We start from the raw sequence: 60,948 nt of genomic DNA, 5'->3' as shown, positions 1-60,948 counted from the left end.
TTCTAGTGGCTACTAGCAGGAGGCGGTTCTAGTGGCTTTCTTCAATATGATTAACCAAGAAGCAGCAGGAGGCGGTTCTAGTGGCTACTAGCTACTATCTATTGATAGGAGAAGCCACATACTAAGTGAAAAGATTAAAAAAGACCAAATTTTGTCTACCTTAGATTAATATCTATTGTGCTCTCACTTTGGGATTCTTTCTCTTTTACATAACCCTAATTCTTAGGTTATGTTTTAAGGGGGAATAGCTTCTCCTTGGTTATGTCTACTATGGCTTCATAGTATGGTAAGACTGTGCACTTTCTTATGGTTTTAGTGAAACTTTGCTTCTTTTATGGTGCATAGAAATCTTGATTTCATAGATTGATAGTTGTCATGGAAAGGGAAAAAATTACTATTGCTTAAATATTTTTTATATTTTCAATTTTAAGTGATGAGGTGGGAGACTTTTTTCTTTTTTCAATTGGCCATAACTTGTTGAAATTTTGGAGAATGTAAAATAATATTCTTGGCATCAATGTAAGCATGGATAATTCCTCCGAAAGTAGTGGAAGGTGGAACACCATAAACTGATGACTTTCTATAAGTAAAATCATTGAATATCTTGTGAAACAGCTAATTATGATAATGCACTTGAGTCCTTTAGACATGCATGCATTTTAATAATATTGATTGAGTCATTAACATGATGACCCATGATAATTTCTTTTATGAAACCAATTTGATCTTATCTGTGGCTTCTCATTTATGGATTTCATATATTTTGACTCACCTTGTTTTGTAGGTATCTTAATTAGGAAAAAAAGCATAGTTACATTCTTTTGCTTTAATTTAAGAGTGATTTTTTTCTTCATTTAAATACCACTTCAGTTTTACTCTACATGTTTTTAGGTCTCTTAACAAGGCAATAGTTGGCACCATTCCTTCTCATGGGCTCCTCTCACGTGTGGTGGAAAATCTCATGATGACTGAAAATGATATCTAAACACAATTTAAGTTTATTTATCTATTAGCTTAAAAAAGAGTACACTGAAGAAAAAGTTAAGCATACTCATTAATTTTTGTATTCAAAATCAGGTGCACATAGTGGTTATGCGTGGCTTCGTTATCCTTTGCATCTAAAATAATATTCAAGAGATCTTTTTATCGACTTCACAATTAAGGAATTATAGAAGGAAAGATCATGAGCAAAGTACATCGTATATAGAATGACAAGACTCCATCAAATAAACTTGAAGGAGATGTAAACTTGAACATCCAATCTTTAATGAGTATGTGATAACCAATGAAATGATGTAAGACTCATGTAAAAATTGGCAGGAGTAGCACCACTAGAACATTGTCAAAATAACGAGGCTTCTATTCAAAAAGTTTAGCCAACAAGTGCTAGCCTAGTTGGTAAGGGGATTTAGTTTCCTAGAACGAAATTGTAAGTTCGAACTCCACTAGCAATGTTGTGTTGCAGCATGTTGTAAATGATGTATCTATGGTGGTGTGTGTGTGTGTGTGTTTCGAAGTGCACTTGTACTTTAAATCTCCCTTTTAAAATTTTTTAAAAAGTTTAATTTCATGTGTGAGAAGTACTACGAAGATCTCACAAGGTGCATGTAACAAGTTAGTCGAGACACATGATGATTGAAAGAATAAAACATCGAAATGCACATTGAATTCTCATGTGTGTATGAAATGCATGTTAAGGACTCATGAGTGTTGATGAACTTTTGGAACTTTCTCCTTTTGCTCGAATCAAGCTTGAACATGAACTTGACTGATTGTGCTTTGTTGTGAACAAAGTAGTTGTGCTTTATATGAGAACGTAAATCCATATTTTAACTATTAATATGTCTTGGACTAGAGCTCCACAAATTTCCTATAATGTAACACACAAAAGTTTGAAAATATATGAGAAGGTGCTAAGAAGGGATATGGAAGATTAAGATGCTATTTGCAAATAAAGGGGATGAGTTTACTCACAAGTTAAGTTGAGGCATAATGCAACATAAACATTGAATATGAATGGCATTTCAAAATTCAATACATGCTTCAATGACGCCTTGCTTTGGGTGACCATGATTCAACTATGTAAATACTGATTGGCAACTTCTATTCTCACGAAGGTTTATGCTTATTCTTTTCTAAAGCTACACAATGAGTAGACATATTTGATGATTTTGATTTCTTAACCCTATTGACTTTGTGGTGAGAGATCTAGTCTAAATGGACTTTTCTTTTTGTAATTATTGTGTCCTTACAAAATTTTAATAGGAAACAACAACAAATTGGCCATTAAAGCCTATCAATGTCAAATATATATGGCCAATACATTAAGATCCTTCTCTTTATTTATTGAATATGTGCAATGCAAACTTTCATAGGTTGCTTTGATCATTTAGATCAAGAGTTGTGCAACCATGGAAGATATTTCTTCATGTACAAGTTATACATTTGATTATCCTTAGGTTTCTTTAGCTTTTTGGCTAAGATATGGGCAACTGAGATATTAATTTATGTAAAAAATGTTAAGGAAAACTTATTATTTGTGATAGTTATCTTTGCACAAATACAATGATTATATGTGGCGTCTCATTTAGCTTTAAATTTACAATATATGGAGAGACTTATAGAAGGGGAGGTAGGAGGGCTCATAGAAGGGGAGGTAGGAGGAATGGAAGAACAAAAAAGATAAAGGTGAAGAGCGCCATTCACATCACGTGTAGCCCCTGTTATTGGACTATCAACGATTGCTTGGTGGGATGCTTCAGTTTCCCTAGAGAAGGAAATACAAAATTTTACCTAGCCTTAAATAAAAGCTATCATGCACTCAAGGTTGCTATATAACATGCATGGGCCATGTTAGCTTTGATTGAGCCATGAAAGAGGCATTGAACGGTCCTTATCAAGTCTCATAGAGGCATGTCATTGTTTGTTTATACTCTCATATGTAGAAAAACTCAATCTAAGGGATCATCCTCATTTTACAACGGATGGCACTCGCATTAGAGCTCTTGTGATGAAAATCATAATCTTTGAAGGATGAAAGATCTTTGCCGTGGTGGATCATCACCGGCCATTGCTAAGAGGTGGACATTGCTTTGACAAGAAGGCATAAGCATCCAAAAGTACTCATGCATTACAACTACAATAAGTTGCAAGTACATGGTTGTTGCAAAAGGGTGCCTTGTAGTGCAAATGCTATTCAAAACATACATATATACACCAAATCCATAATTTTAAAAAAAGAACATCCACCTTTGTATCTCTTGATGATTGACTTTTTTAAAAACATTAACAATACTTACACAAACAATAAATGCCAATTTAATCATCTCTACACTAAAATAAAATAATTTCAAAGCAAAAACAAACATCCACCTTTGGATCACTTGATGATTAACCCGAGAGCTTTGACTAAATAATTCCCTCCCATTCCTCACACAATGTCTTGCACAGACCATAAATGCTAATCAAAACGTATCTACACCAAATCCATAATTTTCAAATACTTGGGGTTCGAGAGTCCCTAGGTCGTGGGTTCGAATCTCCCATTGTGCGAGTGATGGCACGTGTGTGTGTGGGTGACAACAAGTTGTACTTTCTACTTTCAAGCCAAGAAGAAAAAACAATAAATGATATTTTTAAATAAACAATAACCAGATACACTTACAATAAATGCTAATCAAATTGAATCTACACCAAATTTATTTATATATTATATATTTATATAAAGATTGATGAGTCCAACCGCTTTGAGGCTATGCTTCAAACCAGAATTGAAGCATTAAGCTATGATTATTGAGGGTTTGGGTTATGATCTGAGGTCTTTTGACTGTTATGACTGTGATCAGTTGAACCCAGTGCTGTATCCCAGCCAGTTATTGTAATTTTGTCTCTCTTAATTAATTCTTGCGCTTGTTAGTAAAAAAATAAAATAAAATAAAATTTATTTATATGAATTCAACAAAAATAGAAATTTCAAAATAAATCTCCACCTTGGGTTGACAAGAAAGAGCTGAGTTTCCCCACGTTTCATAAGCCAAGACTCTGAAGAAACTACAAACGATAGAACATTTGGGGGCAAAGATGCTTCTCGGTGTAGTCTTAGCAAGGATGAGTTGTCTCTTAGCATGTGACTCTTCACACGTCGGGGAGCGTGTAAGAGCGCGTCCAGCGTCTTAAATGTATGTACACTCGCCAATAACTACGCAGTTAAGGCCGCGCTCCCATGTTTCTTCTGGCGGTGGAAACATGCACTAGTTCCCTGCACAGAGTATCGCTGGCTTCTCCATAGCCAGGATCGCAGTTCATCCTCTGCAATCAGTTTCTGGCTGGTTAGCGGAGAGGTTGGAGCATTGCCTTTTGATGCAGATCATTCAAGCCATTAAGTGTTGATGGTCTTCAATTCCTCTTTTCTGGAGCCATGGATCTTGCTTATGTTATTATGGACCATGGCGGAGCCATGGCAAATGCTCTCCGGAGCTGGTGGGACAACGTTAATGGCTCCAGCCCTTGGCAAGAAGGTGTCTTTTACACCTTGTGCGCGGCTTATTCTCTGGTTGGTGCTGTCGCATTGGTAAGTGTGCCATAATCATCGAATTTCAGGGTGTTCCATTGCAATTTTTTAGGGTTTCGCTTCACATAGCATTAATTGTAAAGCCAAGGGATTAGGGTGGCTTTTTTTAGCGTGACTTCATGATGTCGTTGCTTTGTGAATTAAACGATCTTCCAAGCAAACTATCTTGGAGGGTACGAGAGTGTTGTTCGGAGGGTGCACCATGACTTGGATGGTTCAAAGGGCCCACTGTGACTTGGATGTTTCGGTGACTGGGCTGCACTAGCAAGGTGGGGGGGGGGGGGGACCATGTCATCAAGTCATGCTGCCAGGCCTTGCCTTTGCGAAGGCGAAGATCAAGTAACATGGAGGCCATGGGCAGAAGATGGGCAATGGGTCTTAATGGGCAGTAAAGTCTTGGACAACTTGCATGGTGGGATCAGCGCTGTGTCCATGTAACAAGTCAGTTGGGGCGCTACACCTCCTTTTGCTAGTTGTCGTAGACTTAATCCCCCCTGATGCATTTAGGGAGTGAAGGGGTATCAGCCTAAGCTCAGATACAAAGGATGTTCTTTGGTTAAAGCTGAGTGATGGTCTTCAACAGCAGGTAGCTTAATGCACATTGCTGGCAGCACAATGCAGGTTCCAGAATGGAGGGCTGTGGTCTAAGCATAATCTCGTGACAGAACCAAGGGCCCATCTTTACATGTAACACAATATCAAGACAGGATAGGCACTCTAATGACGCTTTAGAAGTAAAGGCTCCCAAAGAAATGAGGGTCCCTAGGGTGTAATGATCACCTAATGCAGCGTCAAGTGGTCCGAATCTCATATCCAAGATGTTCATGCACCGAGCTTAGGTTTCCTCTTATATACAATGTGAAGAATGATAACCTTGATGTGGGTTCAAGAGTGAGTGAAGCTCTTCAACATTAGTGGGGTTCTTTGGAAAACTCTTAGGTGCGCTTTCATACATAGATTAAGATGTATAATGGCATATTAAGTTTGGTAGCGAACATCTTCTACCTAAGTGAAGATACAAGAATTGTTCTTTTTGCATAGTTGAGAACCTTTCATTCAGCGTGGTGAGAAAATTGTAGCCAAGTACATGACATTGAGAGTTGAACAGCTCAATCATAAAAACTAAGAGATTGAGAGACGGGGTCGAGAGTACTGATTGGAAAATACCTATGTCTTCCTTCCACTTTGAGAGAGACGTGTGTATATAGATGCAACATTACTGCTAATCTTAGGAATTGGCTAAAATATAATCTAGTTGAACTTGCTACTTTCATTCTATTTCATAGCTTTCCTTGATTCTTATTTTTCTACTGTGTATTTTTTCTGTACACATTCTGCAATTACTCCCTTTAAGTTTATGAACTCCAGACTTTGTAATGTTCAACTGTAGCCAAAGAGACTTGAGTTTTTGGCATGAATTTTGACTCAATGCCCACAAGATTTGTTTTCCTTTGATGAAGGAGGGAGCTTTCTTGTTTGTAATAGCATGCAATCCGAATATCAAGATCCAACTGTTGGATGTGTCTTGTATGTCTTTTCTTGCATGATCATAGGTGCAATGAAACACATTTCATACCTCTTGAAAAGTATGCAATGTTTAAAATCGTTTTGTACACGTTTTTTCTGCTGCCATCAAATAGCAACCTGCCTTGTACAAGAGAACAAAGAAAATGTACATGTCTTCTCCTTTTGCGCATGCGTCGTCCTTAGCAAGTGCCATCCTTTTCATGAAAAGTTAAAACCCATACGAGAGGCGCTTTGTAGTGAAATTGGACTCTTGACTCTTTATTTGTAACTCTCTTCAAATTTTCAATGAAAATAACAAAATTGGTAAAACTTGGTTTCACAACGCAAAATGTTAGATATTCATGATTAAAAATCACAAAGATAGGCAATTTTTTGCATGCTTTATACGCTATGAGACTTTTTGGGACGCTTTCACACCACCCAAAGGTACAAAACGTTTTTGAAATGTTTTTGAACATGTTTCATGAAATACCTGGCAATCGTGTGCATGATTACTTTTGATGATTTAACATGACATTGGTTCAAGTATGGTGAGGCTCCTTGATGCTCACAAGGTTTCTTGTTTGCTAACTAAGGAGCTAGCTTACTTATTTTAAAATCGAGCAATGCATATATGCAGATCCAACTCATACGCATCGAAATGCGTGTACCAGAATATGGCTGGACTACGCAGAAGGTGTTTCATTTGATGAATTTTGTAGTGAATGCTGGTGAGATGTCCATCTTTTCATGGCCTTCTTTCTTGTTTCTTCCCACTTGTGAAGAAGATAATATGGTGAGTTGCTTATGCAGCTCGAGCACTGGTTTTTGGCTTCTATGGGAGTGTGTTTTCGTTTCACATTAGGGTGAGATTTCGATACAGCAGAAATTTAATATAAGCCATTTTGCTTGTAGGTTAAGTATAAATTATTTTTTTAATTCATGTGGCATAACTATGCAGATTTTTAGCGTAATTCTTTTGGACTTACCTGGACTTCTCTTCTTCTCAACGTATTCTCTTCTTGTTCTCTTCTGGGCAGAAATCTATCACCAGGTTTGAGCTCTTTTCACTTGCTTCCACTTGTTTTGTAACCCTTTCCTTTTGTTGGTGGTACTGTATGGAGTTTTTAGAGTGATCTAATGTTTTGTAACAGGCAAGAAGCTTGCCAACTGGTAAGCTCCGTCCTGGATTCCTTGTCATGAATTGTGTGATCTATGCTATACAGGTGAGCATGAACTTGAAAAGCGTTGTCTTTGCGAAGAAGTATTGTTTTATTCCATCGTAGTCAATGGTGAATGTTTTTCTTACAGATTATCATATGGATTTATGAATGGCGAAGCTATAATGCAGTGAGCTTGGCTGTGGCAAGGTTATTTTTTGCAGGTGAGTAATACTAGCTTCTCTTCTCTGAAAGAACATTGGAGCAGCTTTAACCTATGCATGTGGTCTTTAATCTTTTCTGAGAGACTAAATTCATGTGCATTTCCTAAGTTGAATGCCATGAACATTGAACACACAATTCTTCTTTGGAAGGGAACTTATTTTTCTTTTCAGAAATATGGGAAAAAGGCTCTTGGGAAGCCTTAGTATTGTCTTAATGGCCTTATGCCTTCTCGGGTTTTTCAATGTATACAAGACGTTGTGAACGCTTTTGGCCATTGAACATTTCTTAAGTAGGGTAGGCATTCCTCTTTACTACATATTTCTCATGTTTCAGGTTAAGAGAGTGGCATCTTATCTATCCAATGCTGCATTCCCTGAATTTGCTCACAAATATTACATGCAGAGGCTGAGGTGGTTGTGACGTAGAACTCTTATGCCCGTGTGCTAGGGTTTGAGAGTAGAGAGCAGCAGAATTCACACACAGCAGTGACAGCACATACAATAGCCCTAAACTACTAATTGAATTTTGTACAAGAAAAAGGTGTTACGACTGAATTCCATGTACAATAGATGATTGAGAATGTTGTCCATGATTGGCAGCCCAATGCTCCACTGAAGTTTCCCCTTGGCCAGCCTATGGACCAGAGAGTCACTTTGCAAGGCTTCAACATTGAAAATGCAGATGAGATTGATGATTTTCCCACACGCGTATCTGTAGTGCTGTTGGCCTGATCAGAGGACTGCCCACGATCTTTATAATGCTGGTCGATTTTGCCATGTGGCACCTACGCTTATTCACCCACAAGCTTGTGTGCACCACCTTGATGCTTGGGAGATTTTCAGTGAATACTTGTAGGTGTCAATTCTCTCACTTGCATCGCAGCTGTCCTTAGTTGCATGGCCTACAAATAAGCTCTCAACAACAGCGAGACTCGTCTGTGAACTGATCCTCATCAAAATAGACTAGGCATAGCCCTTGCGTAGCTCGGCGGGGTTTTCACACGACTATTAATGCAAGTAAGTCACATAAATCATCCACTTAAACCTTAGGCACAACTTGAGAACTTGACACCACAAAGGGACCAGAATGGGTTGCCCCCTGTTAGGACCACATACTTGGAAACCCTATTTGGACTAGAATAACCCGCATCGAATGATGACTGTGATAGATTGTGGCTAGCGACTCTTCTCCCAGCCATAGGCTCCCTTCTTGAACCACCCTTGAGCTTGAGGTTAGATTGCCGTGAGTTAGCCAAAGCCCCAACAATGCGTCTTCGTATCCCGTACCATGAGATTGCATGTTTGCTACTTTGGCCTTGAGGTCTTGCACTCCCTCTCTGTGAGGATACCTCGTAATAATCATAAGTGACTCCAAACTTACTTATATTTTTTATAACCAGACTATTAGTGGTCCACTGCTTTTATTATAAAGCCCTTAGTTACGATTAGTCTCTAGTTAGCTTTTCATCGACTCTACGTGAATCTAGACCTCATCCTTGCTAGCCCTTGGGCCTTGGGCAGGTCTTATCGGCCACTACGCCTGGCTAAGCCCTAACCCTAACCTTGGGTTAACATGTCTCCTTAATCTTGGGTTATCCTAACCATTGGTTAACACTAGTCCTAGGCCTAACCGATGTAACATTATCTCCCCCTTGTATTGGATTCATGTCCTCATGAATCCAAGTAGAGACAATCCACTGTAAGCCTCACCTAGAATTTGTATATCCCACAGAATCCACATAAGTTTCATGGCCCTTACCTAAGCTAGTATGGAACCCCTATAGTGGATCATTGCTATTGGAATGAGAGAATCCCTATGAGGTAACTTGCTTATCAATCCAATTTCATCGTGATGCAAAGATTGGAATTGGATGGACAGGAACAATATGAACTGTAACGAGTCCCACCATGGACAACTGAAACACTAATCCATTGCACAGTTCAGTCCTCAAGCCAAACTATGTGCAATGCTTGCTAGTTGTCACTAGTTGACTTTGTGCTACAAAGTTTGCGGTGCCTCTTGTTTGTATTTTGCTTCATGACAGTACTCGGAGTATACATTTGTTTTGTCATCAGTTAGTTGAATCAATCCATATACTCTAAGAATTGTTACGTACCTAATAATAATCCTTAGTATTAGTGACCTAATCTAGTAAGGTTAGGAAGCCTTGGGATTAGGTAAATTCATTTACAACAATGGACACTATATAAGTGAAACATGGGTTATTATAAATGTAGCCTTACTTCTGTTCTACGTCTTGACCAAGACTCTAGGCATAGTTGTGGCAGAGTGTAGATTGGCTTGCCTGGAGCCTCTATGAGGCAGATGTAGTTGGGTAGGATTACCAAGCTGTCAGGCATGGATATGTGGGAGTTAAGCCTTAACCTTGGTCCTCCCTGGCTCTAGGGAGGTTGGAAGCATAGAACATATGGTTGGGAGGTGAGCCAGCCTGCACTACTCTCAGGGGGTTTGTACTAATCATGTGTGTTGTGTGTTTATGAGATCTATGGGGTTGTTACCAGAGTCACATGGGGACGGGGAAGTGCCGTCCCGGGGACGGGGTCGGGAACGGCAAAAAAAAAACCTCTTTTTTAAAAGCAATTTAGGAGTTGTATGCGTGACATACATATAGAGACACACTTTGAACAAAATTTTACACCGAATAGACAAAAAAACAAGAGTCATTTTGAGCAAAATGCGCTAATAAAACATCGATGGTACACTGATTATGTGATTGATAGTCTGATAAATACAAAGAGATAAGTACATGCCTCATGGGCAGTGAGGGTTACAAAAAAGAGTGGGTACAAAATAGAGATACTAGATAGATCATAGATGATAGATCACAATAGATCATGGCCATTGGCAGTGGGCACAAAAAAGGTGAGATGGCTCAAGGCTCAAGAGTCAAGCCTCAAGCTCCTGAAGTGCTAGCCTCGCGGGAAGCTTGGAAGTCGAAGTCGTCGATGCCATTTGAAGCTTCCTCCTCCCCCTCAGGCTGTAGCTCCTCCTGTACCTCCTCAAGATGCTCCTGAATTGCAGGATCCTGCTGTGCCATCTCCCATTTGGTGAAGGGATCCGCCTTCCCTGTTGCTGTCGCACATAGCATGCGCAAGTTAGCGCTCACAAAAACCAAATCACTTGCCCTTTGCACTTCAAGGCGGTTCCTCTTCTTAGAGGCAATGTGACTGTAAACGCTCCAAAGTTGCTCCAAGCAACTAGAGCTCACAGCCTGGCTAAGGATGCGAATAGCCAAGCGCTGCAACTCCGGCCCATTTGATCCGTAATCCTCCCACCAAACAGGAGACCCAATCTTGAGGCGGTCAAGTTGTGCAAACATCCAAAAGATCCCTGCCGCGTGCTGTACTGAGATAGCTGGTCTCTGATCTTCCGCCTGATGGTAGGGTCGGGCTCTAAGCGCTCCAAAATGATCCGCCATCCCCTGCTTACTTCCTTGTCGGCCTCTTGCTTTCTGCCGTGGAACTCTGGATCAACCACAAAGGCAGCCGCATGAAGAGGGGAGTAGTAGGAGTTCCACCTGGACTCACATAATGAGTGGATCTCCTCAAACTCGGCCCTGTCTGGCACAAGTTGTTGGAGTGACTCGATCATGCGATCCATGGCCTCATAGACCTTGCCGATACATGGTTCACGGCCGTCAATGACTCGTAGAAGGTGAACAATAGGCTTGACCAAGGCGTCGAGTGTCTTCACCTTCTCCCACCAAGCGGCATCGTCGGCGCGATCTCGGCACGTTCTCCTTGTTGCCGATTTTGACTGTGGCATGGCAGAAAATTCATCACTAAGGAAAAGCCCTCTTAGGGCTCGCCACATGTAGACAAGCGGCCTAGCATGAGGAAGTTGTATGCAAACCTTGTCTCAGAATACTTGAGGAGGGAAAGAGTGCTCCTTTTAGAGAACTCATGTCGCAGCCTTTGGTGGTTGAGGACAAAGGATACAAGCTGGTTAGCCTCCTCAATGGTGGGTGCAATCCATGGCAAGGCACCTATGTCTTTGAGGAGGTTGTTGAGACAATGGGCCATGCAAAAAGAAACTGTGATGGATGGATACATTGACTCAATAATGGTCTCGGTTGCTCTATTTGACGCCTCTCTATCCGCCACCATGCCGACCACAAGCTACGGTCCAATGACCTCGATCGTGGACGCCCATTCCGCGGCAAGCACATCCACGGCCTTCCCAGTGCCACTCGCATCATGTGACTCGATGAAGTACACTTTGTCCCTTGAGTAGGCCACCACTCCATGGATGGAGCGCTTGCGCATGTCACTCCATCCGTCTACAATGAGAGAGACTCCGTTAGTCTCCCACGTTGCCTTTGTATCCGCCGCCGCGTGCTCAACGGTCAACTTCTCCCTATCAAGCAAAGTGGTGCGAATCTTTTCCGATGAAGGTGGCACATAAGAGGGGCCATATTCCCCGATCTTTGTGGCCATCTCACGGAAGTAAGGAGACCTATTTCAAGTAAGGAGACCTATTTCAAGTAAGGAAAACCATGTAGCATGTTAGCTTTTTTTTTGGCAATATGACAAATGCTTTGAAGCATGAGACATTAAAAAAAAAAAGAGTGAAGAGAATTGAGTCTCGACTCTCACCGTGCCGCTTGAAACGTAATGTGGTCGTGGTAGAAGAACCTAGCCACCGACCTATCCACCTCATCCTTCAATTTTGGGTTCCAATTCTCGTTAAGAGTGGATTGACGGCGGATGGGAATGGAGGCACCCGATGTGGATGGAGTGGACTTGAATGGTTGAGAGCTTGAAGCAAGATTTGGGTTCCTCTCCACCTCCATTCGCGTCAGTTGCTCTCGTGCTCTCACCACACCATGAGGATCAACGGCAACATGTCGCCCTCTCTTTGCCGCCTCGGCCGCCTCATAAACCTTGAGCTTCTCAAGAAGCTCCGCTCGCTTCTCAGGAGTAATGCGTGCGCAAAATTGCACTTGATGACCGGCCTCGTGCATAAAGTGAGCTCGCACTTTGTTGGCGCCGCCACTTCTCTTGTAGGAACAAAGCTTGCAATTCCATGCCCTTGAACCACCGCCCACTCCACGACTAGTGTAGTGGACCTCATCCCACCATGACCATGTGTGCACCGCCGGCCTCCTTCGTGAAGAGCCCGCAACGGAAGATGTGGCGGCGGCGCCTTCACCTTGAGATGCCATGAATGATGATAGTGTGAGAGAGGGAAGAAGGGTGCAATAGAGAGTTGCAAGTTGTCGCTTGACTCTTGAGGCTTGCAAGTCTCAAGAGGGATGGATCATGGAACTTGGAGAGAGAGAGAGAGAGAGAGAGAGAGAGAGAGAGATGGCTTGGAAGTTGGCACAATGTAGATAGTATAGAGAGAGAGAGAGAGGGCTAACTTGCCACTTGGGCCTTGAGGCTTGGACAATGGAACTTGGAACTTTGGAAGCTTGAGGCTTGAGCAATGAGGCTTGAAGCTTCAAACTTGAGTGTGGAGAAAAGTCCTAAAGTGTGCCTTCTTTTATAGTTGGATTTTTGCTCGTTTTTGGCCGTTTCTGACCGTTGGAGGCGTCCCCTCACCGCGTCCTCTGCCCGTCCCACATTTCGGGAACGTTGATACCTGCGTTAGAATTGTCGTTTGTCTTAGCATCTTTAGAAGACGGAGTACCCTTCCTTGGTTGGGTTTTGGTACTAGATTGCGGTTGTTTTGGCTTGCCTCCGTTCATTCTCATTTCTTCATTTTGAGTGAGTCAAAGCCCTGTTATATGTGCTAGGTTCAAAGTTGCGAAATGTGAACCGAATGTTAGGATTCAATCCACGAATAAATTGATCCATCTTGGCCTCCTTAGATAACCCTAGCTACTGTGCTAAAGTGATAACCTTATCGAAAAACTGAAGCACGGATGAGCCATTGTGTTTGAGTCCATAGAACTCATTTGCGAGGATGGTCAAATACTGGGGAGGGAGAAATATGGTCTTTAGGTACATTGATGAAGGTATCCCAGCGAAAAGTTGACACCTGAGGTTTGGTTTGTATGTAAACTAGACCAATGCTACCGCCAAGTGAGTGCGGAAGATAAAATACACATTTTTAGATCACTTAACTAATACAAACAATGGACATTACTTGCAACATTAAAACTGGAACTGACAAAGAACACTTGATATCATCATTGGGGCCGGAAAGGGCTGGTCCCCTCCTCAATACAGTTTGTATTTTTTGGAGTATTTATATTTACAAGTGTTCACGGGTCCCAAGGTCAGATTTCTCTATAACATGGAGTGAATACAACTGAAAAATAGTAAGATTTTGTCGATGAAGAATCAATTGTCGGAGTAGACCAAATCACAAGCAGTCTCCCATCTTCACCGGGTGAACACCCGTCCCTCACTAGTTTTTCGGGACCGTGCATCAGCAGGCATGCTCGTACTAACGCCTGGCAGGGTGAAACACCGCGGAGGGAGTGAAACCTGGTGCTCCCAAGTAAGCTTTGCTCCTAGTTTTTCCTCATACCCCAATGACTTTCATTAGCTCCTCTAAAAGTGAGCGCGGTCAGGGTACTCATGGAAAAGATCACCATCCCGGTGGCCTTCCATGGTGAAGGCAACTGGGGGTGATATTTGCCTACAAAAGACTTGTAAAAACAACATTTAATTTTAATATTATTTAAATTTGATATACAGAAACAAGTACTTGATAAAGATTTAAATTCAGATCTCAGGAGAGAAGACCGTCTCCTTTTAATATACTACTAATTGGTGCAAATAGCAAGTACATGCGTGGCCACTAGCAGGTACAGATGTGGCAGCCAGCAAGTACAAAGGTGGGAGCAGATGCAACTGGCAGGTACAGAACTGGAGCACACAGGCGGGTACAAAACTATAGCAGGCGGGTACTAACTGCAGGCGGGTACAGAACTGCAGCAGGTGGGTATTGAGTTGCAGGTGGGTACAAGGCAGCAGGCGGGTACTGAACTTTAAGCGGGTATCGATGCAGCCAATCGGGTGTGAGGCGGCGGATATTGTTGTAGTAGTAGCGAGGCGGGTTGGAGGAGGCGCTTACTTTTCATCAACCACCTCCTACATACCATCCACGTGTGGAGATGATTTCTTTCCATGTAATCCTTAATCTTCAATATGATTAGGTCTTAATCAAAGGTTAACTCTTGGGTACCCACACTAAAAGGTATCGAGCCAATATTTTAAATGTGTGAACACCCTGTTGGCATTATCATCTCCAGATTGGGCATATATGTGCATATTTCATGTTGTATGTGGCTAGATTTATGAGGCCATGCATTCATCTTATTTTAGATATTTTTCTGCTATTTTTGTCTATTTTTCAGACATTATTTTAGTATTTTTTGCATAGTCGGCCAGCCCACTGTTTTTATGCTGGCCGACCAGCTCTTGTCCAACCTATATATAGGTGGCTTGGGTTTGCATCATTAGCACTTCATTATTCAGCCATTGCTATTGGTTGTATGCACCTACGGGCAGTCCTCGTGCTCTACTTCAGCACATAACAAGTCTTCTACTTCAGTTTTATTGCACACGTGTTTCTTTGCAAGATCTATTTGCTGTTTTTCTGCTTTACAGCCATTCTTTCATGGTATCAGAGCCCAGTGTTGCAAAGGGACCTGCGTTTTCTACATCTACTGCTGTAGGCAAAGATCCACCGCATCTACATCTACAAAGGAGCTGCGTTTTTTGCTGTGGAGCTGCGTTTGCTGCTGTGGACCTGCGTTTTTTGTTGTGGACCTGCGTTTTCCACAGAGGTGCTGCGTTTTCCACAAAGGTGCTGGGTTTTCAACGTGAGATCTGCGCTTTCAGATCTCAGCCCTGTATTTTGGTGCTACAACAGGGTTTTAACCCAGGGGAGTCATTTCTTACCTCTCCTTTTGGTTTCCCACCCTCCCATCCCTTCTTCTCCTTCCTTTCTCTTGGCTGCACTCAGCTTTCGAGGAGGAGTTTGCTGATTTTTTGATCTTCTTTGTTGAAGAGGAGGATTTTGCTGCGTTATCGGAGATATGGCTTCTAGTCGTAGTCATTCTTCTCACTTGGGGATTCTTTTTTCTTCTCCTCGATCCCAAGCCCCAAATTCACAGGGATTGTCTTCCCAGCTTCTTGTTTCTCTACCTTATTCCCAGATTCTTGCTTCTTTTCCTTCCATATTCCCCACCACCACCACTTATCTTGTTTCTCCCCTCCCACAAACCCTCATCCCAACCCCTTTCCATGTGCCATCCTATTCACCCCCTCAAGTGAGTGATTCCATGAAGCTGACTGCTATCAACTACCATACTTGGTCGTTTTATACGCAATTGCTTCTTGAAGGAGCAGGTGTGTGGCCCTCTGTCACCACTCCTCACTTGGTGGATCCCGCGTTTCGTGGAGTTCTGGATGCATGGACCCGTCTCATCATCATCCATTGTATGACACCATCTATCTAGGCACAATTCATATCTTCCCGGAGTGATGCCAGTCAGATGTGGAATGAGATTCAGAGGAGGTTTGGGAAAGTATCTTTCGTGAAGATTGCTAAGTTGGAGGCGGATCTTGAGAAGATTACCATCAGTGACTCAGATAATATCATTGATAAGATTGGGGAATTCACAAGGATCAGGCAACTTGAGGAGTATGGGAGCTCGATCAACAACCCGATCCATAAACTGCTTGGTAAGCTGCCATCATCCTTTGACACTTTCAAAGATCACATCTACTTCCGTGAGCCTCTACCCTCTTTTGAGGAAGTTGTGACTTACTTACATGACAAATGTTTATTGAGAGGCAAAGGGAAGACAGATTCTGCTTTTGTTGCCCAAAGTAAGGGCAAGTTCAAAGGAGGCAGCAACAACAAAAGTGAGAAGGGCAAAAGCAAGGATTCTAAGGAATCCAGAGGTTCCAAAGGAGAAGAGTTTGCCTATTGTGCAGGCCTGGCCATACGGAGGCTTGGTGTTTTGCAAAGCGTAATGATTCCAAAGCCGCCAAAGCCAAGTACAAAGCCAAGGACACCTCCAAAGATGTTGACAAAGATTCCAAGGACAAAGACAAGGATAAGGTTCCAGAGGAGGGCAATGCCAAAGTGGCATACATGGTAGTTACAGACTCTCCCGTTTCTTCACAGGATTCCTTCCTTGTGGTCACAGAGATCACTTCTGATGCAGAGGTGAGTGCCACACATGAAGAAATTGAGTGGATTGGTGATAGCGGCGCTTCGGCACATATGACCAAACATTCTCACATTATGGAGGATTACAAGCCACTTTCTTCTTCTGTACGCATTGGAGATGACTCCTCCTTACCTGTCCATGGAGTTGGTAACATTTCTTTTGACTCCTCTGCTTCTTTACATGATGTTTTACATGTGTCACGTATTTCGAAGAATTTGTTTTCAGTGAACATGGCTGCTCGGAAGGGACTTGGCATTTATTTCGATGATGAGGTGATTGAGGTGATTGATCGGAGGACTCTTACGGTTGTGGCTAATGGTGTTCATGATGAAGGCCTCTACAAGATCACCAACTTCTCTTCTCAGATTTCTTCCTCGGAATCTCATCTTCATCAGCTCTTCTCTCCCTCCCATGCCTTAGTTTCTATTGCAGATACTTCTTTGTGGCATTTACGTTTTGGTCATGTGCCTATTGCCGCTCTGCAAAAGCTTCATTCCAAGCAACTTGTAAGTGTACTTCCAGAGTTGAGAGCTCTCCCACACATTTGTTCCTCTTGCATGATGGGGAAACATCACAGGGAGTCCTTTCCAGAAGAGGTTACACATAGAGCTACTCGGAGACTGGAGTTGATCCATGCAGACTTGGCTGGCCCTATGGAGGTTGAGTCCCTTGGTGGGGCCCGTTATTATATGCTCTTGGTGGATGACTTCACACGGAAGGTATGGGTGTGTTTCTTGGCACGCAAATCTGATGCATTTGCCAATTTCAGGTCTTGGCTTCCAATGGTTGAGAACCAATCTCAAAGCAAAGTTTCATTCTTACGAATTGACAATGGTGGTGAGTTTGAACCTTTTGATGAGTTTCTTACTGCTAAAGGCATTCAGCGGCAGACGACTGTTCCTTATATTCCTCAGCAAAATGGAGTAGTGGAGCGGAAGAACCGAAGAGTGAAGGAGATGGCTCGATCCCTCTTGCATCATGCGAGTCTTCCTCCCTCTTTCTGGGGTGAAGCTGTGGCTACCTCAGTTTATCTCATCAATCGCTCTCTCACAAAGGCGGTCGATGGGAAGACACCAGAGGAGGCGTTTTCTGGACATAAGCCCTCCGTCTCACACTTACGAGTTTTCGGTTGTGTTGCGTTTGTACATGTGCCAGGTCAAAAGAGGACTACACTTTCCCCGAAGTCGAAGAGGATGATCTTTATGGGATATAATTTGAAATCGAAAGGATACCGCTTTTGGGATCCTGCGTTGGAGGACATCATCATATCTCGTGATGCTCGCTTTGATGAGACCCTCTTTGGATTTGATTTCCGTCATCTCAAACGTGAGGGAAAGTTGAGACTGAACTTGAGTGACCAACTCAATCTGTGAGCCTGCAAGAATAAGGTCATCAACATAAAGCACAATGATGCATATATCCCCATCAAAAAGAAGCACATAGAGGTTTGGATCTGCATATGACCTCTCAAAACCAAGAGATAACAAGAAAGCATCAATCTTTTGATACCAAGCACAAGGTGCTTGTTTGAGACCATAAAGAGCTTTCTTCAACAAGTAAACATGGTCCTCATGTCCTTGAATCACAAAACTAGGAGGCTGCTCCACATAAACTTCCTCCTCTAAATCACCGTTCAGAAAGGCAGATTTAACATCCATCTAGAACATAGGCCATCTGAAACGAGCAGCTAGAGCCAAAACAATACGAATGGAAGTAAACCTGGCTGTAGGAGCAAATGTCTCATCAAAGTCCTCGCCGGCCTTTTGAGCATATCCACGAGCAACAAGACGGGCCTTGTACTTATCCAAAGTACCATGTGCATGAAACTTGACTTTGAAGATCCATTTGACACCGATGACTCGTCGATGTAAAGGCCGTGGTACTAAATCCCATGTATGATTCCTCTCAATAGAGGACATATCGGCTTCCATTGCTTGTCGCCACTGTGGTTGGGCAAGGGCCTCCTATGGAGATTCGGGCTCATCAATCGTCTGCAAAGTACTCATAAGAGCATAATTCACTATGGGAGTGGGAACCCGAGAAGATCTCCTCAGACCGGATGAAGAAGTAGAGACCTGGTCATGCAATTGACTGTCAGAAAGGCCAGAATCTCGAAGTAATTGCTCAACCCAACGGGGTGGACCAGCCTTCCTCACAAGAGTGGAAGAGGAAGTATCCGCAGCTGTAATGGACGCACCCGGGGCAGCCGAGGATGAAGAAGGGACGTCCGAGCGTGTGGGAGATGATGTAGAGGCTGTCCAGACTGGCTGAGAAGTTCCAGAAGACAGTCCAGCACTCTGTATGGGGCTGGAAACAGCAGAAACAGGGGCTGAAACAGTAGCAACAGCGGGCTGAATCGCTGCTGAAGTCACCGGAGGCACAGGGGGTGATGAAGTGCCTGATGGGAGCAAAGAAAATTCACCGATATCGGGCGGAAATGGATCAATATCCTCAAAAAACACTTACTTCATTATTTTCTTGGTCTGGAGGTTTGGCAGAGAAATGATTGCATCTTCATTTCCCAGGAGAAGTATGTGAAGAAGTTGCTTGCAACTTATGGTTTGACAGATTGCTCTCCTCTCTCGTCCTATGGACCCCAATGCGAAATTGTCTAAGGAGGATGATACACCTTTGGTGGATTCCACAGAGTACCGGAAATTAGTTGGCTCCTTGCTTTATCTTGTCAACACCCGACCGGATCTCTCTTATGCTATGAGCGTACTCAGCCAGTTCTCTTCAGCAGCTTGGAGATCTCATTGGCAGGCAGCTTTGAGAGTGCTTCGGTATCTTCGTGGCACATCAGAGTATGGCATCACTTATTCTGGTGGTTCTTCTTTGGTGGGCTTTACGGATGTTGATTGGGCTGGTTGCATTGATACTCGGAGATCTACTACGGGATATTTTTTTCATGCTTGGTACAGGATTGGTCTCTTGGAAATCTCAGAAGCAGAGGACAGTTGCTGCTTCTTCTACTGAGGTTGAGTACAAATCCTATCTTCTCTCCGCAACCGAGGCATTATGGATACATCAAATTTTGGAGCATTTATGTTGTGCGGATGATTCCCCTGTTGTCATCTTCTCGGATTCTCAGAGTGCCATTGCTTTAGCTCAGAATCCTGTGATACGTGGCCGCTCCAAACACATTGAGGTTCACTATCATTTTGTTCGGGATTGGATTGAGCTTGGTCTTCTTGGACTTGAGTATTGTTCCAGTCAGGACAATCTTGCTGACCTCTTCACCAAATCGCTCCCTCGAGCTTCTTTGGAGGTCTTTCTTCAGTGTGCTGGAGTTGGTCTGCCCATCTGGCGTTGAAGAGGAGGTGTTGGCATTATCATCTCCAGATTGGGCATATATGTGCATATTTCATGTGCATATTTCATGCTGTATCTGGCCAGATTTATGAGGCCATGCATTCATCTTATTTTAGATATTTTTTTGCTATTTTTGTCTATTTTTTAGACATTATTTTAGTATTTTTTGCATAGTCGGCCAGCCCACTGTTTTTATGCTGGCCGACCAGCTCTTGTCCAACCTATATATAGGTGGCTTGGGTTTGCATCATTAGCACTTCATTATTCAGCCATTGTTGTTGGTTGTATGCACCTACGGGCAGCCCTCGTGCTCTACTTCAGCACATAACAAGTCTTCTATTTCAGTTTTATTGCACACGTGTTTCTTTGCAAGATCTATTTGCTGTTTTTTTATTTTACAGCCATTCTTTCACACTCAATCTTATAAAGATTAAGGTTTACACTACTTAATAGATTTGACATTTAAAAAGGGCCAAAAAGGCAATACTTACCACTTGTTCACATGCCACATCAACTCGTCAGCAGACAACACAACCACGGTACATTGGGGGCGTCCTCGTCCAGGGTACTAGCACGTCAAAGCAGGCAAACATACGAAAACAAACCATGTGAAAACAAGTTTATGTATGCAAACATAAATGCATGTGCACATGTAATGGACGAAATCTCCCTTTCATGAAACTTGTACAAGAATTTCTTGTCGGGCACAAAAGTGGCGTGACAGAAATGTAAAGTCCTGGTCTTTCTATGGAGTGACAGTCCCATAGGCAAAACACAAATCTTGGCATGGGCCTTCCTATGGAGTGATAATCCCATTGATAAAGCTCGGTACAAATATCAGTCCTACCATGGAGTGATAGTCCCATGGGTAAGACGAAATCCTGGTCATACACGGGTGGCAACAAATAGGCTCCCGTCCATATGGCACAATACTGGTCACACACGGGTGGCACAACTTTTTCCCATCCATGTGATACAAGCTGACTAACCCTTTCACATGGGGCACTTGCCTGGCCACATGTGAACATGGTACAAATCTGGCCGCTCTATGGAGTGATAGTCCCATAGAGGTGGCTCCAGAAATGGAGATGGACCAAATGGTGACATCCCCCGCGGCTTCTAAACAGTTGACCTCAATTGAAAAGCCTCAAGTAATCAACGAAGTAATCCTCATCTACCCACTTTGCATGGATGGGTAAATAATTTTTAAATTTCACGAGGTATCTCCTGGAAAGCTTCCCATGTGGTAGCTTTCTCTCCTTGTGAAATACAATTTGCTTTGGTTGGAGGATCTCGTCAAGTTCATCAATCTCTGGCAGATCTTCTGTGACAGGGTCTTCCGGATCTGGTCCCACATACTTCCGCAAAAGACTCACGTGAAAAGCATTGTGAATCTTCCAATGACTGGGTAAAGCAAGCTTGAAGGACACTTCATTGATCTTGTTAATCACTTTGAAGGGTCCATAATATCGAGTAGAAAGCTTGGGATATGATCCCTCTCATCCCGGTCTCTTCCGAAGCCTAGCTTTCTCAAATTTCAACAATACCCAATCACCTTCCTTGACTTTCATATCCCTTTTATGCTTGTCGGCATTCCTCGTGTTTGTCTTGTGACCTTGCAATGGCTGTCCGCACCTGAGCAAAGGCTAGATCCAAGTCACGTACGTACTTATCGGCTACAAAAACGTCATCCTTTGTACGAAGGATGGGTAGTAAGACCACTCTACCATAAATAATCTCAAACGGGGCCTTTCCCGTGGAGGCATGTATTGTGTTATTGTAGGCAATCTCTACAAGTGGAAGATACTTCTCCCAGGCACTCTTTTGATCTGCCACATAATATTTCAACAAATCCAACACAACAAAATTTGCAGCCTCACTTTGACCATCTGTTTGGGGGTGATAAACAGATGAGAACTCAAGCTTAGTGCCCATGTTGTGAAATAGAGCCCTCCAAAAGAGGCTCGTAGTCGTGGGATCTCTATCCCTAACAATGGACTTAGGCATACCATGATGCTTGAATATGTGAGCAAGGAAAAGCTGTACCATATGATCAACTTCAATGGTTTTCTTGACAGGCAAAAGTGAGCTTGCTTGCTAAATTTGTCAACTATGGTCCAAATAACATCATTCCCATGTTGAGATCTAGGTAAGTCCATAATGAAATCCATAGTAATGCTTTTCCATGGCTGCGAGGGAATAGGCAAAGGTTGAAGCAAACCTGGTGTAACTCGCGGCGGGTGCTCGGGGAACTAGGGCCTTTGACACACTTGTTGATACCATAAATGCATATTAAAACATTTAAAAGCTGGACAAAACATCCACAAATGCTGAAAATGGATCTTTCACATGTGACACCACATAGAGGTCGGAATGGGCCGACCCTCTCCTTGGAGTATTTTATTACCCAAGAGAATAATATCATGTACAAGCTTTGAGGGCCTTACTCTCCCCGTTGGAGATACCGGATTATCCATATACAAATGCCATAACACAGCCCAACACGAGGCAACCAAGCCGGAACATAGGCTGTTGAAATGCCGAGCCAACAACATAATCCATATACCTTCGTGTGGGAACTGATTCTTCTCCAAAAACCACAGGTCTTCATGCAATAGAGCTGGTACAACAAGTACAACTCTCCATTCAGTCGGTACAGCAGGTACAATGGTTGGTATAGTCGGTACAGTGGTTGGTATAGCAGGTACAATGAGTACAAATGCTGGTGCATCATGTACAATGACTAGTACAGCAGTTATAGTGGTTGGTATAGCAAGTACAGAAGTTGGTACAATCAGTACAATGGGTGGTACAGTAAGTACAAGGATTGGTATAGCCAGTACAATGGTTGGTACAGCAAGTACAAAGGTTGGTACAACAAGTACAATGGCTAGGAATCATAATAAATGATTAAATACCCTTGCCTTCAGTATTTCTTCGCGATGGAAGCCTCCAAAACAGTCCCCAACAGTCGGTATTCTTCATGGGCAGCCTTCAAGAGAGAGAGAGAGAGAAAGAGAGTAGCCATCATTAGGGAAGCCTCTAACGGTGGTAGAGGCTAGTGTGTAGCAAGAGAGCCTCTCTTAATGAAGAGAGAGGGCTCCAATTTATAGATTTGGACCTCCCATGAGCTAAAATGGCAAGAAAAGGCTACAATGACAAGTGGAGAGCCACACAATAGCTGAAGTGACAAGTGTGAGGCCACTTGTCTCACTTTGATCCACTTTCTAACAAGTGTCAGGCCACTTGTCTCACTTTAGTCCACTTTCTTGCCACATGTCCCAATCTAAGAGATGGGTCCTTCCATAAACCTTATCTCTAAAAATATCCCAATTGGTAGACTTTCTGTCAAAGGCACTTTGCCAACTCTTGGTATCTGCTCAATTCCAGATGTAATGACGCGAATAGAATTTCCATCGGAGTCGGGCCAAAAATAGCAACTTTCCTAAATTTTAGGAGTGTGGTCCCTTGTATTCTAGGATAATCCCCCATTCCCAAAGCTTGTACTTTCCAAATATTTAGACATCTTGGAGTCCACCAGATTCCTTTCATACTGGGAAATGTCCAGGCTGGTGACATCCTTCCCAACTTCTTAAAAGTTGTCCGCAACTTTAAGCTTCAAGCCATATATTTAAGTTGTAATCATGTCCCATCAAGTGGGCGAGACGAGACAGTCTCAAAAATCTAATATAATTGAAGAATCCATGTTCCAAAGAAATCGGTGAGACTAAATAAGTCTCCATAATACCAATATCAAAATCATGTCCCAAAATAAATGGGTGAGAATTCCATGGAAGATATGCTAGACACAGGCACAAGAGCCAATTGTGTCTCAATCATCAATATCAATGAGATAATCATATGCAATGAAAATCACCAACCAGGTGCTAAGACACTTAAATAAGTGCCATGCACAAGAAACTAGTGCCTCGCACAGAAACATGTGCTATGCCCACAAACTGGTGCCATTCAGGAGCACAAACCATGGTGACAGAAAAGCTGATTCTCCATAGTTCTAGCAATCCTTTCTCCCAATCCCAACAGTTCCCATGTTCTCCCATACAATCCCAACTCTGATTGACAAGCATGGTGTGGAAACAATGAAACACTCACTCCACAATCGCAATACGAATCCACGTGTATAGTGGAGTGTTCATTGAACTGCTCTCTCACAATCCCAACATGAGTCCACATGCATGGTGAGATAAACAATGAACCTCTTGGCCTCTGTATGGGGAGATAGTGATTCTAATATGGCATAAAGATAAATAAATTCATGTCCTAAATAAACGGGCGAGACAAAACAGTCCCATAAGTCCAGATATCATAATCATGTCCCAAGTAAATGGGCGAGACAAAATAAGTCTCCTGCCAACAAGGCATCAGTCCACACGACCCTTGGCATAGACATAAGTTCCGTGTCAACGAGGCGTCATGTCCCAAGTAAATGGGCGAGACAAAATAAGTCTCCTGCCAACAAGGCATCAGTCCACACGACTCTTGGCATAGACATAAGTTCCGTGCCAACAAGGCGTCATGTCCACTTTACCACTTGCACTCCGTGTTGGTACTCTGACCACACCTTGGATGAGAGGTGGGCTCAAGTAACAAGATAAAACAATCACTCGCAGGCATAGATAGCTTGGTGTTTCGTAAGCATTTTTGCTTCACATAGTTTATAGGCATTTTGGCCACCAACTCACACTACTCTCTCAAGTGCTCATGTTCTCTTCCATCTGCTCTCTATTGTTCCACCCACACATGGTAGAAACAATCTTCAAGAGAGCACGTAGGACAAGAGAACACAACATAGGGTATGTTGTGCTTGTCATTACCCTTTGAAGTGTCCATGTTCCCTTCCATCTGCTCTTTCTTGTTCCACCCACACATGATAGAAACAATCTTCAAGAGCACGTAGGACAAGAGAACACTACACAAGGCATGTGAACCATGAGTTCCATAAGTCCAATGCATCCCAAATAAAGGGAGCCATAAAGAATAATCCATAAACCTTAGGATGGATCCAGATCCCTAGAAAAGAAGACCAGGAATCCATAGACCTGTATACCATAATCCTTGTATACTATAACTCTCACCACATACTCCGTGCTAACCACACACCTTGGAGTAGAGGTGGACTTTATCCATAAAAGCATCATATCCATGAGATATCCAAAGATTTCTTCTCTATAAACTGGGACAGATTCGTCCATAGAAATTGCTTGTGAAGCTCAATATCTATATAAATCTCGTCCAAGAAAGAAATCTCCATAGATATAATCCATCCCAATAAAGGAGGCCATAAACAATGTTTCCCTGAAACCATCTCAAGGCAAACAACACCATTTCTCCTTGCATGGCTATACAAGGGTTAGTGAACATCAAAAACACTTCATAGTAAATAGCCAAAGCACCAACTTTGCAAACTCAAAGTATACTTAGCTTTTCTTTGCCAGGTTGGTCATGAAGCCAAAAGAAATATCTCGTCACCATATCCTTAAGATATTCCGAGATATATCTCCATATAGCTTGCCTGTAAGTTTGATAATATAATCCACAATATCCATTTGGAAAGAGTGCTAAACGTGTGCACATAAAGCCAACTCCACACTTCCAAGATAAAATTTTGAGAATTCATAAATTCTTAGATCAACAAGCTGTCTACTGCTCATGCTCTTGCTTCATAAGCTATGAAGTGGCTGGCCATGCTGAATAGCAATGATGGTAAGTGTGGTTCCCACTTGAGATCTTTTCTCTTCCTTATTGATAGAAGGAAGCCTCCGCTTCCAAGAAAGCCTATGCTGTGATACCAATGAAACTCGCAGGCGGTGGGCGGTGCCCGGGGTACTAGGGCCTTTGACACACTTGTTGATACCATCAATGCATATTAAAACATTTAAAAGCTGGACAAAACATCCACAAATGCTGAAAATGGATCTTGCACATGTGACACCACATAGAGGTTGGAATGAGCCGACTCTCCCCTTGGAGTATTTTATTACCCAAGGAGAATAATATCATGTACAAGCTTTGAGGGCCTTACTCTCCCCACGGGAGATGCCGGATTATCCATATACAAATGCCATAACACAGTCCAACACGAGGCAACCAAGCCGGAACATAGGCTGTAGAAATGCCAAGCCAACAACATAATCCATATACCTCCGTGTGGGTACTGATTCTTTCCCAAAAACCACAGGTCTTCATGCAATAGAGCTGGTAGAACAAGTATAACTCTCCATTCAGTCGGTACAGTAGGTATAGGGAATGGTATAGCAAGTACAAAAGTTGGTACAGTCGATACAATGGGTGGTACAGCAAGTACAACAAGTACAAGGATTGGTACAACAAGTACAATGGTTGATACAATAGGTACAGAGGTTGGTACAACAAGTACAATGGTTGGTACAGAGGCTGGTACAACAAGTACAATGGCTAGGAATCATAATAAATGATTAAATACCCTTGCCTTCAGTATTTCTTCGCGATGGAAGCCTCCAAAACAGTCCCCAACAATCGGTATTCTTCATGGGCAGCCTTCAAGAGAGAGAGAAAGAGAGTAGCCATCATTAGAGAAGCTTGTAACGGTGGTAGAGGCTAGTGTGTAGCAAGAGAGCCTCTCTTAATGAAGAGAGAGGGCTCCGATTTATAGATTTGGGCCTCCCATGAGGTAAAATGGCAAGAGAAGGCTACAATGACAAGTGGAGAGCCACACAATAGCTGAAGTGACAAGTGTGAGGCCACTTGTCTCACTTTGATCCACTTTCTAACAAGTGTCAGGCCACTTGTCTCACTTTAGTCCACTTTCTTGCCACATGTCCCAATCTAAGAGATGGGTCCTTCCATAAACTTTATCTCTAAAAATATCCCAACTGGTAGACGTTCTGTCAAAAGGACTTTGCCAACTCTTGGTATCTGCTCAATTCTAGATGTAATGACGCGAACAGAATTTTCATCGGAGTCGGGCCAAAAATAGCAACTCTCCTAAATTTTAGGAGTGTGGTCCTTTGTATTCTAGGATAATCCCCCATTCCCAAAGCTTGTACTTTCCAAATATTTAGACATCCTGGAGTCCACCAGACTCCTTTCATACTAGGAAATGTCCAGGCTGGTGACACCTGGAGGCTTTTGTCTATCAAATTTCACTTTTTGGCAAGTAATACATGTGCGTACATAAGCCTCAATGTCTGTACGCATGCTTGGCCAAAAGAAATATCTTTCTATCATGCGTGTCGTAGGTAAAATACTTTTATGACCAACATAAGGTGGAGCGTGACATTTCTCCATAACCTTTGGACACACATCCTTCACCACACATAGGCAATTATCCTTCATAAGATAACCCTCTTTGATCACATAAGAGGCATGCGAGTGACCAGCCGTCAAATCAGTGCGCCTTGTGGACAAAGCATCTGTCACTATATTCTTCTTTCTCGGAGTATGTACAATCTGAATATGGAACATGGAAAAGAAGTTTGCCATTCTCATTTGCTTCTCTGAGAGCTTTGTTTGAGATAGAAAGTACCTCAAGCTTTGATGATCTGTCTTGACTACAAATTCAGCTCCAAGAATATATTGCTTTCATATTTTTAAGGCATGAATTACAGCCAAGAGCTCTTTTTCATAAATGTCCATATGGATCTCGGCATCATGCAATCGACGGCTCTCATAAACAACTTCACGATCCTCTTGATTTAGGACAGTCCCTATACAATTTCCACATGCATCACATTCCACCGTGAATGGCTTTTGCAAGTCGGGAACAATCAACACGTGTCCACAAATAATAGCATTTTTGAGCTGCAAAAAGGCATCTTGCTCACTGGAAGTTCATTTGAAGGTGGCTTTCTTCTTTGTAAGATCATGCAATGGCGAGGCAATCTTAGCGAAATGCCTTACGAGTACGCACCTGATGTACATTTTACAACTCTGGCCAATTTTGAATGGTTTCAATCTTAGCAGGATCCATTCTTACATCATCTTTGGATACAATGTGTCCCAAATAGTGTATCTCTAAGAGAAAGAACTCACTTTTCTTAGCATTTATGAAGAGTTTATGTTTTCGCAACTCTTCAAATATTGTAGCCAAATGAGTCTTATGCTCCTCCTCATTCTTGGAGAAAACCAAGATATGATCAAAGAATAAACCTGTATATTTACGATGGGGTCGAAATATCCTGTCCATCATACGGTTGAACGTTGGCGGGGCATTGGTAAGGCCAAAAGGCATCACCAAAAACTCATACAATCCAAAAGCTGTCTTGAATGCGGTTTTATAGACATCTTGGGATACCCCACAAATCTGGTGATAGCCACTCTTTAATTTTAAGTCTATACGGCTGAAAGAAGCCGAGCCATCAAGCTTATCCAAGATGTCATCTATGCGTGGGATTGGAAACCGGTTCTTGATGGTGAGCTTGTTTAGAGCTCGATAATCCACACACATGCGGAACGATCCATCCTTCTTTTGCACAAGAAGCTCAGGAGAACAAAAGGGTGAGGAGCTTGGCTGAACCAAACCCTTCTCCAAAAGCTCATTAACCCGCTTCATGCGGCACTCACACGATATACTGGTTTGTTAGGTGGGGAACTACCTGGCACAAGATCTATGCGATGATCCTCGGGCCTCTCGGGAGGTAGCTCTCTTGGCAATGCATCGGCAAAACAGTCTTTATATGCATTAAGAAAATTCAACCTATCTTGAGTCAATACATCCACATTCACATTACTTTGTTTAATTTTGTCACGAACAAAAATCAAGTACACGGAAAGACTCTTTTTCATTGCCTTATTAATTTGGATGTGAGATACAACTGGAATGGAATTTCCTTTCCGAGCATCAATGACATGCATGCGACCTTTATGCATAAAAGTGATCTTGTTGGTTTTATATTCTTTGCGGGGCTCAAGCCTACGATGCCAAGGCTTACCAAGCAATACATCACATCCATTATGAGGAGCAATCAAGAAATGCTCATGATCCAAATAACCCTGTATATGTATGCGCAACTTGTCAATAAGAGGAGTCACCTACACCTCTTTGCCAACAAAAGTAGCCTCTGCCTCAATCTGGGGTCCCATGTTCCCAATCTCTATGCCCAAGGCAATTGCCATCTGTGTAGATATGAAGTGATCTGTTGCACAATCATCAAACATAAATAAGGCAGGCTGATCCTTGATTTGTTCCCAAGCTTTGTATACCACTCTCTCTTTGCCATCATGCTCAGTGTTACCCTGTACATCAGGAATGGCATGCACATTTACCTTGGGTGTCTTGTCCTCTTGCTTTTGCTTGCGGGTAGGGCATTGCCTAAACACGTGCTCTTTACTACCACAAGAAAAGTATTTCCCCTCTTTTGCATATTGCTCCCTTTCCTCGGCAGCCAAGCCAAACTTGTTCTTCTTTGGTCCAATGTCCTTGGATGGGGTATTTTCAGCTTTACCTCCCTTTTGGGCTTCCTGAAAGCGCTTTTTAGGTGGCTGTCCACCTTTTTGCAGGTTTGGGACAGCCCTCTATTTGCCCTTAGAACCTCCTTGATCCTACTTAATTTTAAGCACCAATTGCTCTGTAGTAAGAGCAGATGTTATGAGCTGTTGAAGGGTGTGTTGCGGGTGCAATTCGATGCTCGAACGGTAAGCTGGTTGCACCCCGGAGTGAAACTTCCTTTTCTTTTCGTCTTCGGAGAGTTGCATAAAGGGAGTAACCTCAAGCAAGACTTTCCAAAATTTGTTGACATATTGTTGCACACTCTCATTATCTTTTTGCTCAAGTCTATCCCACCTTTGTGTGAGAGTTTGCTTCACATTTGGGACAAAAATTGGGTATAAAATCTGTCCTTGAACTCTTTCCAAGTACAAATGGGATCTTTGGTGGTCTTTTCAGTGATTCACCAATGGGCAGCTGTCTCCTTCAAAAACATGCTTGCATGACGAATTTTAGACTTCTCAGTGAAGTCCTCATCACTAAAAGCAATGTCAAACTCAGCCACGAAAGCAAGCACTTTGGAGGCATCATACTCTCCATGAAAGGCATCAAACTTCACGGACTTGTTTCCTGCCTTAAACTCTTTGAGCTTTCTGGGATGTGATTCATGTTCTTCCCTCTTTCTCTCTTTCCCCTATCCAACTGGGCAGCCCTCTCTGCATGGGCTTCATGAGCAACCAAAGATGTTTCACGAGGTACCGTGGCATGTGCTGTGACCGCTCCCTACAGGAGGCCTACAGATCGGAAGACTATACACACATATTTAGAACACTTAATTTAACTGTTATTAAACAATGGAAACAACATCAGTAACACAAATATTGGAAATACTAAAAATACAAATGACACCAGCATTGGGACCGGAAAGGGCTGTCCCCCCCTCAATACTTTTTGTATTTCTTGAAGTATTTATATTTGTACAAGTGTCACGGGTCTGACACGCCAGATTTCTCCACAAGGGAGTGAAAACAACCAAATAAAACTGGTTCAAGTCGATGAAGAGGTGTTGGTCGGAGTAGCCCCAAATCACAGGCTCATTTCCACCTTCACTGGGTGGACACTTGCCTTTCACTGGTCTTCTGGGACCGTGCACCAACAGGCACGCCCGTACTAACATAGGCCAAGGGGTACACCACGGAGGGAACGTAGCCTGGCTCTCCCCAATGAGCTTTGCTCCCAAATCCCTGGTGAGTCTAACCTTCACTGGCTCTCAGAAGCTCTGAGAGCGCGGTTAACAACACCACACAGGGAAATATACTGGCCATACTAGGAAGAATTTCCTGAACATGGTCAGCATATACATGCCATGCTCCTGCATTACACAACTTAAAGAATTCTTTGAATTTTAATTAACAAATTTCAGAATTACACAAATGAGAAAACATGAGGGCACTTGGTACAGTGAGTATATTTCGTGTACTACAGGTACGATTCGCAGCAGGTACAATCAGGCACATCATGTACTTCACACGTGTGCAGGTACAACCATCTTCCTATGGAGTGACAGTCCCATAGGTAAGACACCATCCTGGCCATACACGGGTGGCACCAACAGGCTCCCGTCCATATAGCACGAAGCAAATCACACATGGGTGACACGAAACTGGTTCTCGTCCATGTGACGCAACATTGGTCGCACACGGGTGGCACTGATCTGGCTCCCGTCCATGTGACACCATAAAGCTGGTCCTTTCACATGGGACACTGGCCTGGCCCCATGTGAACATGGCACAAATCTGGCCGCTCTATGGAGTGACAGTCCCATAGAAGTGGCTCTCGAAATGGAGATGGACCAAATGGTGACATCCCCCCAGGCTTGTAAACAGTTGACCTGAACTGAAAAGCCTCAAGATCCTGTAGAAGCTGAGGGTAGTCAGCAAAATAATCCTCAACTACCCACTTTGCATCAATTGGTAAATAATTTTTAAATTTGACAAGGTATCTCTTGGAAAGCTTCCCATCTGGTAACTTTCTCTCCTTGTGAAATACAATCTGCGTTGGCTGAAGGATCTCCTCAAGCTCATCAACTTTTGGCCGATCTTTTGTGAGACAGGCTCCTCTGGATCTGGCCCCACATACTTCCGTAAAAGACTCACATGAAAAGCATTGCGAATCTTCCAATGGCTGGGTAAAGCAAGCCTGAAGGACATTTCATTGATCTTGTCAATCACTTTGAAGGGTCCATAATATCGAGTAGAAAGCTTTGGATATGATCCCTCTCGTCCTGGCCTCTTTCGAAGCCTAGCTTTCTAAAATTTCAACAATACCTAATCACCTTCCTTGACTTGCATGTCTCTTCTATGCTTGTCAACAGTCCTTTTATGCTTATCTTGCGACCTTACAATGGCTGTCTGCACCTGAGCAAAGGCTACATCCAAGTCACGCACATACTCATCAGTTGTAAAAATCTCTTCCTTTGTACGAGGGATGGGTGGCAAGACCACCATGCCATAAATAATCTCAAACGGGGCCTTTCCCATGGAGGCATGAACTGTGTTGTTGTAGGCAAACTCTACAAGTGGAAGATACTTCTCCCATGCAGTCTTTTGATTTGCCACATAACACTTCAACAAATCCAACACGGCTGAATTTGCAGCTTCACTTTGGCCATCCGTTTGGGGATGATAAGCTGATGAAAACTCAAGTTTAGTGCCCATGTTATGAAATAAAGCCCTCTAGAAGAGGCTCGTAGTCTTGGGATCTCTATCCCCAACAATGGACTTAGGCATACCATGATGCTTGAAGATGTTAGCAAGAAAAAGCTTCACCATGTGATCAACTTTAATGGTTTTCTTGACGGGCAAGAAGTGAACTTGCTTGCTAAACTTGTCCACAATGGTCCAAATAGCATCATTCCCATGTTTAGGCAAGTCCATAATAAAGTCCATAGTAATACTTTCCCATGGCTGCGAGGGAATAGGCAATGGCTGAAGCAAACCTGGAGGTTTTTGCCTGTTAAATTTCACCTTTTGGCAAGTAAGACATGCACGTACATATGCCTCAATGTCTTTACGCATGCTTGGCCAAAAGAAATATCTCTCAATCATGCGTGTAGTAGGCATGATACCTCGATGACCAGTATAAGGTGGAGCGTGACATTCCTCCATAACCTTTGGATGCATATCCTTTACCACACAAGTAGTTATCCTTCATAAGATAACCCTCTTTGATCACATAAGAGGCATGTGAATGACCAGCTATCAAATCAATCCATATATGGCAAAAATCAACATCCAAATGATACAAATCTTGCATGGCAGATAAGTCCCCATGAGAGGCCACTGAAACTGTAGCCATATAAGGTTTCCTGGATAATGCATCTCCCGGGGTATGTATAATCTGAAAATGAAACATGGAAAGAAAGTTTGCCATTCTCATCTGCTTCTTCGAAAGCTTTGTTTGAGATAGAAAGTATCTCAAGCTTTGATGATCTGTCTTGCCTACAAATTCAGTCCCAAGAAGATAATGTTTCCATATCTTTAAGGTATGAATTACAGCCAAGAGCTCTTTCTCATAGATATCCATATGAAGCTCGGCATCATGTAATATACGCTCTCATATGCAATTGCATGACCTTCTTGATTTAGGACAGCCCCTATACAATCGCCACAAGCATCACATTCCACTATGAATGACCTTTGCAAGTCGGGAACAATCAATACCGGCCCATATATGATAACATTCGTGAGTTGCAAGAAGGCATCCTGCTCCTTTGGGGTCCATTTAAAAGTGGCTTTCTTCTTCGTGAGATCATGTAGAGGGGTGGCAATCATAGCAAAATGCCTTATGAAGCGCTTGTAATATGAACATAAGTCCAGAAAACTACGTACTTGATGTACATTTTGCAACTCTGGCCAATTCCGAATGGTTTCAATCTTGGCAGGATCCATTCTTACACCATCCTTGGATACAATGTGACCCAAATAGTGTATCTCTGAAAGAAAGAACTCACTTTTCTTGGCATTAATGAAGAGTTTATGCTTCCGCAACTCTTCAAACACTGTGGCCAAATTAGTCCTATGCTCCTGCTCATTCTTGGAGAAAACCAAGATGTCATCAAAGAATACACCGGTGAATTTTCGATGGGGTCGGAATATCCTATCCATCATACGATTGAATGTGGCTGGGGCATTGGTGAGACCAAAAGGGATAACCACTCTTCAAATCAATCCGGCTGAAACAAGCCGAGCCATCAAGCTTATCCAAAATGTTATCAATACGCGGAATTGGAAATCTATTCTTGATGGTGGAGCTTATTTAGAGCTATATAATCCACACACATGCGGAATGACCCATCTTTCTTTTGAACAAGAAGAACAGGAGAGCAATAAGGTGAGGAACTTGGCTGAACCAAACCTTTCTTCAAAAGCTCAGTAACCTGCTTCATGATCTCTTCTTCTTGTGTGGCACTCACATGATATGCAGGTTTGTTAGGTGGAGAACTACCTGGCACAAGATATATGCGATGATCCTCGGGCCTTTGAGGAGGTAATACTCCTGGCAATGCATCTAACAAAACAATCTTTGTATGCATGAAGAAAATTCAGCCTATCCTGAGTCAAAACATCCACATTTTCATGACTTGGTTCAATGCTATCACGAACAAAAACCAAGTACGCAGAAAGACTCTTTTTCATTGCTTTATTAATCTGGATGTGAGATACAACTGGGATAGAATCCCCTTCCTTGCCAGCATCAATAACATGCATGCGGCCTCTATGCATAAAGAAAATCTTGTTTGTCTTGTACTCTTTGCGGGGCTCAAGCCTATGATGCCATGGCTTGCCAAGCAGTACATCACATCCATTAAGTGGGGCAACCAAGAAATGCTCATGATCAAGATAACCCTGAATATGTATGCGCAACTTCCCAATAAGTGGGATAACCTGCATCTCTTTACCAACAAAGACAGCTTCTACTTCAATTTGAGGCCCCATGTCCTCAACCTCAATACCCAAGGTGGCTGCCATCTGAATAGAGATGAAGTTATCTGTTGCACAATCATCAAACATAAATAGAGCGGGCTGATCCTTGATTTGACCCCATGCTTTGCATACCATCCTCTCTTTTCCATCATGCTTTGTGTTTCCCTGCACATTGGGAACTGCATGCACATTTGCCTTGGGTTGCTTGTCCTCATGCTTTGGTTTGCGGTTGGGGCATTGTCTAAACATATGCTCTTTGCTGCCACAAGAAAAGCATTTCCCCTCCTTTGCATATTGCTCCCTTTGCTCGGGGGTCAAGCCAAATTTGTTCTTCTTTGGCCCATGATCCTTGGATGGAGTATTTTCAGCTTTACCACCCTTCTGGACATCTCGGGAGCTCTTTTTTGGTGGCTGTCCTCCTTTTTGCAAGTTTGGGACAGCCTTCTCTTTGCCCTTAGAACCCCCTTGATCTTGCTTAAAATCCGGAGTGAAACTTTCTCTTTCTTTCATGGAGTTACCTCAAGCAACACTTTCCAAAACTTATTGACATACTGCTGCATACTTTCATTATCTTTTTGCTCAAGTCTATCCCACTTTTGGGTGAGAGTTTGCTCCGCATTAGGAGGCAAGAATTGGGCATAAAATCTGTCCTTAAACTCTTTTCAAGTGCAAATGGGATCTTTGAAGGTCTTTTCGGTGATCCACCAATGGGCAGCTGTCCCCTTCAAGAACATGCTTGCATGACGAATTTTGGACTTCTCTGAAGTCCTCATCACTAAAAGCAATATCAAACTGGGCCACAAAAGCCAGCACCTTACAGGCATCATACTCTCCATGAAAGACATCAAATTTCACGGACTTGTCTTGAACTCCTTGAGCTTTTTGGCATGAGGCTCAAGCTCTTGCCTCTGTCCAACAGGGGCAGCTCTCTCTGCATGAGCTCCATGGGCAATGATAGGTGTTCCACTAGCCAAAGTGACATGGGTCTTTGATTCTTGTGGCCCCACTGCATGTGACCTCGCTGAAAGATGCCTTGTCTCACCACGAGACAACTCAATGGGCAAGGTCTTTTGGCTTGCATGCCGACCACTATCCCCACGATGTACATACCTAGAATCCAAATGGCCTTCAGCATGCATAAATCTGTTTCTTTTTGTGCCATGAGGAGTGGATGCATGGCGGGAGGTGACCGAAACTTCTTCTTTATGCAAATATGATCTCAACCTTTGAGAGGCTAGGTCTCCATGTTGCAAACGGGGTGGATTCTTGAACATAAGCTGTCCATCCTGTCCCTCTTTAAGGTCACCCTTGCGGATAAGATAAGAGAGTGCCAGCTCCCTTGGCTTCTTACTCACTTCTCGAGCCATAGACTCAAAAGTCATGTCCACCATAGCATCAGCTTTCTTGGCTTCTATGACACTTTGTACATAAGGGTCTTCATGCAAGAATTTCAGCTCTTGCTCTTTTGCCTGCAAGAGCCTCTTCATGTGCTCCAACTCAGCCCTCAATGCATTGGGCTCTTTCTCGTGCATGGGTTCTTTGCCACGTGATGGCTTTCCCATGTATGCACTGTCATAGACTCTCTCAAGAGGCTTATGCCTTCCATGCAATGCATCGGAATCCCGAGAAGCACTTGATTGGCCCCTCGAATTCAGCACTTCCAATGGGTTGCCCTGGTTGTCCATTGAATTAAGTGTTCGTGCTTGCTTCCGATCTCAAAACTCCGTGTCTCCTCTTGAGAAAGAGAGACGACCTGGCTCCGATACCAATGTGACCGCTCCCTACAGGAGGCCTACAGATCGGAAGACAATATACACATATTTAGAACACTTAATTTAACTGTTATTAAACAATGGAAACAACATCAGCAACACAAATACTGGAAATACTGAAAATACAAATGACAACAGCACTGGGACTGGAAAGGGCCGCCCCGTCCCGCCCCCCTCAATACTTTTTGTATTTCTTGGAGTATTTATATTTGTACAAGTGTCACGGGCCTCACATGCCAGATTTCTCCACAAGGGAGTGAAAACAACCAAATAAAACTGGTTCAAGTCGATGAGGAGGTGTTGGTCGAAGGAGCCCCAAATCATAGGCTCATTCCCACCTTCACTGGGTGGACACTTACCTTTCACTGGTCTTCCGGGACCTTGCACCAACTGTCAAATCCCCATAGGGTCTCCTCGTAGAACGCTCCTGGTGCAAGACTCGAAACCTGCAAACAAACCATACAAACATGAAGGGGGTGCAGGCTTGACTCACCTCCCAACCTTGACAGCCGTGGGCAAGCCCACAAGTCTTGGTTGTCCCCACCGAGCCATGAGCTGAGCTAACTAGATGAACGTACCGACCAATCTCTACTTCGTGACGTCCCATACCGCCAAATTTAATATTTTTAAATAAGTGGCTAGCCTAGAAATGTTATCATCATAAAGACATTTGTCTTTGTCTCTCACCACGAGCTCTCACAAAGACACGCGAGACTCTATATGACTAATGACTAACCTTGGCCACCCTTTTATAGGCTTTTGGCCGGTCATCGGGCGTCCACACTTGGGTGCTCGTCCGTCCATACTTGGGTGCCCGCCCGTTAGTCTATCCCTAACTCAGCTCGCCAATCAGCTTGCCTAGCTCCAAGCTTTCCCAATCTCGAAGCTAGTCTTGTGTGCGTGTAGCACACGGTAAATACACACTGTGCACATGACACCAATAGGCACACTCGTACTAACGCAGGCCAAGGGGTACACCGTGGAGGGAACGTGGCGTGGTTCTCCCCAATGAGCTTTGCTCACAAATTCCTTGGTGAGTCTAACCTTCACTGGCTCTCAGAAGCTCTGAGAGCACGGTTAACAACACCACACAGGGAAATATACTAGCCACACCAGAGGAAGAATTTCCTGAACATGGTCAGCATATACATGCCATGCTCCTGCATTACACAACTTAAAGAATTCTCTGAATTTTAATTAACAAATTTCAGAATTACACAAATGAGAAAACATGAGGGCACTTGGTACAGTGAGTATAATTCGTGTACTACAGGTACAATTTGCAGCAGGTACAATCAGGCACATTAGGTACTTCACACGTGTGCAGGTACAACCCGCCAGGTACTATGTAGGTACCTGTACTTGCAGCAGGTACAGTAGGTACATATGGGCAGCCAGCAGGTACACGTGGGCAGCCAACAGTTGCAGGTACAGTAGGTACTGGTCAGGTACACGTGGGCAGTCAGCAGGTACACATGAGCAGCCAGCAGGTACAGCAGGTACACAAGGCATTAAATGAGCAAGAGGGTGCTGTACAGCAACAGGTACAGGCCTGGTAAAGCAGGCGGGTACGGTACAGCAGCAGGTACAGGCCTGGTACAGCAGGTGGGTACAGGCCTGGTACAGCAGGCGGGTACTGTACAGCAGCAGGTACAGGCCTGGTACAGCAGGCGGGTACTGTACAGCAGCAGGTACAGGAGGCGTGGGCAGCCCTGCAGGCAAGTACAGCTGCAGCTTCAGTAGGCGTGGGCAGCAGGCGGGTACAACAGCAGCTTCAGTAGGCGTGGGCAGCAGGCGGGTACAGCATGGAGGATACCAGGCGATGGAGAGAACAGAGCAGGCGATAGAGAGAGAAATCCAGCCACCACCCACATGGGAAATATGTACTAGTCTTCCATGCAATAGTTGCTTATAGAATTATTAAACTCTAATCAAAGGTTAGTTTATAGGCACCCACACTAGAAAGTAAATGTCCAGCCCAAATTTAAATGTGTGTGAACACATTAGCTTATAAACATTAAAGTTATCCTACGGAGTGACAGTCCCATTGGTAACATCCTGGCCATACACGGGTGGCACCAACAGGCTCCCAGCCATACAACACGAAGCAAATCACACACGGGTGACACGAAATTGGTTCCCGTCCATGTGATGTAGCAGTGGTCGCACACGGGTGGCACTGATCTGGCTCTTGTCCATGTGACACCATAAAACTGGCCCTTTTACATGGGACACTGGCCTGGCCCCATGTGAACATGGCACAAATCTGGCCGCTCTATGGAGTGACAGTCCCATAGAAGTGGCTCCAGAAATGGAGATGGACTAAATGGTGACATGTGCTTTATGAATCTGTGGCTCAGAAGCATGTGACTTCCTTGAATGATGCAATGTCTCATCACGAGACAACTCAATGGACAAAGCCTTTCTGCTTGCATGTCGACCACTCTATCCATGATAAACATGCTTTGAATCTGCTTACCAGACTGCCACTCATCACAAACCTGAGGACTTGGGAGAGAGTGCTGAAAGCTAGTAAGGTTTGCTCCCAGTTTTTGCTCATACTCCAATGACCTTCATTGGCTCGTCTAAAAGTGAGGGCGTCGTTGGGGTACTGACGGGAAAGATCACCATCCCGGTGGCCTTTCATGGTGAAGGCAACTGGGGGTGATGCTTGCCTACAGAAGACTTGTAAAAACAACATTTAATCTTAATATTATCTGAATTTGAGATACAGAAACAAGTATCTGATAAAGATTTAAATTCAGATCTCAAGAGAGAATACGGTCCCTTTCAATGTACTACTAATTGGTGCAAACAACAGGTACATGCGTGGCCACCAGCAGGTACAGATATGGCAGCCAGCAGGTACAAAGGTGGGAGCAGATGCAATTGGCAGGTACAGAATTGCAGCACACAGGCGGGTACAAAATTGCAGCAGGCGGGTACTGACTGTAGGTGGGTACAGAACTGCAGTAGGCGGGTACTGAGCTGCAGGTAGGTATAAAACAACAAGCAGGTATTGAACTCCCGGCAGGTACTGTTGTAGCAACAGCCAGGCGGGTTTGAGGAGACGTTTACTTTCCATCAACCACTCCCCACTTACTATCCACGTGTAGAGAGGATTTCTTCCCGTGCAATCCTTAATCTTAAGTATGATTAGGACTTAATCAAAGATTAACTCTTGGGCACCTACATTAACAGGTATCTAGCCAATATTTTAAATATGTGTGAACACCCAACCTTATAAAGATTAAGGTTTACACTACTTAATAGATTTGACATTTAAAAAGGGCCAAAAAGGCAATACTTACGACCTGTTCACATGCCACATCAACTCGTTAGCAGACAGCACACCCACGGTATACTGGGGGCGCCCTTGTCCAGTGTATTGGCACGTCAAAGCAGGCAAACACATGAAAACAAACCATGCGAAAACAAGTTTATGCATGCAAACATAAATGCATGTGCACATGTAATGGACAAAATCTCCCTTTCATGAAACTTGTACAAGAATTTCTTGTTGGGCGCAAAACTTGCGAGACAGAAATGTAAAGTCTTGGTCTTCCTATGGAGTGACAGTCCCATAGGCAAAACACAAATCCTGGCATGGGCCTACCTATGGAGTGACAATCCCATAGACAAAGCTCGGCACAAATATTAGTCCTGCCATGGAGTGACAGTCCCATGGGTAAGACGAAATCCTAGTCAATGGCACCACCCCAAACTAATTAATCACACAAAGCGCCACCACGAGCTTCTCCAGTACCAATCTTTCCATTCCAACCTTTGCCTCTATCGGCAAATCCCATTGCTCATGAAAAGATTCAAACTAGGTCCATTGCTAAACCTGTGGAGCCCATGCGCTCTGCTCTCCCTGAGGCACCCTTAACACATCATCTCCTTTTGCCGGTGCCTCACATGGACTCTAAACCACTTGTGCACACGATTGGTGCACCCGCAAGGAAACCACCCTTTCAGTGTTTCCTTTGCCATGGATCCAATGGAGTGGCTGAATACCCTCAAAAGAAACGTCTGTCAATGCAACCACAATGTCATGGTTGTGGAATTGACCATTACTTCAAAGATTGCCATTCGCAACCGGTTTCTCACTCCATAGTCAAAGGCATGTCATCCCTCAACGTGTTGAGCGTTCTACATGAGAAGATTTCGACTATCCCATTGAATGTCGTCACACAGTTGCAAGCCAAGCTAAAGAAGGCCACATCCCAAACGAAACAATGCTCTAAGCACGTTGGCCATGGAGAAGATTGGGTTAGTATCCGCACTGGCCCAACAAAGACAACGTCATCCTCCTCCGGGAGCGATGATTGTGTCGAACTGTCACTTCCCCATGCACTCCACCAAAAACTCACCAAACGGGAAAAACGACTGGCCAGTTATTCCAATGCCATTCTTGAGAAGCAACGTCGTCAGGAGGCCCAAGTACTGGTAGAGCAATACTTGGCTCAACTTAAACCACCATCCGTTTTTGTAACTATTGATTTTGTATCTGAGTGCGCACTGTTCCCCATTGAACCTAAACTTCCGTACCAGGTAAGATGGGAGCTCCCGCAAACGCTCAAGACCGAGGACGATCCGTTCGCCAACATGATGTTGACAACCGATGATTTTGCCTCTCATGCGTCTCCTCATCCTCCAATGCCTATTCCCTAAATGGCCAAGCTCAAATCCTCCAAATCCTACGCTCACATCGAACAACTCGATGCGAACAATGACACAGAGTTTCACAACGACTCGCGAGGTCTGCACACTAAATTTGCTGAGGTCTTTTATCCTTCTAGAGCAACCAACTCTCTATCTCCACACCTGTCAAATAAGGACCAAATCGAACTACCATATACTATTACTGGTCCATCCTATGATCATGGCTCCGTCTCTCAAGAAGCTTCTACTCATCAACGCGACCTGGCCGGCCTTTGCCTTCCTTTCCTTCCAAATCTAAATGCCCATTGGAACCTTGTTAAAAGGCAGTCCAAATTTATGGAATGACCTTCGGGATTGGATGGAATGCAAACTACAGGCTTCTATGGAGGAGGACGTTACCTCAGATTCCTCGGATGAATTTGAGTCCCATCATCTAGACTTACTCATCACCACAACCTAGAATCCAAAGGTGCACCCACAATTCACGTAAATGCGCTGGGCCGCTACGTTGAAGGTGATGACACCAACGTCGCTTTGCCCATTTCCTATAACGGACATGTGGTCAAAGGCATCCTGGATGGAGGTGCTGGCGTAAGCATCCTCACACAAATATGTTGGGAAAACTGGGGTCAACCATGCCTTGATCCCACCACCTTGGTGATCAAGCTTGCGGACGGGAAATCTGCAAAATCCCTGGGCATAGCGCATAACCTCAAGGTAAAAGTCTGTGACATGACATTCCACCTCACATTTGTGGTCATGGACTTTCGTAATGCCGCTTATGATGCCATCTTGGATCGACCCTTCACGAGACAAACCTGACTGATCCACGACTGGGACATGCATCATGTCTACCTTTGCAAAGGGTCTCAAATGCTTAAGGTTAATTTATATACCTGGCACTCACATACCATGGCCAAAGCTCCCGCTCCCTTTGCTAAAGACTTTTGACCACCACCAAGAGCAATGATCTCTTGCTTGGTGAGGCTTTAGGGGTGCTGACCAATAAGCACATTATATATATATAAAAAAAGTCCCTAGGTAATTAGGATCTAGCTGATTAGAACCATGGACACACCTTTTGCCCTCACCCATGCACAACACTTGGAAATCTCATTGGGCTCTGTCTTGTGCACACACACCGCACAAAGCTTCATCATCGACAGCCATCTAGGTACATCTTTGGATGGAGGGACCATGGTGGGTGCAAGCCTAGTCAATGGTATGATCCATCACCTAGATCTTCTTAATCACTCTCGCTGCATTCGAATAACTGTGCTTCATGTCTAATCAATCCCACCCTTAACTTCTTCTTTGGCTCCAAGTGTCTGGATTCTCGTCATCAGCTACCACTTCTATCACCATAGGATCCCAGAGTTCTAATGTCCGAAGAAGACAAAGCATAAAAGGAAAAAGAGAGAACACCGCAAACCGATACCTCCATGAGAGTCAAAATACCTATCACGGTGTCTTGACAAAGATGGTAGAGCTTCATATACATTGCCATCGACATGCAACATCTCGGAGCGCAAGCAGTCTCCATGCGGTGTTACCTCCTTGTCCCTCCAGAATTTTCCTCTCACCATTTTCTTACTAACATCATTGTTTTACTAACCCCTTCTTCATCGTATCACCTATCATTGGGATACTGGTCATTAAGTATTCCATGCTAGTCTACTCATTCAAGTACTCTAACTCCTTTAATGAGAATGTCCTACTGCAAAGGTGACATAAAAGTAGAAAAACACCAAAAACAAAATATAGAGTACTACTGGGCTCATACAAAAAAGAAAACTCAATAGCGTCCAACAGACTAGCTGAATACGTAATTGTTTGCACTCCACTAACTTCTTTTTATCTTACTAACTCCCCCATCCTCTCTCATCTCCGGAGAGACAAGAGCACTAACCAAGTGCGACACTTTCTCGGGTGTCTCACCAACCCTTGATCGATCATGAGGACGCGATCGACTTTAGGAAGGGGAGTATGTTAACCACATCTTGGTTAATACATTCCTACGACAGTTATGTCCGTACACTTATGAAATGCGCGATCCTCTTTCACGGAGATCCCACACGATCTTTGTAAGAGAGCTTGCATCATCCGTTGGATTAGAGTAACCGTCTTGGTGTGACAACGAGTGCGGGAGGATGGCGGCGATGAGCAGCTATGATATAGCTTTTGAGCCATGCTCGAGCTCGGCGGATAGGCAACTTTCCACGACATGCTAGGGTAGACATTCTTATGATAACTTTGTCCGCACACTTATGAAATGGGCGTTGGTACTATATATTGTAAATCTTGTCATTTGATGAGGGAAACGCCTTAGAGACGCTCCCAAGTATTGAGTTTCGAAGGACAGACAAGAGGATCTTTGTCAGTTGGCCAAGCCACGAAGAAAAGCCTTGAAACTATGTTTTGGGCGCCCCGGGTCACTTACTCTGGACGGCCTAGTGGAAAAAGGGTTGGAACTATAAAAGCCAATTTCTCTTGTTTGTAATTCATTCTCCCATTTGTGCGATAAAAGTGGAGTGCTCTCTCTCTCTCTCTCTCTCTCTCTCTCTCTCTCTCTTTCTTGCAACTCTAATCTAGAATATGTGGTGTGCTTAGGGTTAGGGTTTGGGAGTGATTAGTGCTAATCACTTGTTTCCTCTTGCTTTCTCTCTCTTTCTTGAGTGATTAGGCTAACCAGCGCGATCCTCTTCCGTCGAGATTCCACACGATCTTCGCGAGAGAGCTTGCATCACCCGTTGGATTAGAGTAACCGCCTCGGTGTGACGACGAGTGCGGGAGGATGGCAGTGACGAGTGGTGACGGTGGAGCTCTTGAACCATGCGCGAGCTCGACAGAAAGCCAACTTCCCACGACACGTTAGGGTAGGGTTTCCTTAACAAGATACTCAATCATGCCACCATTGTCACATGAGCAGAAGCTCTGTGTCTTCTTTTAGCCCTAAATGCCTTTGATAGGAACATATAGATGCAAAACCCAAAGAATATTTGGAGAGAGAGAGAGAGAGAGAGAGAGAGAGAGAGAGAGAGAGCAAATTTTCAGTCCTAATTTACTATATTAATATCATACCAAAAAGTATGTTTAACTTGATAGATTTGGAAGATTGAAGCCTTCCCAAAGAGGTTTCTTGATCAGCCCCAAAAGTGCAGGGAAAACTGATGAATAAAAGGAAATGGTAGACTCTACTTATATAGTATCTCTTGCTGTCTATGGAGCTGGCCAACCAGCTGTTGGGGCCAATTGGAGGACACCAGAAAATACACGCAAACGTTGCCGACTTCCCGATATGCATGGAAAACATTGCCGACCTTCACACATGTGAATCTGCCCTCCTGCCAACTGCTGTCCAGCTCCATCTGAGCCTTAAAAAGACCTAAATCTGCTGCCATACTTGTGGTAAATCTAGGATCACCATGTCCATGTGGCATGCACATGACACAAGCTTTCAAGGACTTGAACTTGGTTGTATCTAAGGCTCCTTATTTAGCGCTCACCCCGTGGGATGATCCATTCCAGGTTATCATAGATGCAAGTAATATCACCATAGGAGCTGTTTTACGCAAAATGGTCATTCAAATTTTGACAGGTTTCGTAAAGTGAATTATGGAAAGTAGAATTACTTGGTCTATGACCGGGAACTCCTTGTTGTGATCCAAGCCCTTAAATCACTAGAAACATATTCTTCATGGACGCAACTTTGAGTTTCGCATTGATCATCAAGCTTTGCGTTGGCTCGAGACGATGCCAAGTGCGCAGTGGAGTAACCGGCAACATTTTTGGAGCTAGATCTTCGAGCTGCCCTTGCCTGTCGAGTCCAAGTGTGTCCATATGCTCCATGATCTTTGGCCTCTTTGCTACTTGGTAGCGTTTCTGGGTGTGGTAGGTGAACTTGTGGTCCACCTTGTCTAACTGGATCTTGTTGTGGATCATATGCCCTCTGACTTCTCAAAGCTTGCAGTCCATTGCGGAGAGATCATAAAACTTGTTGATGCGGGTAGAATATGCCTAGCAAATCCCACAAACGGTTGCACGTCATATGTTGTAGTTGGGATCTCCCAATTGAGTATAACTCAATCAACCTTTGACATAACAACCATACAATTTGACAATTCATTTTTTTGCAAATGCCAATGTAAATTTAAACGTGACTGATTTTATCAATCACTATTATTCTTATTGACTTAAAATATATAGGAGTGAGTAGATTTATTATAATCACTATTTACTCTTGCCGAAAAACCTATGTAAGTGAGTAGACTTTATCAAACACTATCACTCTTATTGACTCAAAACCTATATTATAATCACTATTACTCTTATTGACTTAAAACCTATATTATGATCACTATTACTCTTATTGGCTTAAAACCTATATTATAATCACACTGACTTAAAACCTATATAAGTGAGTAGATTTTGAAATCATTTTGCTCAGATGTAATCACATATGTGGTCTGCTCTAGGGTTTGCATTCTAGAAATCAGGTTTTCCTTGCTCTCTCTTGGGTGCCTAGGTCAGAAGTGCTATTTCTAGCCTTGAGCAAGAGGGGAGGTCCGTGAGATGATGACCATAGCTCAGAGAATATAACCTTTGATATAATGGTTAGGTATCATTTCCTTATTTGGAATGGATTGTTATTTCAAAATGGTAAGGTCTATCTACCGGATGTTGTGGAGGTGAAAAATAGGATCCTAATTGGATGTCATCATACTCTTACAAAAATATCTCGGAGCAAAGTGAATCTAATTTAGTGAAATGAATGTTTGGACTAAGATGAAGGCATATATCTAAGACTCTGGTAAAGTGTCCTCAATATCAAGTGTACAAGGCCAAATGTCTTAAGGCTGGAGGATTGTTACATCTTTTAGAAATCCCGATTATTCAATGGTCCGAGGACTTTATAGTGGAGCTACATCGATCCAATAGAGGACTAGATACTATTTGGGTAGTTGATCGATTTACCAAGATGGCTAGATTTTAACCTATTATGTCTACCATTAAGACGCGTGAATTTGCGCAATAGTTTATTGATCAGCTTTTAATTCTAATTACTCCATTTTTCAAAATTGAGGGTACAAATCAAGCATTTAAGTGTTGTGCTTATATGCTACAATATCATTGCTCAAAACCTCCTTGTTTGGAAACCCAAATTTTGGAAAACCTAATAAAAAAAAATCCTAATTAAACCCTTATTTTTTAAGGGCATTTTTTGTAAGGGATTAGACCTTGGCATTGGGAACTCTCCTTTGCTAAGACCTTCCCAAATTCATAGGATATCATGGCTACCCACATGTTCATTGACAATTTCGATGGGGAAAGTTTCCATACTTGGTAGACTAAACTAAAATTTAGTCTCATGAGGGAGGACCTTTGGCCTTTCATTGGAGGAGACGAGAAGATGCTTGAGATTGAAGATGCAGCTTAGAAAGCATGGAAGCTTAGGGATCAAAGAGACTTTGGCCTCATAGCTCTTGGTCTCCGTGATAATTTTAGACACCATGTTGTAGATCTCCCAACCTCCAAAGAAGCTTATGAAAAGATGGACAAGCTTTTTTGGGCTCAATCAAATAACTCCAAAGTTTCTTTGCAGATAGAGTTATATAGTCTTTTAATGCAACCACATGAGAGCTTTGATGCTCATGTGAACAAGATGAAGTCCTTAATGAACTAGCTTGCAGGTCTAAAGGTACAAGTTGAAGATGATGTGGCCTTGGCAGTACTCATGAATTCCATGTGTGGGAACCTCATCATCACATTGAAGAACGTGCCAAATATATTACCTTGGAAGGAGTCATAGCCTCCTTCAAGGAACAATAAAGGAAGATAAACAACAAAGCGGAGGGGAACAACTCCTTTCAAAAGAAGAATTTCAAAGGTAAAAAGTGTTCCATCTGCGGAAGGAACAATCATGCAGTGGATTGCTATGCCAAGAAGCCTTGCAACATTGTGGAAAAACCAAACAATTGCTTTTACAAGAAAGCAAAGGTCAATGTCACAGAAGAAGAAGAAGAAGCTTGCAAAGAAGATACAGCAAATTGTGCTGAGTATGAAGACTTATGGGCTTTTTTAAGGTCTACCACACAGAAAGTGGCTTGACTATCATTGTACTCTACTCCAAGGATAGAATCAGACAACTTCTAGTGAAACTATGTCATAGGCATAGATTTATCCAAATGAAGTGTGTACTAGATAACACTTGAGGGGGGAGTGTTGGAGAGCAAGCCTTATCCAAGTAACAAATGGTGTGTGTGTGTGAACAATCTCTACGAAGGCTTCATATGTATGTGTGTGTGTAGATAGGGCAAAAAGGAGAACTCTACTTGGGAGACGAGCTGATGATTAGGGTTTGGTGTGAGGGGTCAATGTTGAGGGGGACGGTTTTCTTGAGAACCCCAATCATGAATAAGAGCTAACAACTCTTCCCACACGAGGCTGTCATGCCTATGTACTCTTGTGTGCTTGGCTGTGGTTGCAATTCTACCACTAGTAATAAGTATGTGCTTGTTAAGCACCATATGGATAAATAATACTCCTACCTATGGAATTGCCTTATAGGCCAACTTTCGATTGTTCCAAATTTTGGAGATTATCAGAGTTGAGATTTCACTCGGCTTCTCCACACACAGATACACCCCCCCCCCCCCCCCCCCCCCCCCCCCCCCCCCGGGCGGCCCCCGGGCCCGCCTGCTGCCCCGCTCCCCTCAAAGCCTCTTTCCCCCTTTTCTTTTTGTACCAAAGAAATGATACCTTTTTCTCCCAAAATTCCCATCGTGAAATTTTTGAAAACTTAAGAAAAAAGGGGGGGTGGGGTGGGTGGAGAGGGATGTTTTGGTGGGGGTCTGAAGGTTGAATTTGTAAACATCTCATCTGTTTTGTTGCAGTTGTATCCTTCTTCGCTGCTGTTGGCTTCTTGTTGTATGGTGGAAGGTGCGAAGCTCCACTGTGTCCATTGATGAATGTTTTAATGTTTTTGAACATGCCTCCAACCACAAATTTAGTGTTTCTGAACATGCGTTTGTTCAGGCTGTTCTTGATGCTCCGGCGGTTTCCACTAGAATCAAAAGGGCGTCGAAAGAAACTAAGAGAGGTACACAAATAATGCATATGAGGTTTCTGCATTATTGGTGCTGTGGCAGTTTTTAGTGGACCTATTTGTTATTAAGTGATGGTGCACCCTCTTTTTCTCTTCCAGTTCATGAAGTTGCATTTCTCAAAAGCCACTCACACTCACTGATAAACAAACTGTATGGGCCTAGATGGGAAGAACTCATTCTATGGAGTTCCTTTTCTTCTTTTATATTTTGGGTCTTTCATGTAGATTTGCAGCTTTGTTTTCTTGGATTGACTTTGCAGGCTGTGCTTGTGATGGCAGGTCGGATTCGTCACAGCCATATGCTTCACATGCTTTATCATCAGAACAGTTGTGGTAAGTCGCACATCAACTACATGGAAGTTTTGTTTTGATTTTGAGACTAGTGATTTTGGATTGAGTTAATTGTTTGCGATGAGCTCTTCAGGTAGCATTGTCAGCATTTGATGAAGATGCTGACTTGGATGTGCTGAATCATCCCTTACTGAACCTGATATACTACATGGTAAGGTTCTATTCTGTGTCCCTTTCTTCTAAGAAAGGTAGAAAATTGAGGAAGGTAGAAAATTGAACTTAGTGTTGAGGTCATGTCAAGAAGTGTCTATTTATGAATAACATGAAGTGGTTCTCGACAGTGATCTCTTACTGAGTTAAATTGTATGTTTGTTTTTGGGCAGCTCGTGGAGATCTTGCCATCAGCATTAGTATTATTCATCCTACGCAAGCTTCCTCCGAAACGCTTCTCAGCTCAATATCACGCTATTCGTTGATTGGTGGCTTGCTTTATTAACAAATGCCTAAGCTCATGTTTACGGGCCAGTGAACCTATCTTGAAGGCTTACTCAAAATGTGATGGCGTTTTTTGAGCATACTTTGCACTGGAGCTATGCGTAGGAGTCTAATTGGGGGGTTGCATACTTGGGTAATCTGTTTATCTTGGGAAGTTGTCCACTTTTTGCAGCTGCAATTCTGGGATGCTGCTGTGGTTAGATTTTGTGCACTGAGTGTGTTTCGGACAGATTTTGATCATTCTCCAAGAGCCTTGGTTTGGGACGCTTATATTATTTTAATAAGGTTGTGATGATCAATAGGAAAATCACCACGGCCCCATTCAAGGAAACACCAAATGAGTATGTGACGGAGAGGTGAGATAAACTAATCTATAGTCCTAGGAGTCTCAAGGTATCGTTCCACCTCCCAATTGTCAGATTAGGTTAAATCACTTGATTAGCTTTTAAGTGGCCATGCTTTCAATGCCTTCCGCCCTTAAGTTCCTCCATGTAATTACAGAGACTTGAAAGGTGATCAAAATTACATGAGCACATTGGTATTGTGCATTTTTGAAATGGGAATAGAACAAGGGATGAAAGTGTGCTTCCCTTTTTGGCTTTCACCACTTGTATCTATGAACACAAGCGAATGTATGTTATTGCAGTACACTGTAAAACTCTCAATAGCTCGGGCTCAACGGTACTTATAAGATATAAGATTGTCCCTCAGGGCTGAATTTTCAGACTGGGCCTGGTACCTTAAGTGCACACATAACAAGTCTTAAATGGAGCGGAAATAGTATTTGAATACTTATTGTCAGTTCAAACTCTTAAAAGTACAGAGAGAAGGCTTTATTCTAGAGCAAAGCCACCGAGTGAAGATAACACAGTATTGTGGTACTCAAAAAGAGTACAATCATTAAATAGGTGGGAGAAAAAAGAGTACAATCATTAAATAGGTGGGAGAAGCATGTACTTGGTCTCTAATTTTAAACTATTGTCACGAGGATCATTTTCTTGTAAGCAAGCACTATGAGGAAATTTAACACTAGTTTCTTAGAGCTCCAATGAAGTGATTTAACACCTAATCGTGACGGTTATGTGATGCTCGTTAGGATGTGCTTCACAAGACAAGCAAGTGGTGGTGGAGAGCTGGGAATTGAAAATCTCTTAGATTTAGCACGTGCGTGTTATGGGTATATAAAGGTTTAGAATAAGAATGAGAATACGTCATTGACCAATCAATACCCTACATGCTACGACCAACATCATGGCTACCATAGAAAAATACATAGCACATCAGTGGACAAAGAGTGCTCCAAGAAATGATGTTAGGCATATTACTCCACAAGGGTTGCTCTAGTGAGCGTGACTTTGTGGGAGGGAGCACTCTAATGAATTCGACAGGCTTAGTATATTGTTTACAAAGATTACCACCTCCTGCATCTGTTCTAATTTGCATTGACTATGAAAGTGCTCATACCACTTAAAGACAATTCGAGGTGGTCTACCACATTCATCACATCAGGGTTGGAGGGTCACCATGAGGCATACTCGGCTTGACTACTAACAATCAAATGACACTAGGGTTTTGGGCCTCAAGGTTGGCATTTGAGTGATGTAAAAAGCTTGAAATAGTTAACACCTTAAAAAAACCCACCTTCACTAACATTAGAAAGAATGAATCATTCACCAATTAGTGCAAGGCATGCTTGGATTCGCAGCAAAGTCATGTCAGTTTAATAAGTTGTTTATTTTTACATAGCAACATTAACAATGAATAATTGACAAATCAGTGCCTTATATTCTTAGGTTTCTATCAATGTCACGTCAAACATCTTTCCCTTGAGGAGAGCTAGAGCAAACAAAGAGCTCTGTCAGTCATGAACTTGTTTGTCTTGTTCATGTTGAACTTTGTGTGAGTTGTATAAACAATGGGTTTGTCAAGTGCAAGTCCATTTACTTGGTGTTGGCTTGAGATGTGGTGTCTTTTCTACATAAGAAAAGTAGAGTCACTCGATATTTGTTGACACCTCCCAAAATTTAGGCTAATCACTTGCACATAAGAAAATTATCCTCTTAAAAGCTTGTGAGCACTTGGGCATTCCAATATCATAGTCCAACTGTGGTGCTTTGGTCATGAGATGGATCATGTGCAAGGTATGTGGTTTGTCTACTTCCATACTATGTTGTTAAAGAGTGAAATGGTGGGAGTTTAGGAAATGATATATTTGAATCTTGTATATAATTGTTGACAAGTTCTTAATATAGTATATATTTCCAAAAAAGAAGAAGCAATTGTATAATTAATTACTTAGTAGTAGACATATCATTGGTTTCTTAAAAATGATGCAACATTTTCGGTGAGTTCAAATAAGGAGGAACATAGTTACTTAGTTTTTCAAACCCCCACAATCCTTCTTTCACATTTTGCAAACCCTGTATGTATGCTGATCTTCAAACCAGGCCATGGTTAGTGTGTTCTTTTTTCTTGTTGGGCACTTAGATCGTCGTAACTATATGCAACACCCTGGTCGTTTGCCACATTGATAAGTGCTTTGAATTAAGCAAGGAAGGGCGATGCAATCCATGAATTCCCTACAATATCCAAAATAGCTTGTGTCTTTGAATGTTGTTCTCTGTCCGTCCTTTTGGATCACTGTGCACTTGAAGGTCTGCTTTGATTGAGATTTTTGATCTTCTTTCAAAGGTGCTAACTAATTGGAAGATCCATTTATGTAGTACACCCAATTAAGAAAGTGAATTATGATATGGTCCTATTGGCATTTAATTAATGATGCAGTTTTCCCATCTTACTCGCACGCCTCGATCTAAATCGCAGCAATCTCACCCCTCCTCTTCAGCTCCTGCTATTGTTAAACTAAATAACAATAAAACCACAGTTTATTCTCACCATCATTATACACAACATAGCCAATTATTAAGGGCAAAAGCTCACGAAGGGAAGTTCAAACCATGAAAATCCAGGGCAAGTTTAGCATGTTGGTAGCTTGAAGGTCATAAAAGAAGATTGTTGCACATACACTGGGATGAGATTCGAGTACAAAATTGATATCATCAATGTAGAAGAGATACCATCAAGGTGCCATTATTTTCTGCAGACTCACAGGAAAATTTTACATCTCTTCACCAATAGCCTCGAGAGAAACCCTTCAAGAGTGGTGTTGACCTTGGCCAAAGCTGTTGCAGACACTCTATTCTACACTGTTGAAGACACTCTATTCTACACATGGCTTAACTTTATTCTTCTCAAATAGTTACTCCATAAGAGAAGCATCGGGTTGAATCTTTCCCTCTATGGAAGTGGCTCCTCTTTCCTTACGAGAGTATATGCTTAAGTGGCTTTTCCTTCCTTACGAGAGTATTTTAATCATGTATTGGCCCATTAATAACGTACCTTTTTTAAAAGTGGCCTCGTTTACACAAAAATAAATGGACTAACCATAAATCTTAGTATATGTAATAAACTACTCTGTGAACCTGAAAATAATGGCTAGCTTATATGTACAATGCTAGCACATGTATACATTGGATACACAGCCATAGTCTAAAATAATCAAAGTTGTGGTATGAACCACTCAAAATAGATGCTCATTATTTGAATTGGAATGCCCTCTATATCTTCCACATAGAAACTTGAGAGTTTTCTCCTACTCTTCACAAAGCATGCCACTCTCTCCATTTGCCTACATGCAATCTCTCTCTCTCTCTCTCTCTCTCTCTCTCTCTCTCTCTCTCTTCAAGTCCCACCGTGGGTCGTATATGCCCTCGTGTTGCATTCTACCGACGTTAATACCTCTCTCTCTTCTTTGTGCTGTGTGATAAGTGACACTGAGTCTTGCACAACAAATAAGTTGCCCATCTAGTGGAGCTTTTGATTGACAAGCAAAGAGATAGCTCACTAGCTAGTAAGATTTTTTGATCCAACTTCTATCAGGGCATCAAGAGAGTGCATCTGAGACTTGTATAATAATAAATATTTTTATTCATGTAGGGCTGCAAGGAAGAGGAGTGGATATATATGGGGCCTTCTTTTATTCTAGGATGAGGAAAATTCAAGTCTTAGATGAAAAGAGGGGTCCTTTGCACTGTGATGGGGGAAAGCTTGGCTACACTGCTTGATCTGAGCCAAGGAAAAGGAGGGAATGAAGGCACAACACGACAAAATTAGGGGACAAAGGCAAGGACATGTGTGAAGGGATTGTTAACACTAGTTTGGCAACATGAAAAAAATGTGTCTGTGGATATATTTATGTCCTCATTATTGATGACCTTTATGGAATTATTTGGATCACATGGATAGTGAAAATCGAAGGTTTCCTTTTTTCATATTATCGTGTACATAATGAAGAAAACATGGGATTTTTAAGGATCACATTGGCTACCTCTAGGCTTTTTAATTCCATAAGAATTCATAGGCCAAATTACAGTTGTAATGTCGAGCTGTTTGGACTTTATTTGGATCAAAGGATTTAATGAGCCAATTTCTCATTGCTTTCCAGAGTTTGCTTCACAAACATATCTATGGTGTAATACAATCAATCTTAGGCTTAAAAATCAATTAGAAGTCCAAAATTTAAGTCTTAATGAAAAATTTAAGGTATTTGCTGCTTAATTTTTTTTTAAACTTTAATTAAAAAAAAGCAATGGTTTGGTAGAAAGTTTTAGTATGTGAAAGTTAAGGGGCTTCTACTATTGACAAAGAGGTCAATGTAGCTTTTGAAATTTAACATTATCATTATCCAACTTAGCATTTGCATCAACCCCAAAGCTAGGCTATCAAGGTGGTACTACAACCCTTTTAATTTAATTTATGCAAATCCTCTCATTTCCTTGTAAATTGTTAGACGAAGGGCGATCACAAAGAGCGAGATATTTCGATTTCCTGTGAGCGTCCGAATCCTTTGTGTGATGCGCGCGAGAGAGATGAAAACAATGAGGCCATACTGATTTTCAGTTTGAAAGAGAGCGACGATGAACACTGTGTTTTTTTTTTTTTTGTTGTTCGCGTAATTTGAGAGAGGTTCGGAATGCAGGGGGGGAGAGAGAGAGGGTGGGTATTGGTGGGCTAGGGCTGCGCAGAGAGAAGTAAGGTTTAAACCTCGGTAAGGTTTAAACACTAAGGTTTAAACCTTGGTAGGATCCATTAATTAGTGCCTCTTGAGGGGCGTTAATTAATGAATATGGGGTAAGACCTGAATATGTGGCAACGATGTTTTTTTATGTATGTATATATTGACTTTGTATGTATGTATGTATGTATGTATTGGCAACTCTGCGAGCCCTAGTCTATCCCATTTTGCCATTGGTATCACAACAACATATACTCAAATTTAAGAGAGATTGAAGGGAAGGTGTTCTAAAGCAAGACATATTTCTTCACACAAAATTGTCTATATTTATATTATTGAAAGTATCAATTACATTTTTGTGTTACAAAAGATTAGAGCCGAGATCTTACAAAAAAACCTTTTGTAAAAAACAACCTATCTAATCGTCATCATATCACCTCCTCCCCCTTCCTCATCATCGGGTCTCCTCCGGAATTTCCTACATAAATATAGGCAAACCATAAGTTACATGCTTCCAAACTTAATTAGTAAGGGAATATACTTACGTAGTTGACAACGTGGGCCCAATTAATTGGATGCCCTTCTCACTCTAGAATCTCAAGCAATGCAGATGTTCCATGCCTCCATGCATAGTCGTACTCATCTTGTGTATAGGCACGACTAGTTGCTTCTTTCTACTACCCACATTCATATCCGAAAGTTGAGCACACATATGGTAAAAGCTACACATTAACACATGGAGTAACTGTGAAGGATTTACTTAAAAAGTATGCATGGAAGCATCCGTTTTGCCAAGATGAGAAGCCCTGTTACACAAGTAACTGTGAACCTTCAAGACATGCTCTAATTGACTCCTATTGTTGCTTATACTGGTGTCAAGTAACTTAGCCTTGGCCTAATCATCTGCATCAAAATATGGGGGCTTATTTTTTCCCTCTTTAATTGTATCTTATACTTCTCACCTTCGATGATGCATAGTGGCCGTCATCCTCTTTAGCATTCACTTTCTATTGAACTTAGCATCTTTGTTAACTACGGGAAATCTTGATAGAGTTGGTTGAATATAGGTCTTCTTCTCATCCGGTTGGTACTTCCACTTTTTGAGAATATCATGGGAAAATTGAACAGACAAGAGTTAATGCACACGCGTTAAGACGGGAGCACATGCATCATCCTCGATGATGGATCCATTATTGTGACATCGGTAAGAATAGCATGTAAGTGCCCCAGAGCAAGGAGTGTAGGCATATGGAGACTGAGGAGCAATAGGAGTACATATGCTTGGTCCTCGATGATGGATCCATTATTGTGACATCGGTAAGAATAGCATGTAGGTGCCCCAAAGCAAGGAGTGCAGGCATATGGAGACCGAGGAGGGATAGGAGTATGTATGCCTGGAGTGGGACTCAGAGTGGGCCCGTACTAGGACTTGGGGTGGGCATAGAGTGAGGGCAAGAGTGACCTCAACCAAAGCATGACCAACTCTCTCTTGACAACTAGGTGGAGTTAGTGATTTCTAAAATGCAACCTCTTATGCATGTATTGTATATACAACCTCTTATGTATTTTATTTTTCTAGGCTTTTATGATCTTCCTCAAGCTCTCTTCATTTTTTGTAAGATACCTCCACCACCTACTCTTTGATATTTTACCCTAGGGTGCTTGTTGGGAAACTTTGTTTCATATCTATGGACTTGCCTCCTAGACATCGATCTAGTAATCCACGAGATTATACCTAGACAGCGATCTAGTAATCCACGAGATTATACACAAGATGAGATCTAAGACTTCTTTTCAGATTCTCTCCCCTGATTGACAAGAAGCCAATGAGGCTAGAGCTTGGCACACCCATCCCATAAGCCTGCACCATAGACATCCATGCCAATGAGACAGAGGGAGCTTCACACTGTCATGGGTCGTCTTGAGAGAGTGGTAGCAAAGCCGAAAATTCAAGGCTTATCCTTGAGCATTTTTAAAACTAAAACATAGGAGAGAGAGTCATTTGAATTCACAAGGCTAAGCGATCTTTTGGGAGAAATCCAAAAAAAGTTTGTGAAGGAGCACTGACACTAAGGAGGTGGATCTAGTTGACCATGGAGAGGAACCCAAACCTATGTAGATCACAAAAGATCTCTCACCAAATGAAGAGAAAGATCTTATTGATATTCTCAATGAATATTGGGACATGTTTGCCTAGTCATACTCTAACATGAAAGGAGTACACCCCTTTGTCATAATGCACATGATTCTAATTAAGGTCGAGTTGAGATGCATAAAGAAATGACTCTGCAAGAATCCAAAATATGCTTAGATCAACAAAGAGGAGATCCACAAACTCATAGATGTGGGATTCACATTTATGAGATTGAACACACAAAATGCACACCTCGATCTAAATTGCAGCAATCTCACCCTTCCTCTCCAGCTCCTACTATTGTTAAACTAAATAACAATAAAACCACAGTTTATTCTCACCATCATTATACACAACATAGCCAATTAAGGGCAAAATCTCATGGTGGCAAGATCAAACCTTGAAAATGTAGGGCAAGTTTAGCATGTTGGTAGCATGAAGGTCATAAAAGAAGATTGCTACACATATGGTGGGATGAGATTCGAGTACAAAATTGATACGTGTTGCCTTCTTTGTCACCATATGGCGTTTGATGGGTTGGTGGTAACACTTGCTTTACTAGGGGTGATTTAGGAAATTAAAAAGATCTTTGCAAGTCCCTAGGAGTATTAGTGATTACATAGAGGTTGCCAAGGGTATCCTCATATATCATTACTCCCTCATTGTTGACTCTAAGCCTCCTTAAGAAGCATCTGTCAATTACACTAGGGAGTTGAGTCCTTACTGGGGCTTTGTTAAGCTCTAGTAGCTTCTTGGAATCTCCTAGACCTAAAGGTCTAACCCTCTCTCAATGTCCCTTTTTGGGATATGCATCATCATGTCAGAGTCCAAATAGAACTCCTACTTCCCACTAGCCGTTAATACCACTCACAAATTGTGCGAGAGATCAAGCTTAATTCCATGCAAGGACATTAGTGGCTATCTCTCTAAGATTATCTCGTTCGCATCCAATGAAAGACTGGAACTTGGTTAGGTGTATCGAAGCTGTAGCATTGTAAAATGTATGCTTTAGTGGTTCTTGTGTTACTACCTAGCCTCTAACTTGTTTGCTCATTGCCCCTAACTCATTGGTCTTTCGGCTTGGGGCCTTTCGACTCCTTTTCTAATGACTCTCCTATAAAATCTCCATGGTTTTGTTCATCCATTTTCATGTTTGGACGCTAAATTGAGCCAATTCCCCACAATCATGATCTGGTATCCTCCTTTGTGAAGGATTTATCGTCTACTTCTAAACTAGAATCTAGAGCTACTAGGGTGGTTAGATTGCCGCACTCTTGGTTCTATTTCACTCCCTTGTGTTGGCATGTACGATAACATTTCATACTCAAATGTTGGGTTTAAGAATGAACCTGATTTAGCTGGAAGGTAAATGCACACGCACTTACTAGTTCTACTCCTTGGCAATGGCGCCTCTTGTGTAGAGAAGTTTTAGCTTCACAATAAATATGTCAACACCAAGGAGGAAAAACCTATCTATAGTGCATTGGTCATAAGAATGGAAACCTTAAGGGTGGTCAAGCCCTCAAGCTCTACCAATCTAATGTTTGGACCTCCATAATCCAATCACATAAGAGGGAGAAGCTAGCAAGCTCTCTCTACTCACTTCATACTCTACGAGACTTCATAGCAGCCTACATAAACTTTGAAAGCATGCAAGACTCTAGAAGAGAAACACAACAACAAAAGGAAGGAGCTCCCAACAAACTTGAGCTTAGTAGTAGATACACACTCTCATATGTCACTTATATATAGGTGGGCTTTGCCCACTCGCCCACACTTATGGGGTGCCCAAAACATGTTCTCTTTACATATACAAGCCTTATATGGCCGACATTCATTACAAAAGTAGGCCTTTGGCCACATACAATGTAAAATATATTAGCTAGGATAGGGATTCCAAAAAGTGTATGAAAAAGGACTAACAATGTCCCTATATAACATCCTTGAGACAAGGATAGGGATTACAAAAAGTGTATATGGTCAATGTAAAATATACTAGCTAGGATAGGGATTACAAAAAGTGTACAAAAAAGGACTAACAATGTCCCTATATAGTATCCTTGAGACTTGAGAAGGCTCTTAGGGACCCACCCTTGACTTATGTTGTCAAGTTTGGTGCATAAATTCCCATTGGGTTCATTTTGCTAGAAACATGGTTTAGCTTTTCTTCTTTTGTGGGAAATTTCTTGAGGTCATTGATCTAGGTTCGTTGGCTTTGGGTGCCCAAATCAAATCATTAGTAGAAGGATAATTTTGGGCTCTAAGAAGTTGTTTAGGTAGCCAGTATTGTGATTTTTGAGCTTAGGGTTGCCTTATGACTTTTTGTTTTTGTTGAGGCCTTGGTGATGATTTTTTAATCTAAAATGCAACCTACTGGTAATTCCAAGACAACCTTTAGTGGTAGGACGCTCGGGGTGGAAGGTTTTACACATTCATAGGGTGCAAGAAATGCATTCCATAGAACAACCAAAAGTCTTTTCATCAAGCAGGTTTGCCTTTGAAAGGAGAATATTGACTTGTTGTGATTGGAATTTTTTATAGAAAAAGTTCTAAAATCTAGTGCACCGTGCATTTGTAGTGTCTCATCCAATTTATTAGCCGCCTGCAATAGGAGCTCTTTTGATAGAGCACCATGAGGCATTACAAATAATTTTCCTTCTACTAGGTGATCAGTTATGTCAAACACCATTTTGCAAACACCCAAACAATTCACCATTTGGTTACCAACCATTGCACTTGTGCGCTTGTGTAGAAGATAATGGAGGTTTCCCAAGAGAAGTCCAAGTCTTATAAGACATTAGGTTATGACTTGCACCGTAATCTAGAAGACCTAGTTTGCGTACAAAGTTATTACCCTCTGGCATATATAACCACAATGGTGCATGCTTAATTTTCCATTTCTCTTCTTTCTCAATTCCCCCAAGTTTAGCCATATTTGTATGTAACATCAGTGTCTTTGTTTGAGTTTTTCTTTTCTTTCTTTGGCCTCTTTTGGGCTTCCCTTAAAGATCCTTATTTTTCTTAACCTTGTCGTGGGCCTCATGTATTCTCATGAGTTGTTCTTGCGTTAAGGGCCCATAGTAGTGGAGCTTGCTGCCATTGATGAAACTCTCCATTTGGACACTTTCCATAGTTTCTAAGTACACCACATTGCTCTAGGAGAATTCAGCCACTTTATAGGGTGCTAGTAAACAAACTTTTAGTTTCTTCTTTCTTTTCTTGATGTTTCTAAGCACACCACATTGCTCTAGGAGAATTCAACCACTTTGTGGGGTGTTAGCAAACAAAATTTTAGTTTCTTCTTTCCTTTCTTGATGTATACATCAATAATAGGTCACCTACATGAAACTTATGCTTCTTCAGAAGAATTCAACCACTTTATAGGGTGTTAGTCCACAAAATTTTAGTTTATTTTTTCCTTTCTTGATGTTATACACCAATAATAGGTCACCCATATGAAACTTATGCTTCTTCACAAGAATTCAGCCACTTTGTAGGGTGCTAGTACACAAACTTTTAGTTTCTTTTTTTCTTTCTTGATGTTATACATCAATAATGGGTCACCCACATGAAATTTATGCTTCTTCAAAAGAATTCAGCCACTTTGTAGGGTGTTATTCCATGAACTTTTAGTTTCTTTTTTCCTTTCTTGATGTTATACATCAATAATAGGTCACCAACATGAAACTTATGCTTCTTCACATTGGTATCAAACTAACACTTACTTCGGCACTTACTTCGGCACTTATCTATCCACATTCCCACCACTGCATATAGCCTTTCCTCATCCTATTTTTCTAGCTCTACCAATCATTTAGACAGATCATGTTCATCAAGATTGGCTTCTTTTTTGTTGCCCTTATAACTTGTACACAGTAAGCCCAAAGAGTAGCTAACCTTTTGGCCAACAAATTTGTATTCTTTGTCGACCATGAGGCCTGGTGAACAAGCCTTGCACCATGGGAAGAATCGCACACTAGTTGTTATTACTATTGGAATTCGACTTCACGGTCATGGTAAGAAAGGGAACACAACATGTGTTGGCCGATCATATGTCAAGAATTCCAAATGGGGAACCGGTAAAACTGGTGTTTATGATGACCTCCTAGATGCTTGTTTGTTCAAACTAGACATGGTGCCTGAATGGAGCGAAGAAATATCAGATTATCTAGCTTATGTTTTTTTGCAAGAACAACCCTTTAACAAAGATAAAATGCATTGGCTTATTAAGCTACCTGCACCTTATCAATTAATTGGTTGGAGAACTATATAAGCTAGGTAAGGACAATGTCTTAAGGAGATGTGTGCAGGAAGGCAAATTTGTCACAATATTAGATGAAGCACACTTATTAGGGATAGCTGGAGGACATTTCGTTGGAGAAATTATAGCTTGCAAGGTGCTTCAAGCAGGACTATGTTATTAGGGGATGCCATGGAGTTTGTTAAAAGGTGCAAAGAGTGGCCTATGTTATTCGGGGATGCCATGGAGTTTGTTAAAAGGTGCAAAGAGTGTCAGCGATTTTCTATTCCACAACAAAGGAATAAGATGCCACTTATCCCTGTTATTGTAAGACAACCATTTGAGAAATGAGGAATTGATTTTGTTGGACCTATTTGTCCAGCTCTGCATCCAACACAAGCCCGCCGATATGTGATTGTGGCCACACAATATTTCACGAAATGGGCAGAGGCCAGAGCCTCTAAGCGAGCTGATGCACGAACAACAGCTAAGTTCTTATATGAATAAATCTTTTTGAGATTCGATTCCCCATTAGAATTAGTCAATGATCGCGGTTCACACTTTATTAATGAGGTGAATGATCACTTACTTGTTGGATTCCGTGTAGTCCACCGAAAGTCATCCCCTTATTATCCATGGGCTAATGGTCAAGCGGAGAGTACAAACAAGATTTTGTGTACTATCTTGACAAAAACATTAGAAGCAAGTCGAACAAATTTGAAACATAAGCTAACGGCAGCTCTATGGGCATATCGAACATCATATAAGGTAGCGAACGGGATATACTCCCTTCCGTCTAGCTTATGGTGTTGAGGCAGTAATGCCTATGGAGT

General features: G+C 42.4%; 1 protein-coding gene across 1 annotated transcript; it reads left to right on the top strand.

The window, feature by feature from the left end:
* Positions 1-4,135: 4,135 nt before the first annotated feature.
* Positions 4,136-49,361, top strand: TOM1 (tobamovirus multiplication 1). The gene is made up of 11 exons (XM_086804727.1): positions 4,136-4,570; positions 6,717-6,807; positions 6,890-6,942; positions 7,038-7,130; positions 7,231-7,302; positions 7,388-7,460; positions 47,670-47,715; positions 47,812-47,875; positions 48,161-48,214; positions 48,306-48,383; positions 48,556-49,361. Exons 1-11 carry the CDS (start codon positions 4,418-4,420, stop codon positions 48,646-48,648), a joined length of 870 nt encoding a protein of 289 aa, XP_086660853.1. The 5' UTR covers positions 4,136-4,417; the 3' UTR covers positions 48,649-49,361.
* Positions 49,362-60,948: the final 11,587 nt, after the last annotated feature.

Source organism: Cibotium barometz, chromosome 11 (genome assembly GCF_041138505.1).
Source record: "Cibotium barometz isolate CiBa-2024 chromosome 11, ASM4113850v1, whole genome shotgun sequence".
NCBI lineage: Eukaryota > Viridiplantae > Streptophyta > Polypodiopsida > Cyatheales > Cibotiaceae > Cibotium > Cibotium barometz.
The sequence above is the reverse complement of the archived record's forward strand: the minus strand, read 5'-3'. Positions and strand labels throughout refer to the sequence as shown.

What these genes read in the sequence shown, in the direction of transcription:
- TOM1 (XM_086804727.1), top strand. Translation starts at nt 4,418, where the DNA reads ATGGATCTTGCTTATGTTATTATGGACCATGGCGGAGCCATGGCAAAT. An exon ending in GGCAAGGTTATTTTTTGCAG is followed by an intron (nt 7,461 to 47,669) that starts GTGAGTAATACT and finishes GTTTTGTTGCAG; the next exon opens with TTGTATCCTTCTTCGCTGCT. An exon ending in GTCGAAAGAAACTAAGAGAG is followed by an intron (nt 47,876 to 48,160) that starts GTACACAAATAA and finishes TTGTGATGGCAG; the next exon opens with GTCGGATTCGTCACAGCCAT.